The sequence below is a fragment of the Humulus lupulus genome, chromosome X, assembly GCF_963169125.1.
Source record: "Humulus lupulus chromosome X, drHumLupu1.1, whole genome shotgun sequence".
NCBI classification, from domain to species: Eukaryota; Viridiplantae; Streptophyta; class Magnoliopsida; order Rosales; family Cannabaceae; genus Humulus; species Humulus lupulus.
In genome coordinates this window covers 135875090-135947178 of record NC_084802.1, presented here as the reverse complement: position 1 = coordinate 135947178, position 72089 = coordinate 135875090, and positions in this window count along the sequence as shown.

Here is a 72089-nt window from a genome sequence, read left to right as displayed (position 1 = left end):
AGCATCGTTTGTCGCTTCAGCCTACCCAAAAAGATCATTTCCGACAATGGCACTCAATTTGACAGCGACCTGTTCACCGAATTTTGCGAAAAGAACGGAATTGTGAAAATTTTCTCATCCGTGGCCTATCCCCAGGCGAACGGCCAGGTCGAAGCTGTCAATAAAACTCTGAAGGCAAGCCTCAAGAAGAGGCTAGATGAGGCAAAGGGGATCTGGCCAGAACAGCTCCCCCAAGTTCTGTGGGCCTATAGGACCTCACATCGGACTCCCACGGGTCACACTCCTTTCTCCCTAACCTTTGGAAGTGAAGCGGTCCTCCCCGTGGAGGTAAAGGTCCTATCGCACAGGGTCCGGTCCTACGAACAGAACAAGAACCACGAGCTCCTATGCCACTCCTTAGACTTGATGGATGAGAGGCGAGAGGATTCACAACTCCAGCTCGCCCATTATCAACAGAAAATCACTCGCTACTTCAACGCTAAGGTCAAAAGACGTGCCTTTAGCGTCGGCGATTTGGTCTTGAGGAGAGTTTTCCTGGCCGGGAAAGATCCCAAAGATGGGGTTCTGGGACCAAGCTGGGAAGGACCATACCAGGTCATCGAAGTCATCAAAGAAGGGACGTATAAATTAGCTCGACTTGGTGGAGGGGCGATCCCGCGGACTTGGAATGCAATCCACCTAAAGAAATATTATCAATAAACATGTGTAAGACCTAGAAGGTCACCTCCGATGTATAAATAAAAATCAAATGTTTCTCGTTATTTGCAAGGGTAATTTTAAAGTAACAACGAAAGACCCTTTCCCAGTTACTTGGGGGGCATATGGTACACGGATATATCCAGGTCTCCTTAACGACTTAGGTGTTAATTTTTATCTATGGATAAGAGTTATCACAAACTAAGTCCTATCCTGGTCTTAACCAGGTCATAAAACTTAGAAGTTAGCTAAAATTTGTTGACCGAGGTTCTTCTTTAAAGAGCCCGGGATACGGATAAAAGTTGACACGAACTAAGTTTTTTCAAAATAAGCTCCTGGTCTTAACCAGGTCATAAAACTTAGAAGTTAGCTAAAATTTGTTGACCGAGGTTCTTCTTTAAAGAGCCCGGGATACGGATAAAAGTTGACACGAACTAAGTTTTTTCAAAATAAGCTCCTGGTCTTAACCAGGTCATAAAACTTAGAAGTTAGCTAAAATTTGTTGACCGAGGTTCTTCTTTAAAGAGCCCGGGATACGGATAAAAGTTGACACGAACTAAGTTTTTTCAAAATAAGCTCCTGGTCTTAACCAGGTCATAAAACTTAGAAGTTAGCTAAAATTTGTTGACCGAGGTTCTTCTTTAAAGAGCCCGGGATACGGATAAAAGTTGACACGAACTAAGTTTTTTCAAAATAAGTTCCTGGTCTTAACCAGGTCATAAAACTTAGAAGTTAGCTAAAATTTGTTGACCGAGGTTCTTCTTTAAAGAGCCCGGGATACGGATAAAAGTTGACACGAACTAAGTTTTTTCAAAATAAGTTCCTGGTCTTAACCAGGTCATAAAACTTAGAAGTTAGCTAAAATTTGTTGACCGAGGTTCTTCTTTAAAGAGCCCGGGATACGGATAAAAGTTGACACGAACTAAGTTTTTTCAAAATAAGTTCCTGGTCTTAACCAGGTCATAAAACTTAGAAGTTAGCTAAAATTTGTTGACCGAGGTTCTTCTTTAAAGAGCCCGGGATACGGATAAAAGTTGACCCGAACTAAGTTTTTTCAAAATAAGTTCCTGGTCTTAACCAGGTCATAAAACTTAGAAGTTAGCTAAAATTTGTTGACCGAGGTTCTTCTTTAAAGAGCCCGGGATACGGATAAAAGTTGACACGAACTAAGTTTTTTCAAAATAAGTTCCTGATCTTAACCAGGTCATAAAACTTAGAAGTTAGCTAAAATTTGTTGACCGAGGTTCTTCTTTAAAGATCCCGGGATACGGATAAAAGTTGACGCGATCTGAGTTTTTTCAAAATAAGCTCCTGGTCTTAACCAGGTCAGAAAGCTTAGGAGTGAACTAGAAAATTGTTGAACGCGGATCTTATTTAAAGAGCCCGGGATACGGATAAAGTTAACTCGAACTACGTTCATAAAAATAAAGAGATAAATTATGACCAAATACATGAAAATATATATGTAAAACTGGTTGAGCAAATTGTCTCGAGGCGGAAACGCCTCACATAAAAAAGAGAATTACAATAAAAAAAAAAAGAAGAGTTCAAAATACGAAAACAAGAAGCATCCTAAGCCCCATCAGCTGGCCCTTTGGAGGTCGCGGTCTCACCCTGCTCCGCCGCGGCAGAGGCCTCTCCAGTCTCCGATGGAGGAGCCTCCTTATTCAGGCGGGCTTGAAGCCGCGGCAATAGGAATGCCCAGAGGTCCGGCGGCATGAAGGAGAAGTCCGCGTCCGGATTGTGGGACCAGCAGTGATAGAATAGGTCCTGTAAGGACTGCTCCGACACGACCCGTTCGTCTTTCAGGGCGGTCTGGGAGGTCTGGACTTCGGCCTTCGCCACCTCAAGGTCTGCCCGCGATGCGGCCAGGGAGTTTTTAAGCTCTAGGTTCTCGGAGCGAAGCTTCTCTAGCTCGGATGCGGCCAGAGAGCGTTTAAGCTCTTGGTTCTCCGAGCGGACCTTCTCTAGCTCGGCTTTTGAGGCCGCCAAGGCGTCTCTCGCCTCCTGAGACTCCTGGAGGGCAGTCTGGCGATCTGCTTCCAAACCCTCGAGCTGGGCCTTGGTCCTAACGATGCCTCTATAGGCGGCAGCCATGCCCTGCAAGAAAAGAGTGATAAATTAGCAAACTGGAAGGAGAAAGGCGGCGTGAGTGTCAAAGCCTTAAAAGAAGGGGGCACTTTACCGTTAAAGTCATGTCCATAGCGGACTCTATAACTCGGACCGGGCTCGTTGTTTCGATGGCCCGGAGCTCCTTCTCCCTGATATTGTAATAGTGGCTGACGGCGTAGCTGGCCGACTCGTACACCGTACCCCGGAATGCTTCGGGCATCTTCTCCAGAGCCCGGGGGTCGACCGGGATACGCACGTCCGGGGCTACCACGGCCTGATTCCCGACCTCTATTACCCCGTCCTGGGCGGCCAGTGGAGATCGTTGGGGTGGCGGATGCATGAGTCCTGTCCTGGCGACAGGGAGGTTCGCCCCCGCGACCTGGGATGACGGGTCTCTCCCCTTCTCCGTAGCTGGGGATTTGGTGGAGACCCCGGTCGAGCTCTTGGACTCGCGAAGCCTCTTTAACCTCGGCCCCGCTGGGGGATTCCCACCAAACACAACGCCCCGCAGACTATTCCCGGGCTGAGACATCTCTTCTGCCAAAGAGCAAAAAACACGGTTATCAGCAATCATACAGAAATAAAGGCAATAAGAAAGAAAATACTAAGGGAGCCCTACCCCCCGAGCTGGAAGAGCCTAGGACGATTATCTCACGAACTGGCGAAGGTTCTAGGTCCGGTTCTGAATCGGGGCTGGACTCTTCTGCGTACTGCCTAATCCCCGGAGCGTAGACGCCCCTCTGGAGCGCAGGCCACGTGCGTAAATTGGTCCCGTACTCCTCAAAAATGGCCGACCTAAAGGCTAGGGTATTATCTACTACTACGGTACCCTTGGGCCGACTCTCTTGGTTGTCCAGCACGAGCTGGTCAACGCAGTGGAGCAGAAGCGTGTCCAGGTCCGGATTCCTTGGGTGACGATGGACGAGCTGCCTAGGGTTGAACCTAACCAGCCGGGGGTCTGCAGTGGCCCTATCTACGTTCTTAAATAAGTAAAAGTTACCTTGACCGGAAGGACCCGCGGCTGCTCCGGATTGGGCCCTCTCCTCGATCATCCCCTGGGCGACCTCCAAGCTCCGCTTCCTGTTCCTCACCAGAGGAACTTCCTCACCTTCTTCCTCGCCTTCGTCATCTGCGACCTCCTCCGCGACGATCGGCCTGTTGTCGCGGGCTGGGGGAGGCCCCCGGGGCCTTTTCAAATTCAAAGTCTGATTTGGGAAAATCAGCTTGCAGAATACCATCGTCTCGTCCGTCACGAGCACGCGGTAGTCTTTCTCACTGGGAGGCAGGTTCGCCAGTGTGTCGTATTGACCCCCGAGGGTCACGGACTTTTCGGTCCTCGAGTAGATGGCTGCAAGGTTGGTCGAAATCAGAATTGGAATAAGGGACGGGCTAAAATAAGATAACCGTTAAAAGGCGAGCTAAATGGAGGATTACTTACGAGGGCGGTTGAAATAATGATGATCGCAGTTTCGGAACCCAGTAGACATAAAAAACTGGTCTTTGAAGTCGTTTGGATGGCTCGGCAGCTCGATCACTGCTGCTGTGTTAGGGAAGCGGGTTAAGTAATAGAACCCGTCGCCTCGCCCCCGCTGGTCCGGGCTGGCTTTGAGGCAGAAGAAATACAAGATATCAGCAGGAGTGGGGACCTCCCACTCATGCTTTTGGAACAAATACCTCAGTCTCGCCAGCAGACGGTAGGAATTGGGGGGGAGCTGAAATGGGGCCAACCCCACGTAGTTCAGAAAATCAGCAAAATACTGATCCAGGGGGAGGAAGGCCCCTGCATTGAAGTGTTCCCCGCTCCAGGCCGCGAACGACTCGTCGAGCGGCGTGCAGCTCCTCTCCCCATCCGCAGCAGGTCGGGCGATCACGGAGGTCTTCCCCAGAGGAATGTTGTGGTTAAGGAAGATTTTGGTGATCTTTGCCTGGCCGGTTATCTTCGAGACGATTCTCTCCGCCTCGAAAAACGCGTCAGGAGCCACCTCGGCCTGCTTCTCCACCGCCGGTCCAAAGTGAGGAATTGGCGAGCTGGTCACCACCGCCTTTCCTTTATCCTTCTGGGAGGCCAAACTTCCCACATTCTTCTGTGGCAGATTTCTCTTTGGAGCCATCTGGTCGCCTATCGAGCAAAAGAAAACACTTTAGAAAAGGCGACCCAAGCAGGAGAGTGAGGCAAGCATTAAGTACACGAGCTGGGGTAAGCCCAGCCCGTGGAGAGTGGTGCCACGCGTTCCAAGGAACACGCGCCTATGCCCTCAACAGATCCCAGATTACTCGGAATTCGTGTGTCAGATGGCTCAGAGTAAAAAAAAAAAAAAAAAAAAAAATTTGCCTTGGGGGGAAAGTTTCAACAGGCAAGGCGTGGCAAAACCGCTTTTAAGGCGTATTCCCTAAGCTACCCGGTTTTTGCACCCAAAGTTCCTACGGATCCTACCAGAAATTGTTCCTAAGAAAGAATCATGGAACCCATGTTCTAAGGCGATGTCCCATGGCAAATGTGCCCTAATCAAAGAAGGGCCATCACCCTCCATATCCGCGCGACCCAGAAAACCTCTGCATGTGGCTACAGTAAAATTTTTTACCTAGGCTACAGTGGCATGCTTTCAAAAATAAATGGGGACAGAAGACTTACAGTATAGGGTTGGATGGTGAGCGAGGTTGCTGCGCGGGTAGGGGCTTCGTTGGCACAGTAGTCTCCAAGGCCTTGAAGGAACTCGCACGCTTAAGCTTCGTGAACGGAGAAGATGAGAGCAATGGAAATGAGGGTTTTGCTCTTCGGAAGGTCAGAGAGAAAAGAAGGAAATTTGAGAGGTTCTGAATGGTAAGGTGGTCCGTGCGTGGGATGACCACCCCCTTTTTATACAAGGGGGGATCACATGTAAAAGGCTCCTGGGAGACCCTCCACTCGAAATGTGAAACGACGGCTGGACAGTAGGCTAGGCCATTTAATGCGGTTCTCGTAGAATGTACCGTCGCCACCCGCGGCGTTCCACGTATCAGACGCATGCGAAAAGCATGGAATGCGAAGGGTTGTGGGAGAAGTCTAAAAGCTCCAACTGTGGTCTCCCATGTCTGACGTCATGGACCACGAGCAGGAGCTTGGGGGGCAGATGTACGCCCTGGATTTCCCACGGGCTGTTTAGCAGGACGATCCTCGGACTAAACATGATTTAGCCCGAGGCTCCCACAGGCCAGAGGCTTTATCTTCAGGACGGGCCCTTTCTAGCTCGAGGGGATGGAGTTTCCTGCTCCTTCTTGTTGTTCCAGGAGCTGGGAACAACATCCGACGACCACTGAAGGATCAGCTCGGGTTATGGATTGCTCCGGTAGCGAGCTTCTCAGGAAGCTCTGACCCTATGGGAGGTCAACACGCAAGATAAACGTGCATAATCCTGCCATCACGTGTCCGATATCCCCCTGACTTCTCGGACACACCGCAGGAACGTGCGTATTTAGACACCCACGGATGGGTTGGGCCGTGCGGCCCATTATCTCCTTCCATACTGATTAGACCACACTTGTGTGTCAGGTTTAGGAAGTAATCATGAATATCACAGACTTGATATGACAAATGGTAAGGTCACGGGATGACCTCCCTACCAATTTCCAGGTGCCTTCTCCTATAAATATGGAGACCCTGGGAATTGATAGGGGTTGGAAAAAATAGTCTTGTAAGAACTATATATTTTGTAAACCAATTACCCAGAAAAGATGAATAATATTGACTAGTGGAGTAGAAGGATTTTAACCTTCGAACCACTTAAAAAACGTGTTTAGGGTCACCTAGTTCTTCTCACAAAGATTTCATATCTGCGGCGGTTCTACTTTTAAGTACTAATCTCTTTCTCTTCTTCTCTTAATTACCTGTTGCCGAAGAACCGCGTCAACAAATTACAAAAATTATATTTAATTAATAATTAATTAGTTTCTATAAACAAAATTTTGACTCCATTTAAGATGTTAAAAAATTTCCATTTCTCTAAATGAAAATAAATTATTAATCTTATTAGTGATTTCTTATACCCATATTTGATTTCAATAAATCAAATATTTTTTATTAAGAAGTGAAAACTAATAATCTTGTCACATAAACAATGTATTTAACTAATTTGATAGTCATATGTTCCCAATAATAAAATTAAAAAAAGTGAACAATTCACTTTCTTAATTTTGAATTAAGACATAAATGTTTATTTTTCCAAAATGAACAATTAACAATTTATTTGGTAATTAATTAATTAAACAATTTAATTAATATAGTTAATTATCAAATTTGAATTTAATTAATTAATTTAAATTTGAATTTGGAAATCATCACCACCTTTCCTATATTTCAGGAGGAGAATATTCTCCTTTTGTTTCTAACACAAAAGATTGAGGCATTCAACTAACAACTCAAATATTTCTCATCAATATAATAATATCAAATATTATAATATATATTTATTTAAATTAAATAACTAATTAGATTAATTAAACAATATATATAAAACTCCTTATTGTTGCCCAAAACAAAACTCACGGCAACAACTTAACAAACTCACATCTGGGATGGCACGTCGCAATGCAGTGAAAGTAGCGTTGCGACGCTCAGTGCCACGACTAAACCTGGAATCGCATTAGCACTGAGGTGCAAGGGGTATGCGCCGCAACACTTAAAGTCGCAGATGCCCTTTTCACTAAAAATTTATTTTATGTTATTCAATTTAATTGAACAACATCTCATTCAGAAAACATAACTCAAATTATAAAACAATAAATTTAAAGAATTACAAAGAACCTATACCCAGCAAAACAATATGGGTGTACATTGAATATAATTCAAAAAATTAAGAACAAAACCAAAAACAAAGAGAACCATATAGTTAACGATCAATCTCATTCAATACATCCATTCAACATATTCAAAATATCATAGAAATAAGAACAACCCTTAAGCCCACTCATAAAACATGTGCTCTACGTGTTCATACATTCAAAATAAACAAAAATCAGATTCATAACACATGATCTCAACCATTGCTATACTACCAATTGATGGTTTTCGATCATGTGATTGACAGTGCAGCAGAAGCATGGGATAATATTTCAATGCAATGATAACAATTATGAAATCATAAGAACGAATCACTCTAGGAACCATAACTAGAATGATATATTTCTCATGTGACATGAATATGAATAAAAAGAAAAAGAAAAATACAAATACATTTTTGTAGATGTAGAACACGTGTACATCAAATAGCGTCTTAGCCTACGAACCCACCATCTTCCATATTGTTGATGATGAGAACTAGTCAAGGATATAAGGTCGGAAACCTCAAAGATATATCTAAGAAAATGATGAACTTAAGGAACTTAGAGAAAACTTGAAGAAGAAAAGATTTTAACAACAATGGGGAAAAGATACTCGTATATTACTCAATAGCCTTAGTACATAGTGAATTTTCCAACCCCTTAGTCTCAGGGCTGGAAGCCTATTTATAGATGGGCTCTAATGGCCCTTGATACAGGGTGGTCTCAGGGGACAAGATCATACGTAGGTGAATTTTCAGGGTAGTGGTGCAGAGGGTCGTGGTGTTGGCTCTAGTACATAGTCAGGGGTATGCAGATCATTCTACCACTTCTCATACAAAATTTTATCATCACTACCTGCCGAATACGGATGTCAGAATCACGAATTTTCCACCTTCATGGTCGTACACCCCGTTCTCATACGCGTATCTCCTACCTGATGGTTGTTCTCATATTTCAAAGATACACCTTTTCTCCAAGCTTACTTACATGTTGCAAAGTGTTGGAGAACTTATGGGTGGCAGCTATGGATAAGAAGATGCGAATGGATTTAAGCATGGCCACAAGAGAAAGTGTTTCTTCATAATCAACACCTTATCTCAGAGTGTAGCCTTTGTTATATTATTTTATAATATAATTTAATATTATATTATACTATAATATAATGTTTTACATTAAATAAATGTGACAAAGAGTGCCATATATTGTAACATATAATATAGAGTTACAATATTTAGATATATGAGATATATTCAAATATGTAACATATTTGGTGTTACAAATTTGTAACTTCCAAATATTACCCTTTATTGTGTAGATTTTGTGTTACACAATATTGAGATGAATTTCATAAAGCCATATGTTAAATGGTTGTTAAAGATATGATTTTAACCTCAATAATGTGTTTTGGGGGTTACAAAATCATTTGGGAGGGTTTGGAACCGTTCGGAAAAACAACACATTTTCAAGAGCTGAAAATGGTCAGTGGCCATGGCCACTGAATGTTGGGGGCAGCGGCCACAGGCCAAAACTGACCATTTTTTCAGTTGTTTTAATCTTTGTTGAATCGCTCAAAAAACCCAAATAACTCCCAAATCTCATTTTTAATTCCATAATAATCTAATTAATCATTGGTAACAGCCATGGGGGTTGGTGGAATTTGAAATTCAAAGGGTGTCTCTAAACTCTATAAATTGAAGCCTATTGGTCACTTGAAAGACACAACATTTATATCAATTAGAGCACTTAGTTAGAAACACCTTGAGGCTTGATAATTCCATAAAGCTTTTCCAATATCTGAGAGAGATCCCTTACTGCTTGGTTTAGGGGGAAATAAGCTTTTGGACAAAGGTTTTAAACCTTGTTCAAGTTGGTGATCCCCAACACTCTTCACTTAGGTTGTGTAAGTGAGAGTTTCCTTTTGTTTTGTTCTTACATTTTTCTCTATTGCTTTTCTTCTTATTTTCTTATTCTATTTACTTGTAACTTTTGTTTAGAGTTGTAATCGTCTTCTCTTTTATTTCAAAAACCTTTACTTTACTTGTAATCTTTTTTTTAGAGTTGTATCTTTCTCTATTCTCTTATTCTTCTTCTTCTTCTTCTTCTTCTTCTTTTCATTGTTTATCTGTATTTTTCAGTTATAGAGTTGTAACACTTTATTTAATCAATCAATATTTATTTGTAATATATTGTCTAGAGTTGTATTTTCTTACCATTTCCATTGAGGCAAAACTATTTTTCCTAACATTCAAAAGCTTATTCTTGTTTGTTTCAATGGAAGGTGAGACTATCAAGATTATGAATCAAAACCTAGTGAGATTGGATAGATTTAGTGGGTCCAATTTCACTAGATGGCAAGACAAGGTGAGGTTTCTTTTGACCACTCTCAAAATTGCCTATATTCTAGAATCCACTCTAGAACCTCTCCCAATGCCATCCGACAAAGGCACTCCCGAGGAGTTGCAGAAAAGTAGGAAGAGGGAGGAGGACAATCTCCTTTTGTAGGGGTCATATCCTCAACGCCATTTCTGATAGGCTCTAATGCCTCTACACCGAGACCAAATCGGCCAAGGAGATTTGGGATGCACTTGAGACAAAGTTCAAGGCGGAAGAGGAAGGTACCAAAAAGTTTTTGATATCTCAATACTTTAATTTCAAAATTTTTGGTGATAAACCTATTATTTCTCAAATACATGAATTGCAAATAATTGTTAACAAATTGAAAGTGTTAAAGATTGAGCTTCTCGAGGCCTTTCAAGTTGGTGCTATAGTGGCTAAATTACCACCAACTTGGAAAAGCTATAGGAAAAGAATCCTTCATAAAAATGAGGATTATTCTTTGGAGGAAATCCAAAAACATATTCGAATTGAGGAGGAATCAATATGTAGAGATAAACTTGTGGAGGGGTCTAATGGAGAGACTTCTAAAGCAAATGTAGTGTCACAACCAAAACATCCCAAAAACAAAGGGAAAAAGGGTAACGAGAAACCTTTGGGTCCAAAAACCAACCCAAACAAGTTTAAGGGCAAGAAAGGTCCTTGCTTTATGTGTGGGAAAAAGGGTCACTATGCTAGAGAGTGTAGGCATAGAAAAGACCAACAAGGACCTAAGGTGAATGCAACTCAAGAGGAAAACATAGTTGCTACCCTTAGTGAGGTGAATGCGGTCTAACGCAAGGTGAAAGGGTGATGGTAAGATACATGTGCCACCGTCCATGTCACTTATGAAAAATCATTGTTCAAGACCTTTGAAGAATCAAAGGGCAACCGTGAGATTCAAATGGACAATGAGGAAAAATCAAGGTACTTGGCAAAGGTACCATTAAAGTCTTTTTCACCTCTGGCAAGAAAGTTACATTAGTGAATGTACTTTATGTTCTCAAAATGAGTAGAAACTTGGTATGTGGTGATTTTCATGGCAAGCCTAGCATTAAAGCTATTTTTGAGTCCTGTAAACTTATACATACCAAATCAAATGTATTTTTGGGAAAGGGGTACACTTGTAAGGGTATGGTCAAATTGTGCACCAATGATGTAACTTTCAATGTTATCAATAAAAATGTTAATTCCGCCTATATTGTTGAGTATGATTCTTTATTTTTGTGGCATCTTAGACTATCGCATATAGGTTTTTCAACCATGAATATAATAGTAAAATGTGGTATGATTGCATGAAATATTAAAAACTATGGTAAATGTGAAACATGTGTTAAGGCAAAAATGATTAAGAAGTCATTTCCTAGTGTAGAAAGATCATCTAATTTACTAGATTTAATCCATAGTGATATTTGTGAATTAAATGGTGTTTTAACTAGAGGTGGTAAAAGGTATTTTCTTACTTTTATAGAAGATTTTAGTAGACATACCTATGTGTTTCTTTTAAAGCATAAAGATGAAACTTTTGATGCTTTTTTTTTTGGTCAAGAAGAAAAAGCTTCATTGATCAAACAGACAAATTACAACGAAGCAAAAAAAATCCAGAATAATACCGAAACAGCCAGGCAACACCTAAAACAACTTACATACTAGCTAGTTTCCTTAAGAAAATGTTAAAATTAGGAAGAGATTTCCTATTATGGACAGTGTAAATTCTGTACTGGACTAAAGTAACTATTTCTTTATCTATACAATTAGCTGTTAGGGAGAAGCCATCATATATACATCTATTTCTATTCCTCCATATTTGGTAAACAACAGCTGCCAAGATCATGTTGATAGTCATGCTCATTCTGTTTTTCTGGCTGAGGTTGAGTCCCATAGTCCAGGCTAAGAAGCTGGAAGCCCATGCCCGAAAGCCCAGCCAAGAAAAAACGCAATGCAGGATCCTCTTAGATAAGTAGCAATCGAAGAAGAGATGGCTGTGACTCTCCCATTGATCTTCACACACAGGGCAAAGAAGGCTGTCAATGGGAATGGTGCATTTAACCAAGTTATCTCTTGTGAGAAGGAAAGAATTAATAACCATCCATAACAGGAACCTATGTTTAGGAAGTATGGTACGACACCAGATTCCATCCTTGTAGGCCACCCTTTGCTGGTTTATGGAGCTATAATATAGCTTTGAAGGTTTGAAAGCCCCTGAGACACCAGCAGCTAGAATTTATTTTTCATTGAATCGATTCCTGAGGTGACATAGCTTGCGCCAGTACCAACTACTGTCATGCTTCAAAACATAATCCCAAAAGTTCACCCCTTTTAAGTAGACATGCTGAATCCATTTTACCCAAAGTGAGTCCTGTTTTGTCGAAACAGCCCAAATATACCTGGCTAGAAGGGACCTGTTCCAGCTAGTACCATCCCTAAGACCAAGACCACCATAGACCTTAGGCAAGAAAACTTGGTTCCACGATGCCAAATGAAACTTGCAACGAGTACCCGAGGCCCCCCAAAGAAACTGCCTACACAACTTCTCCACTTCCTTGATTATGCTTTGAGGCAAAGTGAAAATAGACATAAAATAATTCCTTAAACCAGACAACACAGTTTGAATGAGCAGTAAACGACCTGCATAGGATAAGTGTTTACTAGACCAGGAAAACAACTTTACTCGCATCTTTTGGATAATAAGTTCACAGTCCGTGTGTTTCCATTTAGTAGGCCTCAAAGGCACTCCAAGATAGTGCAAAGGGAAAGATCCAGCTGAAAGGTTCAACCGCTGCAAAATCTCAGTCCTAACTTCAGCTGCAACTCCTCCAAAATAAACCTGGGACTTTTTTGAATTGATAGACAAACCAGTAGCTTCACTAAATTTCTTTAGAGAGTCTTTCAAAACAGAAACAGCCCCAACAGTTCCCTTACAAAATAAAATAACATCATCTGCGAAGCAAAGATTTATCAACTTCAAGTCCTTACACATCGGGTGAAACCGAAAAGAGGAGGACTTGGCATGAGATTGCAAGCTTCTAGTCAAGTACTCCATGATTAAAACAAAGAGGAGAGGGGACATTGGGTCCCCTTGCCTCAAACCTTTGCCCCCATTGAAAGTACATTGAACCCGCCCATTTATCAGCAATGAATAAGTAGTACTCCTAATGCATATCATAATCCAGCTAATGAACTTAGAAGGAAAACAAAAGGCCTTTAACAAGTTAACCAGAAAAAGCCAATCCACCATATCATACGCCTTGCTAATGACTATCTTTATCGCACACCGAGGAGAAGTAATCGCTCTACCATAATTCTTAATTAAATCTTGAAGAATCATGATATTATGAGCTATTGATCTACCCCGAACAAACGCACCTTGGTTCGACTGAACAAGATAAGGAAGCACCACTACCAAACGGGAACACAGCAATTTAGCCATAACTTTATACAGAGTTGAGCAACAAGCAATCAGTCTATAATCAGAGGCCCTAGCTGGATTCACAACTTTAGGAATTAAGGACAAAGTTGTTTCATGCAGCTTTTTAGGAAAATGACTCGTTGAGAAACCATGAGATATGGCTGAGCAAATATCCTGACCAATATCCTTCCACATAGACTTAAAGAAACCAGACCCATAGCCATCAGGACCAGGAGATTTAGTATTGGGAATACTAAACAAGGCAGCCTTAATTTCCTTAGGAGAGAAGGGTTTTAACAGATACAGTTGTTGCTCCACTGAGAGCTTAGAGCCTAAATCCATATAACTCTGATCAACCACCCTCGAAGCCGAACTGGGAATGCCCAAATGACTTTTAAAGTGCTCAGAAAAATGGCTAACAACCTCCTTGAAATCATCAACCAGATCCCCATTATCATTAGTATAACAAGCAATAGAATTCTCAGCTTTTCTCCTCTTCAAGAACGCATGGAAGAAAGAAGAATTCATGTCCCCATGCCTTAACCAATTGATCTTACTGCGCTGCACTAAGAAACTATGATAGATTTTTTCATGGTAATTAAATTCTGTGGCTTTCACTTTAACTGCCTCTTGTAACTGAAAGTCAAGAGGCTTCTCTTGAGCTTGAAAACGGGTTGTTAGCAGTTCTTCCAAAGCCAAGTGATAGCCTAATCCCACATCCCCAAACCAGTCCCTATTCAGATTTTTCAGTTGATGTTTAAGACGAATCAGTCTCGTAAAAATTGCCTTCAGCCCATACGACTGCACTGGAGCTTCCCAGCTCTTCAAAACTATTTGCTTAAAATCAGGATGATTAGACCAAAAATTATAGTATCTGAAAAGCTTGGTTCCCATAGAATTCAAAGAGATATTAGAAACAATACAAGAGCAGTGATCCGATACCGCCTCCCATTGAAAAACAGCCACGCTTTGAGGAAAAACATCAAGCCAATCTTCATCTATAAGAGCATGATCTATTTTGGAATAAATTCTAGCGAAACCATCTTGGTTATTCATCCATGTAAAGTAGGAACCCATACTCTTGATAGCCTCAACTTTAGCAACATTTTTCCATCCTACAGAATCAACCAACTCAGAGCTAGCCAAAGAGCAACCTCCAGTTCTATCACCAACAGAAAATGGAGCATTAAAGTCACCAATTACCAACCAAGCTTTGACAGAAAGAGATAGCCGAGACAGATCATTCCAAAGACTCCTCCTAGTATCAATTGAATGGTAACCATAAACAAATGTAACAAAGAAGCTAGTCTTGTGACCAATCAACCTGATTAGGCAGTGAACCAATTGAGGAGAGTCTTCCAAGATGCTCAAATTAGCAGTACCTTTCCTCCAAAGAATCAACAACCTCCCTTCAGTTCTTGGGCTAGTGAAATAGTCCCAGTTAGGAAATCTATGTTCCATAAACTCCTCAATTTTCTTACCACACAATTTAGTTTCCAATAAACCACCTATACCAACCTTTTTCTTCCTAAATGACTCTTGGACTGAAATTCGTTTATTCACCCTATTCAGTCCCCTTATATTCCAACTTAATATAGGGCAGCTATCCATTAGAGGAGCTAGAAGCAAAATTCCCAACCTTACCTCCCCTTTCCTGATCCTGCAATATTCCAAACTGATTTCCTTTATTTTGAGCCGACCCAGCCTGTTTATTGACACCAGTAGAAGGGCTCGTTTTTTGAGAACTGACTCGCCTGGGGGTGAGCCACTGTCCTTCCTTGTTTCTCTCTAGAGCCTGCCCAGAAATACTTCTCTCTGTAGTGGACGTAACGCCTTCATCAGATTTAGCTACTTCAATAGCTTGAGACCCCTCCTCTTGTTTATTCGAAGCCCCTCCCTTGGTTCCATCTGGCTTGTCCGTCCTTTCCAATTGTTTCTCCTCAGTCGGGGAGGGGGGGGGGGGGGGGGAACTTTTTCTACCCAAACTGCCTTAAGGTCCTTCCTACACTCTGCCATAGAATGGCCAAAGCCAGAGCAGCTCTTACATTTAGTAGGCAGCCACTCATACTCTATGCTTTGTTCAACCACCTAACCATGTTCATTAATAAACTGAAAACTTCGAGGGGGATTATCTGAGATTTCCATTTCTACTAACACCCTTGCAAATTGAACTCGGGATCAGTCCTTTGTAAATTTATCCACTAATAGCGGTTTGCCTATCGTACTTACCAACGCACTGAGACATTTACTCCCCCAATATTGGAGCCCCAGATCATGAAGACGAATCCATAGCGGAACCGAATGAACCAGGCGAATCGCACTAAGATCAGCTGTCCAAGGCCTCACAATAACAGGTTTCCGATCAAATTGAAAAACTCCATTCTCAAGGACGTGGTCTCTAGTTGCTTCATCATTGAATTTAACCAAGGTTAGTCCCAAGGTCATTCTAGAAATCTGGGCAATACCAAGATGGCCCCAAACCCTTTTTATGAAACCCTCAAATACAACCATTGGAGGGTTAGCACCAAGAACCATACAAACCACTGCAGAACTCCAATTAGCAGACCGAATTCTCACCTCTTCAGCATCCACTTGTGCCAGCTTCTGACCGTTTCTAAAGATTGGTTCTGTGTATTCTAATTTTGGCTCAGAAAAGGAGAGATTGCTAGATCGGAATTGCTGCCAATGGAACTTCGAATCCGACTGGAAATCCTCATCCGTGCCCCTAATACCTTCTTCGCACCTATCCGCCCAAGCAGCTGAGGGCATCTCCATGTTCGTTCCATCCATCAAGCCATTCTTCGACTTAGAACCCTCTCATGTGAAGCCATCTCTGCATTTTGCATAAACTCAGACCCATTTCTTTCATCCATACTCCGGTTCTGCTCTAAGTCGGGCACAACTTCTCCGTCCAAGCCATTCAAGTTCTTCTGTTGAGTCTCTTGAGGAACATGTTCAGATCGCTCCTCTAGTGAAATGTCAGGCTTACGAATCGGTTTCTTCCTCTTCGCCATGGAAGAGGTTTCTTTTGATGCTTTTAAATTGTATAAATTAGAAGTTGAAAATCAACTAAATAAAAAGATTAAGGTGCTAAGAAGTGATAGAGGGGGAGAGTACTTCTCCAATGAATTCAATACATTTTGTGAATAAAATGGTATAATTCATGAGTGCACCGCACCTTATACACCACAACACAATGGTGTTGCCGAAAGGAAAAATAGGACTTATCTAGAGATGATAAATTCTATATTGGTGTTTTCTAAGTTGAACTTCAACTTATGGGGTGAAGTGTTATTAACCGCGTGTCACATTCATAATCAAATAATGATGAAGAAAAATGAGATATCTCCATATGAGTTATGGAAAGGAAGAAAACCTAACATAGGGTACTTCAAAGTGTGGGGTGTCTTGCATATTGCAAGAAAAACGAACCTAATAGAACAAAGTTAGGTTCAAGAGCCATAAAGTGTGCTTTTGTTGGCTATGCTAACAATAGTAAAGCTTATAGGCTATTATACTTAGAGTCTAATATTGTGATTGAATCTAGAGAAGTTGAATTCTTTGAGAACATGTTATGTGACAACAATTCTCAAACTTCAACATCTCTAAAGGAGAATTTGTTATATGAGAACAATTCTCAAGATTCTACATCCAAAGTTGATTCTCAAAAGAATATAAAACAACCATTTGAACTTAGAAGATGTCAAAGGCTTAAACATCATAAAAGTCTAGTAGTGGATGAGATAGATTCTCAACGAATTTAATTCTACATGGTAGAAGGAAATAGAGAGGAAGTCATTAGGAAAATTCCTATTGTACTTCTCATTGAGGATGATCCTAAGACTTATAGAGAAGCTATGCAATCTAGAGATAGTGCATTTTGGAAAGAAGCCATCAATGATGAGATGGATTCCATTCTTTCCAACAACACTTGGGAATTGGTAGACCTCCCACCGGGGCTAAGCCAATTAGGTGTAAGTGGGTTTTTAGGAGAAATTACCACACTGATGGCACTATTCAAACCTTTAAAGTTAGATAAGTAGCTAAAGGGTTTAGACAAAATGAGGGTATCGATTATTTCAATACCCATGCGCTTGTTGCAAGATAAACTTCTATAAGAATTTTGTTCGGTTTAGCTTCTGTACATAACTTGTATGTTCATCAAATGGATATCAAAACGACATTCCTTAATGGTGACCTCAATGAGGAGATCTATATGGAACAACCCGAAGTGTTTGTCCTACCAAACTATGAACATAATTTGTGTAGACTTGTAAATCCTTATATGGATTGAAACAAGCTCCTAAGCAATGGCATGAGAAGTTTGATCAAGCCATCATGTCTAATGGGTTTAGATATAACAATGGAGACAAGTGTTGTATTCAAAAACTTGTAAGGGATATGTGATCATTGTTTTCTTATATATGGATGACATGCTTATTCTAAGTGATAGCATGAAAGGGATAGAAGAAACGAAGAGGTTTCTATCATCAACCTTCAAGATGAAAGATCTTGGAGAAGTTGACACCATACTTGGTATCAAAGTAAAGAAACATAGTGGGGGGTTTTGCGTTGGGTCAAGCCCACTATGTTGAGAAAGTATTGAACAAATTTAACCATCTCAAGGTAAAAGATGCCAATACTCCATTCGATCATAGTGTAAAACTAGAGAAGAATGAAGGAATAGCGGTGGCTCAATTGGAGTACGCTAGTGCTATAGGAAGTCTAATGTACGCTACTCAATGTATGAGGCCTTATATAGCATTGGCGGTAAGTAAACTTAGTAGGCTTACAAGTAATCCAAGTGTGGATCACTGGAAGGCTATTGGAAGAGTCCTAGGTTGTCTTAAAAAAACCAAAGAATTAAGCCTTCACTTCTCCAAATTTCCTTCAATCTTAGAAGGATATACAAATGCAAGTTGGATATCAAATCTTGGGGACAACTTGTCCAAAAATGGTTGGGTATTTACACTTGGTGGGGGTGAAATTTCTTGGGGTTCCAAGAAACAAACCTGCATATCTCATTCCACTATGGAAGCAGAGTTTATAGCTCTAGCTACTACCGGCAAAGAGGCCGAATGGTTAAGGGATCTGTTGATAGAGATACCCCTAATCAAAGAGAATGTATCCACTACATCGATACATTGTGATATCCAAGAAACATTGGCTAGAGCATACAGTGGAGTGTATAATGGGAAGTCTAGACACATTAGTCTAAGACATGGATATGTAAGAGAATTGATTCAAAGAGAAATCATCTCAATATCCTATGTGAGAACAAGTGAAAATATGGAAGATCCTTTCACTAAGCCACTAACGAGAGACTTGGTGGTTGCATCATCTCGAGGGATGGGACTTAAACTCCCTAAAGAGATTCATGATTGATGGTAATCTATCTTAACACTAGTTATTCAACTAGTGTTAGGTTCAATAGGTAACAACAAGTCAATCAAGTGAATATTAGTTGTACTCAAAACAAGTCCAATTTGAGATATTGAGTACTTGAGAGTTACCAAGTTGAGGATTAAGCGAGACATAGAGGTCTCAAGTGAACATCGCCATTAACGGTGCAAAGTGAGACATAGAGGTCTCAAGTGAACATCGCAAAGGTGTGTGTGTTATCCCGAATTTGTTATCATGAAAAGATGGTTCAATGCCTATTGTAACCAAATTTTCGACAAATTTTGTGATAATTACACTATAGTAAAGTTCAAGTTGAAAAATACTTTGATTTATGCACTAATTCAATGACTCCTATAAGAGAGAGTTCTTATTTAATCAAGTGGGGAATATGTTATATTTTAAATATAATGATTGATTAAATAAGTGTTACAATAGATACTATTTAATCTAGTGGGGGAATGTTATATTATTTTACAATATAATGTAATATTATATTATACTATAATATAATGTTTTAGATTAAACAAATGTGACAAAGAGTGTCACATATTGTAACATATTTGGTGTTACAAATTTGTAACTTCCAAATATTACCCTTTATTGTGAAAATTTGGTGTTACACAATATTGAGATGAATTTCATAAAGCCATATGTGAAATGGCTGTTGAGAAATGATTTTAACCCCAATAATGTGTTTTGGGGGTTACAAAATCATTTGCAAGAGTTTGGAATCATTTGGAAAAACAGCACATTTTCAAGTGCTGAAAATGGTCAGTGGTCGCGGCCTGTGGGACAGAGAGTAGTGGCCGCGGCCACAGGCCAAAACTGAGCATTTTTTCATTTTTTTTTATCTTTGTTGAACGGCTCAAAAAACCCAAATAACTGCGAAATCTCATTTTTAATTCCATAATAATCCAATTAATCATTGGTAACAGCCATTGGGGTTGGTGGAATTTGAAATTCGAAGGGTGTCTCTAAACTCTATAAATAGGAGACTATTGCTCACTTGAAAGACACAACATTTCTATCCATTAGAGCACTTGGCTGGAAACACCCTGAGGCTTGATAATTCCATAAAGCTTTTCCAATATCTGAGAGAGATCCGTTAGTGCTTAAGTTAGGGGGAAATAAGCTTTTGGACAAAGGTTTTAAACCTTGTTCAAGTTGGTGATCCTCAACACTCTTCACTTAGGTTGTGTAAGTGAGAGTTTCCTTTTTGTTTTGTTCTTACATTTTTCTCTATTGCTTTTCTTCTTATTTTCTTATTCTATTTACTTGTAACTTTTGTTTAGAGTTGTAATCATCTTCTCTTTTGTTTCAAACACCTTTACTTTACTTGTAATCTTTTGTTTAGAGTTGTATCTTTCACTATTCTCTTCTTCTTCTTCTTCTTTTCATTATTTATTTGTTTTTTTCAGTTATAGAGTTGTAACACTATATTTAATCAATCAATATATATTTGTAATATATTGTCTAGAGTTGTATTTTCTTACCATTTCCATTGAGGTAAAACTATTTTTCCTAATAGCCTTTGGCTACTAGCCTTGATTTGAAAGTCTCCTCTTGCCCATCCCCATCTACACCTCTTTTCTTCTTGTATATCCATTTGCACCTAATGGGCCTGACATCTTCAGGTGTATCTACAAGTTCCCAGACAGAATTTGAATACATAGATTTCATTTCTTGGTTCATGGCTTCTTTCCATTTCATATTTTCAGGATCATCCATTGCCTCTTTAAAGGTTAATGGATCTTCCTTGTCTGTATCAGAAATAAGGACATCTGCCTCATGTTCATGGCGAACAAGTTATCTCAAAATCCTCCCACTACGATGTTGGACCGAGGTTTCTTTTCCAGAAATAATGGTTTCCTCGGTTTGTCATTTATTATTTAATGATGAAGATGAAGGTGATGGAATCTTATCAGCTACAAGTTCCTCCAAAACTACTTTTCTCCGAGGTTTATGGTTATTCATATAGTCGTGTTCAAGGAAAGTCGCATTTGTTGAAATAAATACCTTTTGGTCCTTAGGACTATGGAAGTATTTGCCTCTTGTTTCTGGAGCGTAGCCCACAGAAATGCACACTTCAGACCTTGAATCAAGTTTCCCTGATTTAGGTCTAAGAACATGACAGGACAACCCCAAATGCGAAAATGGTGCAAACTAGGTTTGTTTCCATTCCACAATTCCACTGGAATTTTGCTTATGGTCTTAGATGGGACTACATTCAAAATGTAAGTCACTATTTAAAGTTCATATCCTCAGAATGAGAGAGGAAGTGAAGAGTTGCTTAACAAAGACCTGACCATGTCTAACAAGATCTTGTTTCTTCTTTCAGAAACACCATTTTGTTGTGGCGTTCCTGGTGCTGTGAGTTGGGATAGAATACCATGCTCCATCAAGAAATCTTTGAATTCTAAATCCAAATATTCTCCACTTTTATCAGATCGAAGTGTTTTAAGAGTCTTACCTAATTACTTCTCAGCCTCTGCTTTGATTTCTTGAAACTTACCAAAGGTTCCAGATTTCCTATGCATTAAATAAGTATGACCATATCTTGAGTGGTCGTCAATAAAAGTGACGAAGTACTCATACCCACCTCTTGCTTGTACATTGATTGGACCATCTACATCGATGTGTACAAGCTCCAAACGTTCTTTAGCTCTATTGTCTTTCGTTGAGAAATGATGTTTGGTCACTTTTCCTTCTAGACAAGATTCACAAACCGAAAGAGTTCCAACTCTTACTTCTCTTATAGGTCCATCTTTTGTTAACTGGTTTATCCTGTCTAGACCTATATGACCAAGTCTAAGATGCCAAAGATATGTGTCATCCTCCTTTGAATTTTTTTTCTTTTGTTTCTTTGCGGTTTTTCTACTTTGAATAATTCTGAGTTATTAAGTGTCCGTTCATTAGGTTTGACCATATACAGTCCGTTTGTACATTCTGCTTGACAAATTTTGAAACCATTCTTCGAAAAAAATAATCCCATTATTATGAAAAGAAATATCAAAAGATTTTTCATGCAACATAGATAAATAAACTATAATTCTAGAAAATCCCGGAATAAAATATACATTGTTCAAAACAAGATAATTGTTCCCAAAATGTAAACAGATTGTTCCTTTTTCTCTAGCTGAAACGAGCACTCCACTTCCAACTCGCATGGTCACCTCGCCATCAACCAGCTCTCTTGATGACTCAAGTGTCTGCATAGAAGAACAAACATGGTTAGTGGCTCCTAAATCTAAAACCCTAGATGACATATCATCTTCCACTCCACAAGCTCCAAGTACAAGTAAATCAGATTTACCTTTCTTTTTAAGCTCTGAGAGTTACTTTTTATAGTTTCTCTTCCAGTGACCTTCAACTCCACAGTGGAAACATTTTCCTTTTGGTTCTTTCTTCTTGGAGTTATTGTCATTTTCGTTCTCCTAGGCTTTTGGTGCCTTAGTGATTTTCTTGGACTTCTTGCCCTTTCCTTTGTCCTTATCATTGCTCTTCTTCATCTTCTTGGACTTATCCTTAGAGTTTGAAGGTTTCTCCTCTACCACATTTGCCGCAGCCTCTTTTGTAATGGATTTTGTTGACCCTGATTTTGGTCAACTGACACGGAGTCACTTATGCTTGATGTGGACGAATACGTTGAAACAAAAGTGATAACAAAAATAATTAACACACAGGAATTTACAGTGGTTCGGCCCAAGAATCTGGTAATGACCTACGTCCACTTGAACTTTTATTGATATAGTATTCAAAGGAGTGATCAAAGAACTAGGGTTCAATGAGTTTCACCAACCTCTGAAGAACAAAACAATCTCTTAAATATGATAACTCTAAACTCAGATAATTAGAAAGCCAAAAGTCCCTTCCTTGAGCTATCTTTTTCTATTTATAGGCTCAGAGGGGGATTACATTAATTTGTTACAGATATTCTTTCCTAAATAATCGGATACTCAGAAAATCATGGGAGTCATTCTCGGGATTAACTAAGATCTTTATAAAAATTTTGTGAGACACGCGGAACCTGCGACCATACTGGTCGCAGGTAAACTTCAACTGCCTTTTGCTTGCAATATCTTTACTGGTCGATACCCTAGCAGAATTCTGCCAGGTGTCAGCCACGTGTCCAGAAATCACTTGCCACGTCATCCGTGCCTGTTTTTTGGATAACACTTTCCCCCCAAGTTTATTTATTACGAGCAATAAATAAACTTTTGAGGAAACGACCCTTCGGTTACCCCACCAGACCTGTCAGAACACTTCGTGCAATCTTGGAAAAAGCAACCTGCCCTTGTCTAATCACGGCTTTTCGCTTCCCAAGTAACCTTTCGACGACCATCACCCTTCCCCATGCTTCGAAAAAGAGGAAGCTGATGATTACTTCCTTTTAATGCTTACGGACAAAAATATATATATAGTCTCTTCAAAGTCTCCTTTTTCTTTTTACGCAAGCCATCACTCTTTCAAGAAACCCTAATACCAGAGCCCCTGTCTTCATCTAGAGATCGTCCTTCGGCGTTCCAAGATTCAGTCTGTGAGTTCTTCGACGCCTAAAAATTTTCTCAAATCTCCACGACCTTTATCCTGGTAAGTTTCTGGACTCTTATGCTTTATATTTTTGCCGTGCATGCTTCTGTAGACCGACTATTGGGTTCATTCGCTTCTGGGTTGAGATGCATGTCAGTAGGGGGTTTAATGGGTGATACTGTATTGAATGATATTTCTCTGTTACTAAGGGGTTACGAGTTAGTTTGATAGTTAAGATCACGACTCTAGGACGTAAAACCGAAGTAAATATTCGATTTTTATGCTAGCTGAAAAACCAAGTTTTTCCCGCCCTAAAAGGAGTTGAAAAAGCTTTTTCAAAAAAAATTTTGCTTTCACTTTTGATCTGTTTCTCAAACTGTTCGTGCGAAATTTTTTAGTTTTTTATTAGAATGTTGTTGTATAGAAGCTTAACTTTTATACTCGACCAGCGCTATTCTAAAAAAACTTTCAAAATTATTCATCCTCACCTCCCCATTCTTTTGTTTGCAGACTTTAATATCAGATTTATGGGGAGGTGAGCGGCCCATCAACGACGATCTTCTTGCTCAGTTGCTCGAAGGCGAAGAACAGCCAATCGACCGAGTTCACGAGATTCCATTTTCTAGAGTTTCTTCTAGACCTCATCCATCGCCACCTCAAATGGCCCGTTCTAAGTCCTTAGGCAAGAAAAGACCTGACCCTGAAAATAGTCCAAATTCTCCTGCCCAGCCTGATTCACAGGCTAGGGTTCCCTCGACCAGTGGTCGAGAAAATGCTGCCCCAGACCCTCATATCCAAGTCAAGGCCCGTCCTCGGCATCAAAACCTTCCTGATGTCGAGTGGTATCTCTCCCCTACCAGCTAAGTGACTCCCTGGATGCTTGCCAACTATCGCAGGAAGTATCCTCTTACAGGGGTTAACCTTACAATCCCTGTTGCTGACCAAAGAGCTAACCTGCCAGGGGGTGTCTATAGCGCTTGGTCCAGGTACCACATAGAGGAGGGGGCCATCCTCCCTCTACATCATTTCTATCAGGGGGTGGCTAACTATTTCGGTGTTGCCCCCTTTCAAATTACTCCAAACGGATATAGAATGATGGCCGCACTCTATATCTTCTATAAGCTCAAAAAATAGCCAGAACCTACCCCGCATGAGGTCAATTTCCTTTTTGACCTTAAGTCCAACCCTCAACAATATGGGACGGGCTTCTTTCATTTTTCTCACCAGGAAACAAACCGAACGTTCCTGAGTGAGACTACTTTCATTTCTAACGTGGGGTAATACAGTAGAGAGTATTTCCTCATGCCAGACATGACGACGAACAACTTGGCCTTCGCTCGAGGAGGTAAATGCTACTTTCACTGGTCGACACTTTTCCTTAGCACATTCTTCTGCACTTCTCTAAAGTATATTGTGGCTTTCAGGACCATGGTTACGTCCGACCCCAACACCAGACATGGTGTTGAGGTCCAACACACTGGCCAGGATGGCGGACGCTGAAAAAAGCGTTAAGTCCCTGGTCACTGAGGAAAATTTGAGGTCATCTAGCCTCCTGGCTCTTCGCCATGAAACAAGAGGACTAGCAGTGGCAGAAGCCGCGGCCGAGGGGGATCCCGAGCAGCAACCTCCAGCGTCTCCTCCCAGAAGGAGACCAACGGGGGTTACGATCAGGGAACCCACTGGCGTTCCTTCTGCAGAGAGGCCTTCTGCGCCCCAAGGCAAGGGGAAACAAAAGGAAACAGAGTCTGTCATAGACCTGGATGAATCCTCAGACGAAAACGATATTGTTATCTTGCTTTTAAATAGCTTGCCAATTCCCTGTCACTTGTTTGACGGGGACGGAAATTTTACATATACTCAAAATCTAGGGCTAGACTTCTTCTTGCCAGATAGTGAGTGTATGACTAATAGAGTCAGTAGTATAGCGCCCAGTAGTTGTAGCTCGGGTATAAAACTTTATGACCTCTTTTCTGTTTTACCATGAATTTTCATCCACCTTTATCTTACTGTCTGCATCTTTTTCTTTATATGCAGAGATGGATACTCCCAACGTTTTCGATCTGTATCAGGCTCAGGAGGAAGAAGAAGTTCCCCTCATTCAACGGAAATCATCCAGGAGGCACAATGGCAAACCAAGCCAAGGACCCCTGGCCAAGAAGGGTCGAACAGATGATCCTTCCAAGGACGTGCCTTCTGGGCAAGCTTCTGCCCAGCCTTCTGCTCCTGCTGAGAAGGAGGCTTCACCCGCTGTTACGAATCCCACGCCTGCAGCCACGAAAGAGCATTCCTAGCAAGCCAAAGTTCCTGGGACCAAACTTTCACACCGCGCCTTGCGATCAGCAAAGGATCGCCTTGCACATATCCTGAAGCATGACCGTTGCAAGGAAGCGATGGCTGAGGCAGAGAATATGGGGTTCGACCAGATCCTTAACAGGGCTCTAAACGAAATAGCCAGTGTAAGTATTTTTTCCTTCTTTGGCTTTTGTTTTTTCTTCCTTGTAATAGATTCTAACTTTTATCCTTTGACTGTAGGCCATCCTGACTGCAACTGCTGCTCATACCCGCGCCATTGCTAGCATCGAGCAGTCTCGGGCGAATGCTATAGAGGGGTTTCAAGCGAAGGCCGTCGAGGAGCTTCAGACTGTAGCAGCTCGGCATGCTGGGGAGTTAGAGGTGGTTACCCAGCAGAAGGATGCCTTGGTGGAAATATTGGCGGAGACTGAAGCAGCTAAGGCATCTCTGAAGAAGCAGTGGGATGAGTATCAAGACTCCAGTCGAGTCCAATATCGTGAAGTCAAGAGACTTAAGGAGGAGTACCTTGCTAAGGACAAGACCATAGCTGTTCTTGAGAGCCAGGTGGAGCAGCTGAGGCTCACCAACGCTAAGGATTTGGAGAGGTATAAGAATGCGACACTTCGGTGCTTCTACGACTTTTGGAGACACAACCAAGGTGCCAACTTCAGCTACCTTCCAGAAGAGGCTAGAAATGCTGAGCTAGCACGCTGTGCTGCTCGGTTAGCTGCTGATGAAGAAAGAGCAAGGGTTCCTGCCTCCCCAAGCATCCAGCCAGCCACTGAAATGGAGGGAGGAGAAGCCGAAGGAGGTACTGCTGATGAAACTGCTCCAACAAATCCTCCTGCTCCCCAAGCTCCTTGAAGTTTTAATTATTTTTCTCTTTTCTTTAATTACACGACCCCAGGTCGTGATGTAAAGACTAATTTTTTTTTTTTAAATTTGCTGTGTGAGCAGCAAACTTTCCTTTTACTTGAACAATTACATACGAGCAGTATTGCTAGCAGTGTAAAAGAATGCCTTTTGATATTATAATATTTTTATTTATTATAACATCTGTTCATATGACCGAACTTAGCATAATACTTTGGCTTGATTTAGCAAAATATAAATTTTGAAAAATACTCTAAGTACCGTAGCATGCTTTCACTCATTTTGTTCATGTGTTTACATACCTCTTGGTATGCTTCGCTATCGATGTACCTTGTATGCCCCCGAAGTGATCGAGGAGCTTTAGGTCCTTGGTCACATGCCTTGACTACGACCTGTGCAAACATTACTGCTCGATAGTAAACATAACACTTATAATACAGCAAAACAACACACGTAATGAACAAGTACTTGTAAAAATAAATTTACAAAGGTTGGCAACAATGACTGGCTGCTGACAGTCCCTTATAATCTTGTATTAAAAATGGACTAAACATGTCTTTACGAGTGATCTTAGAATGATCTTACACTTATAAGAAATTAGTTGTACAACGTGGCTAACCCTTTTTCGAAACTTGTAAAAAGTAAAAATTAATACAAGCCAGTCCTTTAAAAAGGACTGTTTATTGGTAGTACTTGCGCAGGTGTTCACCGTTCCAATAGCGTGGAACGAGATCTCCATTTAAGCGTGCAAGTTTGTAGGTGCCCGGATGAAGGACTTCTTCAATCTGGTAAGGTCCTTCCCAGTTTGGTCCGAGCACTCTAGCAGTGGGGTCGCAGGTATTTAAGAAAACTCATCGCAGCACTAGGTAACCAACGTTGAATTTCCTTTCTTTCTCCTTTGAGTTAAAATACCGGGTGACCTTTTGCTGGTACGCAGCAACTCGGAGTTAGGCTCTTTCTCGTATCTCCTCAATTGAGTCTAGGGACTCCATCATCAGTTGGCTATTCTGGCTCCAATCGTTTGTAATGCATCGGTGTGAGGGGGGATCTAACTCGACAGGTAACATAGCTTCATACCCGTATGCCAAAGAAAATGGGGTGTGACCTGTTGCTGTTCGATGAGAAGTTCTATACGACCAGAGTACCTCAGGTAGCTGTTCTGGCCATGCTCCTTTAGCATCTTCAAGTCTTTTCTTCACGGTGTCCTTAAGTTTTTTATTCACTGCTTCGACCTGCCCATTTGCTTGTGGATGCACGACTGAAGAAAAGCTTTTAATGATCCCGTGTCTTTCGCAGAATTCTATGAATAAGTCACTTTCGAACTGGGTGCCATTGTCTAAGACAATTTTGCGAGGCAAACCATATTGGCAAACAATGTTCTTGATGACAAAGTCAAGAAATTTTTTGGTCATTATGGTAGCGAGTGGCTCAGCTTCGGCCCATTTGGTGAAGTAGTCGACTGCTACAACTACGTACTTCACTCTGCCTTTTCCCGTTGGCAGGGATCCAATCAAGTCTATACCCCATACTACAAAAGGCCAAGGACTCTGCATTTGCTTTAACTCGTTGGGAGCTGCGCGTGGGATCTTGGAAAATCTCTGACACTTGTCGCATTTTCGCACAAACACCATTGAGTCTTCGTTCATAGTCGGCCAGAAATAGCCCTGCCTCAGAATCTTTTTCGCCAAACTTTGCCCCCCAGCGTGATCCCCGTAGAATCCTTCATGTACTTCCCTCATCAGCTCCTTAGCTTTCTCTGGTGTAATACATATGAGCAGTGGCATGGAATATCCTCTACAGTATAGAACACCATCGACTAGTATATACCTAACAGCCTACCTTTGAAGAGTTCTGGCTTTGTTCCTATCTGCCGGTAGTACACCATTTGTAAGATATTCCAAGTAAGGCGCCATCCATGTGTCTCCCATCCAGATTTCCATCCTGGTTTCATTTTCTCATATGCTTGGCTCGTTCAATCTTTCTACTGGAACAATATTCATAGTGTCAGTATCTTTCACGCTTGCGAGTGTGGCTAAGGCATCTGTGTTTGAATTCTGTTCCCGAGGTATTTGCTGGAGGGTATACTTCTTGAATTGGGCCAACAGATCTTTAGTTTTGTTCAAGTAGGCCACCATTTTGAGGCCTCGTGCTTGATATTCCCCTAGAACCTGATTCACTACCAGCTGTGAATCACTGTAACTATCCACCACCTTTATACTCATGTCTTTTTCCTTTCTTAATCCAGCGAGGAGTGCTTCGTATTTGGCTTCATTATTCGACGCTGTGAAGTCAAACCTAATGGCGCAGTGAAATCGATGCCCTTCTGGCGTTATCAAAATCACTCCTGCTCCCGCATAAGATTCGTTGGACGATCCATCCGTGAATAATTTCCACGAAGGAGCTTCATCTTGGGGCTCAGGCGCACTAGGTTTTTCGCACCGCTCGTTGTCTGGGAGCTCGGTGAATTCTGCAATAAGATCAGCCAAGACTTGTCCTTTTACTGCTGCTCGCGGTGAATATGTAATATCGAACTGCCCTAGTTCGACTGCCCATTTTAATAAACGCCCAGCCGCCTCTGGATTTTGGAGAACTTGCCGAAGGGGCTGGTCAGTTAAGACTGTAATGGGATGGGCTTGGAAGTAAGGACGTAGCTTCCTCAAGGCCAAGATTAAACAATAGGCTAACCTCTCGATGGGAGGATACCTCAGCTCCGCTCCGATTAGCCTCTTGCTTACGTAGTAAACCGCCTTTTGGACGCCTTCTTCTTCTCGTACTAGTACCGCACTAGCAGCAACTTTGGTGATCGCCAGGTAAATGAATAATGTTTCTCCTTCGATAGGCTTTGATAAAACAGGAGGCTGTGCCATTTGGGCTTTTAAGGCCTGAAAAGCTTGCTCATAGTCTCCTGTCCATTCAAACTTCTTGTTGCCCCTAAGTAGATTGAAAAAAGGGACGCATTTATCCGTTGACTTGGAAATGAATCTACTTAGGGCTGGAATTCTCCCAGTTAAACTTTGTACATTTTTTGTCTTCTCTGGCGATTTCATGTCGATCAGGGCTTTTATCTTGTCGGGGTTGGCCTCGATTCCTCTTGAATTAACGATGAACCCCAAAAATTTCCCTGATCCAACTCTGAAGGAACATTTAAGAGGATTTAGTATCATCTGGTACTTGTTCAATACATTGAAACATTCATGTAAATCCTTCACATGTCCTTCTGCTTTTTTTGACTTTACCAGCATGTCGTCCACGTACACCTTCATGTTTACTCCGATCAACTCTTTAAACATGTGGTTAACCAATCGCTGGTAAGTCGCACCTACGTTTTTCAGTCCGAAAGGCATCACTTTATAACAGTATAATCTCGTATCAGTCCAAAAGCTGGTGTGATCCTCGTCAGGGGGATGCATACTAATCTGATTGTAACTTGAGTATGCATCCATGAAGGAGAGGATCTCATGTCCTGCAGTAGCATCGACCAGCTGGTCGATCCTTGGGAGTGGGAAGTAATCCTTCGGGCAGGCTGTATTGAGGTCTGTGAAATCGACACAGGTTCGCCATTTTCCGTTAAGCTTGGGAACCAGTACCGGATTAGAGACCCACGATGGATAAAACGCCACCTGGATGAATCCATTCTCCTTCAGTCTATTGACTTCTTCTTTTAAGGCTCTCGATCTGTCCTTATCGAGCAGCCATCTTTTCTTTTGCACGGGTAGAAAACTCATGTCTATGTTCAGGACATCACTGATAACTGCAGGATCTATCCCAGCCATGTCTTTGTGCGACCAGGCAAAGACTTCCTAGTTCCTCCGCAAAAATTCCACCAGTGCATGCTTCGTGGTTGGCTCTAAGTTTTTCCCGACCTTCACAACTCTGGTCGGGTCTTTCTCGTCAAGTTGCACCTCTTCCAGGTCCACGACGGGTCCAACATTTTCCTCAAAATCCCCAAAGCGAGGATCTAAGTCCCTATCCTCACTTTGGGCAACACCTTGTTTGGTGACTTCATCATCGGATTGGGCTTGTGTTTCAATAGCCATCTACAACCTATCTGGGGAGTGCTTTTTGACGTTCCCTTCTTCGCCTTCGTGACTGAGGCGTTGTAGCACTCCCTGGCTTCCCTCTGATTTCCCAACACGCATCTTACCCCTGCGTCTGTCGAGAATTTCATTGCTAAGTGCCATACTGAGGTGACGGCTCGAAGATCAACCATTATAGGCCTTCCAATGACCGCATTGTACGCCGAAGGACAATCAACTACTTTGAAAGTAGCAATAATGTCCTGGTAGCAGGCGCTATACCTGATGTCACTGGAAGTCTGATTGACCCCGCCGAGGCGAGTCCTTCACCAGAGAAGCCGTATATTGTTTGGTTGCAGGGCTCCAAGTCCTTAAGAGACAACTTCATGGGCTCCAGCGAAGATTTATACAGGATGTTCATTGAACTTCCTGTGTCAACTAGCACTCTTTTCACCATCATATTGGCCATTTGGATATCCACGACCAGCGGATCGGAATGTGGGAACCAGACATGTTGGGCGTCCCTATCAGAGAAGGTTATTTCACCCTCTTCTGACCGAGCCTTTTTTGGCACACCGTCATCCACAGTCATCATCTCGATGTCCTGGTTGTGGCGCAGAGTCTGAGCATATCGTTCTTTGGCCTTTCCGCTATTTCCCGCGAGGTGCGAGCCTCCACAGATGGTTAACAATGTGCCAGTTACGGGTTAAGGCTGCAATGGTGGTGAGCGTTGGCGTGTGGGCGCTTGCTCGTTGCCACCTGGAGCTTCTCATTGGGAATTTCCCGAGGCCTGTATATACCTTCTCAAGTGTCCTTCTCTAATAAGGAACTCGATCTCATCCTTAAGCTGGTTGCATTCGTTGGTATCATGTCCGTATTCGTTATGATAACGACAGAACTTGGTAGTATCTCTTCTCGAAATATCCTTTCGAATGGGAGCAGGTTTCTTATAAGGCACACTGGAACTCGTGGCCTGATAAACCTCTCCCCGAGACTCAATAAGGGCAGTGTAGTTAGTGAAATGAGGTTCATAACGATTACCCTTGGCTCGTTTATTGTAAGAGGTGGAAGGCTCATTGTGCGGCTGTTTCCCCCCTTTCTTGCCATTGCCATTGCCGTTCCCGTTGCCTTTGTCGTTGCCGTTGGGCTTAGACCCATTGGCAGCTTTGGCGGGCTCGGCTGTCCCCTTGTGCTTGCCTAGGGGCTTCCCTTCATTGGCGATGGCATCCTCAAGCTTGATATATCGATCAGCTCGATCTAAAAATTCCTGGGTAGTTCTGACCCCATGTTTTCTGAGGCTGTCCCAGAGAGGCGTGTGGCGCTTAACCCCTACAGTGATGGCCATCATCTTGCCTTCGTCTCCCACTATTTTCGCCCCTACAGCTGCTCGCATAAAACGCTAGACGTAGTCCTTCAGTGGTTCTCCGTCTTGCTGGCGTATTTTGACCAGCTAATTTGCTTCAATCGGGTGCACACGACCCGCATAGAACTGTCCGTAAAATTCCTTCACGAACATTTCCCAAGATACTATACTTACAGGAGGGAATTTGAAAAACCACTCCTGTGCGGCATCAGAAATGTTGCAGGGAAGATCCTGGACCGAGCGTCTTCAGACACTTTCTAAATGTCCATTTGTATCTCAAACTTGTTGACATGAGATACCGGGTCACCATACCCGTCAAAGTTTGGAAGCGTAGGCATCTTAAACTTGCTAGGAGTTTCTGCCATAGCTATCCTCTGGACGAAAGGAGTGCCCTTTCTCCTATCGTTGTCGATATAAGAGGTTCTTCCCTTTTCCAACTACTGCATTGCCTGGTTGAGGGCATCTATCTGGACCTGGACGGCGCCAGGAATCGCTGGGGCCTCTGGTGCTGGGGGGACATACTCGTCGTGCCGCTCCCGGCGATCATTGAGTACGTCTCTTAAATCCTCGTCTCTCCTCCGCTTCTCGCTAGCTCCGAGCCGGTTGAAGACGTTATTTTGTCTGGGCTGCCCCCCACCGTCCCGTCTTTCAGGTTGGTCATCCCTAGGTGGTAGGCTTCTGCCTCCACCTCTTTCTTCATTCCTCCGACCGGCATTTCCTCTGCCTGAGTTGGCCTCGTTATAATCATGGCCGTCTCTGAATCTTGGTTGGCTATGATGGGATCGACTATTCCCTCGGTTGCCTTCCCGAGCTAGAAACTCCTGAACGTTAGAGGGTGGCCTGCGTTGGTCGGTAGGTCCCCATGCATTATCATGCCGTGGGGGGCCTCGGACCGTAGAGCTTGACTTTGAATTCCTTCTGTTACCAGGAGGACGCTGTCCTCTACTCGGGGGGTTTGGCTCATCGCCCCTATGGCGTCTAGGACTGCGAGGTGGCTGCCCGGCCCTATTCTGCCTTTGTTGCGGGGGATTGCCGCGACCCGCTTGGGATGGAGGCTGCGCCTCAGGGTCCCTCAGCGGGACATCATCCTGAGGCACCGGTGGCTACTCGGGCCTTTGAGGGCTCTAGGGCTGGATAGGTGGGCTAAGATTAGGACCCCTTTGGGGTGGTCCATTTGTAGGTTGATCAGGCTGCGAGGAAGGTGCAGCCTGGTTCCTAGCTAGTTGTAGGGCTGCTTCGAGGGATGCCATGGCCTCCCTCTGGCGACGGTCCATCTCCGCCTGTCTTTCACTCAGTTCCAGGTGCTGTCGTTCAATTTCCTGTTGCTGCCACGCCATGATTTCAGCAGCACTTTCCTGGCTGGCCCTCAGATTGGCCAGTTCATCCTGCAATACCCCCAGGGTATTCCTTTGTGTCTCAGAATCCATTTCTTCCTCTTCAAATACCAAATGTGGCTCATCCTCAGTCACGTTTAGAGGAGGAGGAGGAGGCGGGTGAGATGGTGCAGCGCCAGCCGCCTGTCCAGTTTTCTTGGTAGTTTTCGCCATTGATATTTCAACGATACAGTTTTAAGCTCTCAATGAAAGCACCAGAATGTTGACCCTGATTTTGGTCAACTGACACGGAGTCACTTATGCTTGATGTGGACAAATACGTTGAAACGAAAGTGATCACAAAAATAATTAACACACAGGAATTTATAGTAGTTCGGCCCCAAAATCTGTTAATGACCTACGTCCACTTGAACTTTTATTGATATAGTATTCAAAGGAGTGATCAAAGAACTAGGGTTCAATGAGTTTCACCAACCTCTAAAGAACAAAACAATCTCTCAAATATGATAACTCTAAACTCAGATAATTAGAAAGCCAAAAGTCCCTTCCTTGAGCTATCTTTTTCTATGTATAGGCTCAAAGGGGGATTACATTAATTTGTTACAGATATTCTTTCATAAATAATCGGATACTCAGAAAATCATGGGAGTCATTCTCAGGATTGACTAAGATCTTTATAAAATTTTCGTGAGACACGCGGAACCTGTGACCATACTGGTCGCAGGTAAACATCAACTGCCTTTTGCTTGCACTATCTTTACTGGTCAATACCCTAGCGGAATTCCGCCACGTGTCAGCCACGTGTCTAGAAATCACTTGCCACATCATCCGTGCCTGTTTTTTGGATAACAGATTTGTTAAGAGACTCAAATGTCTACAGTTCATATAAAAGCTAGGTCATGTTGAATTCCAACTTATTCAAAATATAGTTGGTGGTGAACGTAGAAAAGGAATAAGTGAGCGATTAAAGTATGATGCTTACTTGTGTACGCTCATCAATGATGGTCCCATGTATTTTTTCTTCATGAATCATGTTAATCATGCTCAAACCATGTTCACGTACATAAACACCTTTCTTCATCTTAGTAGTCATATAGGTTCAAGTAGCCTCATGTATACTTTGATTAGATTGTTGTCCAAACATGGCCAGCAGTGAATCTATTATCTCAAACGCAGTTTCCATGGTTTCATGCTTTGTTCTCAGAACATCATTCATGCTCACAAGCATGTAACACTTTGCCTTGTTGTTGGATTGAATCCAGGCATTATAATTCTCCCGAACATTCTCCGGGGCATTGGCAGCGGGCTCTTCAGGACATTCATCAGTTAGGAAAAATTATGGTTCTCATAGATTAACATAAGATTCATGTTTGATTTCCTTCTTATTAAATTATTTCAATTAAGTTTTTCAAGTTAAAGTAATGCGGTTATAGGATTGTCAGCGTTCAACATTACTAAAAGAAATAAAATACAATAATATTACTATTTGAAAAATATTAATTATTCGTAAAGTAAATATGATGCATGAATGCAACAATTCAAACACATAAATAAACATTTATTTTTGCACGATAAAACTACCCAACAAATAAAGTGTCGCCTTAGGGCCGATCAAGTTAAATTCAGATAGATTATAAGACAATATTATCTTTATAATTTAAAACTCAAAATAACTATTTACTTTCTCTTTTAAAAATAAAGTACCACTGGTTTAGTCAAGATGCAATTATCCACTGCAAAAGCTTAATTGCATCTTTGTAAGTGTAACCCATTATTTTAGAATTCATGACTTAACTTAGAGAGTGTCGCCTTAAGGTCGGTCAAGCCTAAAATACATCACTCCTTCCTATCTTCATAAGAAGTCAACCTTAGTATTAATATGTCTAAAATCCTTCCTTAGGGAGACAGAAACCAAGCCGCCACGAGACCCAATTCATATCTCACGGTGTTGTACTAATAATGAAGACCATAGGTCACATTGAGATGTTTACCTTCTCCCACTCACTATTTTAGAAATAATGTGTTTTATTAAACCAATCAATTAATTCCAAATTAATTACTAATTTATTAATAACCTATGAAAGTAATTAATTACAAAATACATTTAATTTTAAAAGAGTCTGTTTCTACAATTGATGTTATCTAGATAATTACCCATTACATTCATCTAACTTTACGAAAATACTTTTTAAATAAAGTTGGTTATCTTAAAAGCCTATAAAAAACTATTGTCTTTATTATGGGATGAGTTACCAAGTTTTAATTAATTTAATACTTAGTAGTTTACATGCAATTGATTTCTCCAAAATAATTCACAAAAACAATTAGGACAATCTTAAATAATCATATTTCTAAAAGATGCATGATTAATGAAAACTGTGTGGGGTTTCATGAATGGCGTGTAGTTGGCTAATGCATGATTATATTATCAATCAAACATTAATTAATATTTATTTAAATAAATACAATAAACAAATAAATAAACAATAAATGATGAATCGAATACTATTGAGTATTTCAAAATTTACAACCTTTGAAAAAATAGAAATAAAATTTCAAAAATAGCCTATGACTTGTTTTCTAGACTCCAAGAATGCTTTTCTCTCTTTTTGGCTTTCTTCCAAATCTTTAGGAATTTTTTAGGCCTAGCTCATTGTTGACCCTGATAATAGTCAACTGACACGGAGTCAAAATACTCTTGACGTAGGTGAATGCGTTGAAATGAACGTAATAGCGAAAATAATAAGAACACGATATTTTATAGTGGTTCGGCCCCAGAGTCTGGTAATAACCTACGTCCACTTAGATTGTTATTGATATAAGAGTCAAAGGAGTGATCAAAGAACTAGGGTTCAATGAGTTTCACTGACCTCTGAAGAACAATACAATATCTCAGATAGAATTACTCTAGTCTCAAATAATTCGAAAGCCAAAAGTCCCTTCCTTGATCTATCTTTCTCTATTTGTAGGCTCAAGGGGGATTACATGAATTTGTTACAGATATTCTCTCCTAAATAATCGGATATTCAGGAGATTGTGGGAGTCAATTTCGGGATTTACAAAGATCTTTATGGAAACGTCATGTTGCATGCGGAACCATCGACCAAACTGGTTGCAGGTAAGACTAGGCCGCCTACTGCTCATAATGTATCTTCTGGTCGATATCCTAGCAGAGTTCCTCCAGGTGTCAGCCACGTGTCCAGGAATCACTTGCCACGTCATCTATGCCAGTTTTTTGGACAACATTTGCCCCCCAAGTTTATTTATTACGAGCAATAAATAAACTTTTGAGGAAACGACCCTTCGGTGACCCCGCCATACGTGTCAGAACCCTTCGTGTGTTCATGGAAAAAGCAACCTACTCTTGTCTAATCATGTCTTTTCGCTTCCCCAGTAATAATTCGACGGCTATCCCGCTTCCCCATACTTCGAAAAAGGGGAAACTGATGATTAATCCCTTTTAATGCCATAGACAAACTTATATATAACATCTCCGAAGTTCCCTTTTTCTTTTTACACACTCCATTACTCTTTCAAGAAACCCTAAAACCAGAGCTTCCGTTTTCTTCTGGAGACCGTCTCTTTGCATTCTCAAAACTCAGTTCGAGAGTTCACTGATCTCCGAAAACACTTGCCAATCTTCTCGACCTTCTTTCTGGTAAGTCTTTGAATCTTTATGTCTCGTATTATTGTAATGCATGTTCCTGTATGTTTAACTATTGAGTTTATCTACTTCTGGGTTGAGATGCTTGTCAGTAGAATGTCTTGTGGGTGAAAAAATGTTACGAGTTAGTTTGATAGTTGAGATCATACATTTTAGGACGTAAAACCAAAGTAAAGATTCGATTTTTAGGCTAGCCTGAAAAATAGGTTTTTCCCGCCCTAAGGGGAGTTGAAAAAGCTTTTACAAAAAACTTTTTGCTTTCACCCTTTGATCTGTTTTTCCTGGAAAGTGGTAGAATTGTAAAGTAAGTAAAAAGGACAAGTGTGCCCTTGAGGTTTAGTTAGAAAGGGATATTTGAGGAAGGCTAAAGTGGTCTTTTGGCAGTGAATAGATGAGCTTCAGCTGAGGAAAAGTTAGTCACGTATAACACTTAGGAAGATTGGTTTATGCTGAAAATTAGAGGAAAATCTAGAAGAAAGGAGAAGAAGAGGGAAGCTGAAGTTGGGTGACCTAAGAGGAGAATTCTGATGATTCAAGGCAATTAAGCTAAACCTAGGCCAATATTACTCAGAGGTAAGGGTCTATCTATGATTTTTTTAAGTCTCAAGTCTGGTTTTTGGAGGATAAGCATGAATTGAAGCAAGTTTGTGGCTTGTTTTGCATGAAAACTCAGCTGGTTTGTCAAGGGGAAACTCAGTTTAAAGCTTGGGTTGGAGGAAGCTCAAGTTGAATTTCTGATTAAGGTAAGGGTATTAAACATGTTTGCAATCTCGTAGTTGTTATGATTTAAGGATTTAGAGGTTTGGTTTGCACTTTTCTCCACTTTTGGTTTAAGTGTTGAAATCTGAAAATTAAGTGTGAATTATGAGTATAGTTGTGTGATTGAGTTAGATTATGATGTTTGTAGGTTGTTGAAAGGTTTATTTGGGGTTTGGAGTTGGTTTTGGGGCTTAGGTATAAGTTTGGGGTGATTTGGAGTGATTTGGGTTCGGGAAAACGCAGGGGAAAAACCCAGAATTCTGGGCTCGCGAAGGAGCGCTGCGTCGCTGTTCTAGCGCGCCGCGGCGCAAGGCTGTTTCTGGACGGTGTGTGTGCTCTCTGACTTGCTGGGCGTCGCGGCCCTATAGGGCAGCGCTGCGGCGCTAGGCCAATTTCAGGATGTTAGAATTTGCAATTTTGAGCCTTTGCTCCGGGGGTTTGGGGGATGTCTTCGGCGCATTGTTTTAGGGATTTGGGGGTTCCGAGAGTGTGGGATTGGTTCCGGGGAGGTAGCTTTGGATTGATTAGTGACAAAGGATGTTTCATTTGTGTTGTGATTAGGACTTTGGAGAGGCTCGGGGTAGAGGACCGTGCTCGCGGCTTCGTGGCATCGAAAACCAATGAATTGAAAGGTAAGAAAACTGCACCCGGTTATATGTTTGTGATGGGACTAAGTGCTCTCGAGAATTGTATTGTGTCAATGTTGGTATTACGCCATGGGACATGTAAAAGCGGCCTAAGAGTGTCGTACATACCATTAGCGCACAGAGCGCGATTTGGCCACTGGGAGCCATGAACAATGGATAACAGAGGGAGCAGCCTGTGAGTTCTAGCCCTGGTTATCGTTTATAAACTGTGCTAGCCTAATATGTGGAATACTTGACTACATTGAATGATTGTTTGACTGAGGCTATGTGATGCAACGTGAGATATTGACTTGTTTGGTAATTGCTTAGGCTCTGTTGATATTGTGTTTTCTTGCTGGGCCTTGGCTCACGGGTGCTACGTGGTGCAGGTAAAGGCAAGGGCAAGCTGGACCAAGCCTGAGATGGAGAGCTCCAAGGTGAAATGTACATAGCTAGCTGTTCGATCACCACGATCGAGGAGTGGACCAAGACAGGGACTACCTAACTGCTTGTTTTGCCTTAGTATGGCTGGTTATTGTATCTGAGTCTTACAACTTCTATAAACGATCTTTAAACTTGCTTTTTGGGATCCCGTGTAACCGGATAATGTTTCTTAATGAAAAATGTGGCTTTTGAGACCAAAACACCTTCAACCTTAGTTCCTTTGTAGCTTCTGCAACACAATTTTAATTAAATGACTTGATTAGCAAGTCTGGCACTTTATAAACACACAGTGTAACGGTCTTGGCTATCCAGGGCGTTACATCGCCCATCTCCTCCTCAAATGGCCTGTTCTAAATCCTTAGGCAAGAAAAGACCTGACTACGAAGATAGCCCAAACTCTCCTGCCCAACCTGATTCGCAGGATAGGGTTCTTTCGACCAGTGGTCGAGAAAATCCCGTTCCTGACCCTAATATCTAAACTAGAGCCCGCCCTCATCATCAGAATCTGCCTGATGTTGAGTGGTATCTCTCCCCGACCAGCCTAGTCTCCTCGGATGCTTGCCAACTACCTTAGGAAGTATCCTCTCACAGGGTTCAATCTCAAGATTCCTGCTGCATACCAAGGGGCTAACCTTCCCGGAGGTGTTTATAGTGCTTGGTCTAGGTATCATATAGAGGCGGGGGCTACCCTACCTCTACATCCTTTTTATCAGGGGGTGGCCAACTATTTTGGTGTCGTCCCCTTCCAAATTACTCCGAATGGATATAGAATGCAGGCCGCACTCTATATCCTGTACAAACTTAAAAAATGGCCAGAACCTACCCCGCATGAGGTCAATTATCTCTTCGACCTCAAGTCCAACCCTCAACAGTATGGGACGGGCTTCTTCCACCTTTGTCACCAAGAGACAAATCGGATGTTCCTGAGTGACACCACACACATATCCAACGTGGGGCAGTACAGCAGGGAGTACTTCCTTACGCTGGACATGACCAGCAACAACCTGGCCTTCGCCCGAGGAGGTAAATGCTGTTTTTACTGGTCGATACTTTCTATCAGCGAATTTCGTTTCATTTTTCTTAAAGTATACTTTGTCTTTCAGGCCCATGGTTACGTCCGACCCCAACACCAGACATGGTGTTGTGGTCTGCCGCGTTGGCCAGGATGACAGACGCAGAAAAAGGCGTCAAGTCCCTGGTTACTGATGAAAATTTGAGGCTATCTGGCCTCCTGGCTCCTCGCCATGAAACAAGAGGACCCATGGTAGCCGATGCCACTGCCAAGGGGGTTCCCGAGCTGCAACCTCCTGCGTCTCCTCCGCGAAGGAGGCCGACGGGGGTTACAATCAGGGAACCCACTGGCAATCCTTCCGCAGAAAGGCCTTCTGCACCCCAAGGCAAGGGGAAACAAAAGGCAACAGAATCCGTTGTGGACTTGGGGGAATCCTCCGATGAAAATGGTACATTTATTTCGCTTTTAAATAGCTTGCCAATTCCCTGTCACTTGTTTGATGGGGAGGGCAACTTTACGTATACTCCAAATCTAGGGCCAGACTTCTTCGTGCCAGATAGTGAGTGTGTGACTAATAGAGTCAATAGTATAACGACCAGTAGTTGTAGCTCGGGTATTAAACTTTGTGACCTCTTTTCTGTTTTATAAAGAGTTTTTATCTACCTTTATCTTATCATTTGCATATGTTTACTTGTATGCAGATATGGCCACTCCCAATGTATTCGATCTATATCAGGTCGAGGAGGAAGAAGAAGTTCCTCTGGTTCGGCGAAAGACATCCAGGAGGCATAACGGCGAGTCGAGCCAAGGACCTCCTGCCAAGAAGAGTCGAATAGAAGATCCTCCCAAGGATGCGCCAACTGGGCAAACTTCTGCCCAGCCTTCAGTTCCTGTCGAGAAGGAAACCCCGCCTGCTACGACGAACCCTCCTCCTGCAGCTGCCAAAGAACAAACCCAGCGAGACGAAGCTTTTGGGGCCAAACTCTCGAACCGTGCCTTACGAGCAGCCAAGGACCGCCTTGCACACATCGTGAAGTACGATCGTTGTAAGGATGCGATGGCCGAGGCAGAAAAAATGGGGGTCGACCAAATACTGAACAGGGCCCTAAACGAAATGGCCAGCGTAAGTGTTTCTTATCTCTTTGGCCTTAGTATTTTATTCTTTGCAACAGATTCTAACTTCATCCTTTGTCCACAGGCCTTGCGGACCGCTACTGCTGCTCGTACCCGAGCCCAGGCTACCATCGACCAGGTTCGGGCAAAGGCCATCGAGAGGTACCAGGCGAAAGCTGCGGAGGAGCTTCAGGCTGCAGAAGCCAAGCATGACGGGGAGTTGGAGGCGGTCACCCAGCAGAAGGACGCTGTGGTGGCAAAGCTGGCGGAGGTCGAAGCTTCAAAGACAGCTTTGAGGAAGCAGAGGGAGGAGTACCAGGAGGCCAGCCGAGTCCAATATTGCGAATGCAAGAGACTCAAAGAGGAGAATCTTGCCAAGGACAAGTCCGTGGCTGATCTTGAGGGCCAAATAGAGCAGCTAAAGCTTGATAACGCCAAGAATCTGGAAAGGTATAAAAATGCGATGCTTCAGTGTTCCTATAACTTCTGGAAACACAACCACGGCGCCAACTTCGACTACCTTTCTCAGGATATCAGGAATGCTGAACTTGCCCGCTGCACTGCCCGATTGGCCGAAGAAGAGGAAAGAGCAAGGATCCCTGCCTCCCCAAGCATCCAGCCGGCCGCTGGCATAGAGGAAAGAGGAGCTGTTGAGGATGAAGCCAATCAGACTGCTGAGCAAGACCCTCCTACTCCTACTGCTCCTTAAACTTATTTTCTTTTTATTTTTCTTTAATTACACGACCCACGGGTCGTGATGTAAAGACTATCTTTTTTGGATTTGCTGCATGGGCAGCAAACTTTCATTTTATTTGAACAGTTACATCCAAGCAGTGATGCTTGCGGTGTGAAAGATTGCATTATAATGTTATAATATTTTCATTTACTATAACATCTGTCCGTATGACCGAACTTAGCATAGTACTTTGGTTTGATTTAACAAAATATGAATTTTGAAAAATACTCTAAGTACCCTAGCATGCTTTCACTTATTTTGTTCATGTGTCTACATACCTCATGGTACGCTTTGCTATTGATGTGCCTTATATGCCCCCCAAGTGATCGAGGAGCTTTAGGTCCTGGGTCACTTGCCTTGACCACGACCTGTTCGAACATTTCTGCTCGGTAGGAAACGTAATACTTGTAATACAGCAAAACAACACACATAATGAACAAATACTTGTAAAAATAAATTTACAAAGGTTGGCAAGAATGACTGGCTGCGCACAGTCCCTTATAATCTCATATTAAAAATGGACTAAACATGTCTTTATGAGTGATCCTAAAAAAAAGGATCTTACATATATAAGCGATTAGCCATACAACGTGGCTAACCCTTTTTGCGAAACTTGTAAAAAGTAAAATTTAATGCAAGCCAGTCCTTTAAAAAGGATTGTTCACTGATAGTACTTGCACAGGTGTTCTCCATTCCAATAACGTGGAACGAGATCTCCGTTTAGGCGTGCAAGTTTATAGGTGCCCGGATGAAGGACTTCTTCAATCTGGTAAGGTCCTTCCCAATTAGGTTCGAGTACTCCAGTAGTGGGATCGCGGGTATTCAAGAAAACTCGTCGTAGAACCAAGTCACCGACGTTGAATTTTCTTTCTTTTACTTTTGAGTTAAAGTACCGGGCGACCTTTTACTGGTATGCAGCAACTCAGAGTTGGGCTTTTTCTCGTAGCTCATCAATTGAGTGTAGGGACTCCATCACCAGGTGGCTATTTTTGTCCTGGTCGTATGTTAGGCGTCAATGTGAGGGGGGATCTAACTCGACAGGTAACATAGCCTCATATCCGTAGGCCAAGGAAAATGGGGTATGACCTGTCGCTGTTCGGTGAGACGTTCTATACGACCAGAGGACTTCAGGCAGCTGCTCTGGCCATGCTCCTTTAGCGTCTTCAAGCCTCTTCTTCAGGGTGTCCTTAAGGGTTTTATTTACGGCCTCGACCTTCCCGTTTGCCTGGGGATGCGCAACTGACGAAAAGCTTTTAATAGCTCCGTGCCTTTCGCAGAAGTCGGTGAATAAGTCACTGTCAAATTGGGTTCCGTTGTCTGAAACGATCTTTCGGGGCAAACCATACCGGCAAACAATGTTCTTGATGACAAAGTCAAGAACTCTCTTGGTTGTTATGGTAGCGATTGGTTCAACCTCGGCCCATTTAGTGAAGTAATCAACTGCCACGACTGCGTACTTTACTCCACCTTTTCCCGTTGGCAGGGATCCAATCAAATCTATCCCCCATACTACAAAAGGCCACGGACTCTGCATCTGTTTCAACTCGTTTGGAGCTGCTCCTGGAATTTTGGAGAACCTTTGACATTTATCGCATCTTCGAACAAACTCCATCGAATCTTCATTCATAGTCGGCCAGAAGTAGCCTTGCCTTAGAATTTTCTTTGCCAAACTCTGCCCCCCAGCGTGATCTCCACAGAAGCCTTCATGCACCTCTTTCATTAGTTCCTTAGCTTTTTCTGGTGTAACGCATCTGAGTAGTGGCATTGAATACCCTCTCCGGTACATAACACCATCAACCAGTATGTACCTAGCGGCCTGCCTTTGTAGAGTTCTGGCTTTGTTTCTATCTGTTGGTAGCACACCCTTTGTCAAATACTCTAAGTAAGGTGCCATCCATGTATCCTCCATTCGAATCTCCATACTGGCTTCAACCACTTGTATGCTTGGCTCGCTCAATCTTTCTACTGGCACAATGTTCAAAGTGTCAACATCTTTCGCGCTTGCAAGTTTGGCTAAGGCATTTGCGTTTGAATTCTGATCCTGCGGTATTTGCTGGAGGGTATACTTCGTAAGCTAGGCTAGCAGGTCTTTGGTTTTATTCAAGTAGGCCACCATTTCTAAGCCCCGCGCTTGATATTCCCCTAGAACTTGATTCACCACCAGCTGTGAATCGCTGTAAATATCAAGCGTCTTTATGCCCATGTCTTTGGCCATTCTCAGTCCAGCGAGGAGGGCTTCGTATTCGACTTCATTATTTGACGCGGTGAAGTCAAACCTAATGGCGCAATGAAATCGATGCCCTTCTGGCGTTATCAATATCACTCCCGCCCCTGCGTGGGATTCATTGGATGATCCATCCGTGAATAACTTTCACGAAGGAGCTTTCTCTTGAGGCTCAGGCGCACTAGGCTATTCGCACTGTTCGCTGTCTGGGAGGTCGGTGAACTCTGCAATAAGATCAGCCAAGACTTGTCCTTTTACTGCTTCTCGCAGTGAATATGTAATATCGAACTGCCCTAGTTCGACTGCCCATTTTAATAAGCGCCCAGCCGCCTCTGGCTTTTGGAGGACTTGCCGAAGGGGCTGGTTGGTTAGCACTGTGATAGGATGGGCCTGAAAGTAAGGACGTAGCTTCCTTGAGGCCAGGATTAAGCAATATGCTAACCTTTCAATGGGCGGATATCTTAATTCTGCCCCAATCAGCCTCTTGCTAACATAGTAGATCGCTTTTTGTACGCCTTCTTCCTCGCGTACTAGTACCGCACTAGCAGCAACTTCCGTGATCGCCAGGTAAATGAACAAAGTTTCATCCTCGATTGGCTTGGATAAAACGGGAGGCTGTGCCATGTGAGTCTTCAACGCCTAAAAAGCTTGCCCGCAGTCTCCTGTCCATTCAAACTTCTTATTGCCTCTAAGTAGATCGAAAAAAGGGACACATTTGTCCGTTGACTTCGAAATAAATCTACTCAGGGTTGCGATTCTCCCGGTTAGACTTTGCACATCTTTGATTCTCTCTGGCGATTTCATGTCGATCAGGGCTTTTATTTTGTCGGGGTTGGCCTCGATTCCTCTTGAATTTACAATGAACCCCAAAAACTTCCCTGATCCAACTCTGAAGGAACATTTGAGAGGATTTAGTTTCATTTGGTACTTGTTCAATACATCAAAACATTCTTGTAAATCCTTCACATGTCCTTCTGCATTTTTAGACTTTACCAGCATGTCGTCCACGTACACCTCCATGTTTACTCCGATCAGCTCTTTAAACATGTGGTTGACTAGCCGCTGGTAAGTCGCACCTGCGTTTTTCAGTCCGAAGGGCATTACTTTATAACAGTATAAGCCCGTATCGGTCCGAAAGCTGGTGTGATCCTCGTTAGGGGGATGCATGCTAATCTGATTATAGCCCGAATATGCATCCATGAACGAGAGGATCTCATGTCCTGCGGTAGCATCGACCAGCTGGTCGATTCTTGGGACTGGGAAGCAATCCTTTGGGCAGGCTTTATTGAGGTCTGTAAAATCCACGCAGGTTCGCCATTTGCCGTTAGACTTGGGAACCAGCACTGTATTGGAGACCCACGATGGATAAAATGCCACCCTAATGAACCCATTCTCCTTTAATCTTTCAACTTCTTCTTTTAAGGCTCTCGACCGATCTTTCTCGAGCAGCCTTCTTTTTTGTTGCACGGGTGGAAAAGTCTTGTCTATGTTTAGGACATGGCTGATAATCGCAGGGTCTATTCCAGCCATGTCTTTATGCAACCAGGCAAAGACTTTCTGGTTCCTCCGCAAAAATTCCACCAATGTATGCTTCGTGGTTGGCTCTAGGTTTTTCCCGACCTTCACTACTCTGGTCGGGTCTTTTTCGTCGAGTTGGACCTCTTCCAGGTCCTCGATGAGTCCAACGTTCTCTTCAAAATCCCCAAAGCGAGGATATAGATCTCTATCCTCACTTTGAGCAACACCCTATTTGGTGACCTCATCACCGGATTGGGCTTGTGTTTCAATTGCCATTTGCAACCTATCTGAGGTAGTGCTCTATGATGTTCCCTTTTTCGCCTTCGTGACTGAGGCATTGTAGCACTCTCTGGCTTCCCTCTGGTTCCCCAACACGCGTCCTACCCTTGCGTCTGTCGGGAACTTCATGGCTAAATGCCACATAGAGATGACGGCCCATAGATCAACCAGTATAGGCCTCCCAATGACGGCATTGTACGCCGAAGGACAATCGACTACTACAAAAGTAGCGAGTAATGTCCTGGTAGCAGGCGTTGTACCTGTCGTCACTGGTAGTTTGATTGATCCGGCGGGGGCGAGTCCCTCACCAGAGAAGCCGTATATTTTTTGGTTGCAAGGCTCCAGGTCCTTAACGGACAATTTCATGCGTTCCAGCGAAGACTTATACAGGATATTCACTGAACTTCCTGTATCGACCAATACTCTCTTCACCATCATGTTGGCCATTTGGATATCCATGACCAGCGGATCGGAATGTGGGAACCGGACATGCTGGGCATCGCCATCAGAGAAGGTTGTTTCTCCCTCTTCTGACCGAGCCTTTTTTGGTGCGCAGTCCTCCACAGTCATCATCTCGATGTCCTGGTCGTGGCGCAGAGTCCGAGCGTATCATTCCCTGGCCTTTCCGCTATTTCCCACGAGGTGCGAGCCTCCACAAATGGTTAACAGTGTGCCAGTCACGGGGGCAGGCTGCAAAGGTGGCGAGCGCTGGCGTGACAGCGCTTGCTCGTTGCCACCTGGAGCTTTCCGTTGGGAATTTCCCGAGGCCCGTACGTATCTTCTCAAGTGTCCTTGTCTAATAAGGAACTCGATTTCATCCTTCAACTGGTTGCATTCGTTGGTATCATGTCTGTAGTCGTTATGATAACGACAGAACTTGGTAGTTTCTCTCTTCGAAATATCCTTTCGAATGGGGGCAGGCTTCTTATAAGGCACACTGGAACTCGTGGCCTGATAAACCTCTCCCCGAGACTCAACAAGGGTAGTGTAGTTAGTGAACTGAGGTTCATAACGGTTTCCCTTGGCTCGTTTATTGTCGGAGGTAGAAGGCTCATTGTGTGGCCGTTTTCCACCATTCTTGCCATTGCCGTTGCCGTTAGGTTTGGACCCATTAGCGGCTTTGGCGGGCTCGGCAACCTTCTTATCCTTGCCAGAAGGCTTTCCATCGCCGGCTATGGCATCTTCGAGCTTTATGTAACGATCAGCCCGATGCAAGAATTCCTTGGTAGTTCTAACCCCATCCTTACGGAGGCTCTTCTAGAGGGGGGAGCGACGCCTAACCCCTGCGGTTATGGACATTATTTTTCCTTCTTCCCCCACTATTTTAGCTCCAGCTGCTGCTCGCATAAAGCGTTGGATGTAGTCCTTAAGCGATTCTCCATCCTGCTGGCGAATCTCAACCAGCTGGTTTGCCTCGGTTGGATGCAAGCGACCGGCGTATAATTGTCCGTAGAACTCCCTTACGAACATCTCCCAGGAAATTATGCTTGCAGGAGGGAACTTAAAAAACCACTCCTGTGTGGCATCAGAAAGTGTTGCAGGGAAGATCTTGCACCGAGCATCTTCAGACACTTTCTGAATGTCCATTTGTATCTCAAACTTATTGACGTGAGATACTGGGTCACTGTACCCATCAAAGTTTGGGAGTGTAGGCATTTTAAACTTGCTAGGAGTCTCTGCCATCGCTATCCTCTGGACGAAAGGAGTGCCTTTCCTCCTGTCGTGGTCGATATGAGATGTTCTTCCCCTGACCAACGGTTGCACTGCCTGGTTGAGGGCATCTATCTAGGCCTGCACAGCGGCAGGAATCGCTGTGGCTTCTGTTGCTGGGGGGATGTTCTCGCCATGTGGCTCGCGGCGATCATTGAGCACATCTCTCAAGTCCTCGTCTCTTCTTCGCTGCTCGCTAGCTCCGAGCCGGTTGAAGACATTGTTCTGTCTGGATTGCACCCCAGTGTCCCGTCTGCCGGGTTGGTCATCCTGAGGTGGCTGATTCCTGTTTCCACCTCTTTCGTCATTCCTCCGACCGGAATTTCCTTTAACTGAGTCGGATTCATTATACCCATGGCCATCTCTGAATCTTGATTGGCTATGGCGGGATCGACTGTTCCCTCGATTTCCATCCCGGGCTGAAGCGTCCCGAGCGTTAGAGGGTGGCCTGCGCTGGTCGTTGTGTCCCCGTGCATTATCATGTCGTGTGGGACCCCGGACCGCAGAGCCTAACTCTGAGTTCCTCCTGTTGCCAGGATGATTCTAACCTCTGTTCGGAAGGTTCGGCTTGTCGCCCCTATGGCGTCTAGGACTACGAGGCTGATGCTCGGTCCTATTTTGCCTCTGATGCGGGGGATTGCCACGACCAGCTTGGGATGGAGACTGTGCCTCAAGGTCCTGTGGGACATCGTCATGAGGCACCTGAGGCTGCTCGGGCCTTTGTGGCTCGAGGGTTGGACAGGCGGGCTAGGATTGGGACCCCTGTGGGGTGGCCCATTCGCAGGTTGATCAGGCTGCGAGATAGGTGCGGCCTGATTCCTAGCTAATGGCAAGGCTGCCTCGAGGGCTGCCATGGCTTCGCTCTGGCGACGGTCCATCTCCGCCTGCCTTTCACTTAATTCCGCGCGTTGCCGTTCAATCTCTTGCTGCTGCCGCGCAATGATTTCGGCAGCACTTTCCTAACTGGCCCTCAGATTGGCCAGCTCTTCATGCAACGCCCCCAGAGTACTCTTGAGCGTCGCGTCATCCATTTCCTCTTCCTCAAAGTCCAAATGTGGCTCATCCTCAGCCACGTTTGCAGGAGGAGGAGGAGGCGGGTTTGATGGTGCAGCGGGGGCCGTCTGTCCAGTTTTCCTTGTAGTTTTCGCCATCGGTTTTACCAATGGTGATATATCAAGCTCTCAATGAAAGCACCAGAATGTTGACCCTGATTTTATTCAACTGACACGGAGTCAAAATACGCTTGACGTAGGTGAATGCGTTGAAATGAACGTAATAGCGAAAATAATAAGAACACGATATTTTATAGTGGTTCGGCCCCAGAGTCTGGTAATAACCTACGTCCACTTAGATTGTTATTGATATGAGAGTCAAAGGAGTGATCAAAGAACTAGGGTTCAATGAGTTTCACTGACCTCTGAAGAACAATACAATATCACAGATAGAATTACTCTAGTCTCAAATAATTCGAAAGCCAAAAGTCCCTTCCTTGAGCTATCTTTCTCTATTTGTAGGCTCAAGGGGGATTACATGAATTTGTTACAGATATTCTCTCCTAAATAATTGGATATTCAGGAGATTGTGGGAGTCAATTTTGGGATTTACAAAGATCTTTATGGAAACGTCATGTTGCATGCGGAACCATCGACCAGACTGGTCGCAGGTAAGACTAGGCCGCCTACTGCTCATAATGTGTCTTCTGGTCGATATCCTAGCAGAGTTCCTCCAAGTGTCAGCCACGTGTCCAGGAATCACTTGCCACGTCATCTATTCCAATTAATTTATTTAATTAAAACTAACTTTCAATTAAATAACTATTTATGTCATCTTTCTAATTTAGTTGAATTTAAATAATTAAAGAATCAAATCCAAATAATTATTTAAACTTAAGATAAAATCTTAACCAACTAAAAGATAATTTATTTTTCTAATAAAAACAAAATAAGATAATTAAACTTTTAAATTCAAACAATTTAAAATTAATTAAATAAAAGATTAGCAACACAAAAATAGGATCTAACTTGGGCACCAAGAATGGTGCCATAGATCACTAGGGTCGGCGGCTACAAGAAGAGTCAAGGGCTCGGGTGCATGTGGCTGGGTGGCAGACGCACGCAGGTGGGCAAGTAGGCAGCTAGGGAGCCGCACGGCGTATGGGCGTTGGCTGGTTGCTAGTGCGCAGGGTGCAAGTACACAAGGTGCGGATGCGCAGGGCGCAGGGTGCAGGGCTGGGCGACGCAGGCATCAAGGGAGCCTAGGGCTTGAGCATGCGTAGGTGGCTGGGAGCCTCTGCTCGTGTGTGCGTAGGTGGGGCAGCTGCAGGGCTCGGGCCGTGTGCCTCCAAGGTGCATGGCTCGGGTCCCATTTTCTTCTGTTTCTTGTGTATAAATTTTTCAGATCTTAATTTCAAAAAGAAAATTTACAAAAAACCTATGCTCTTTATGGCTTACACAAGATCTAGAAACTCAATTTCCTAACCCAATAGAACCATATAATTAATGATCCATCATTCAACCATACAATATTAAAACATACTCATGCATTCAATATACATATCAACATACATATAGCAAATGCAAGAAACCCACACAACAATTAATATATATATGTAGACTACTCTGGTACCAATTATTGGTATTACAAGCGCAAATCAGAGATATGCAGTAGGGAATGGACCTTTTTTAATAATTATTAATACTAGCCAAGATCAAACACACACATATATATATTAAATCATATACAATCAGATTAGAGATTACATCTTATAGCCTATCAGGTGTCATCAAATCTTTTTGTATAAAATCAACGATCTTCCTATCCAAGTTCTGAAGACTCACACCTTGATCATCCAGAACAATCCTCAAACACACAAGGACATGTGTGGGCACGTAGGATTCAAAAGGTTGATTTATGACTCTCTAGATGTACTCAACACATGAGATGTAGAGAGGTTTGATAGAGAGAAGAAGAATCGAATAGTTGTTTAGGAAGGGAAATCTGTCTTTTTATGCTTAATGGTGTGGTGTAATTCAAAATAATGCTTGGCATTTTTACATTACAAAATAATGCCAATTCATTTTAGGATACCCAAAATACCCCTCTCACAACTATCTCCTCTCTTCCCTCCTCCTCTCTTCCTTCCTCCTCTCTTCCTTCTTCTTGTTTCTTCCTCACTCTCTTTCACTCACCTCACCTCACACCACCACTAAGAGCACCACGGTAGAACCCCATCGAGCAAGGGACCGCCACTAAGAAAGCCATTTGTAGAGGGGATCAATACCAAAGTAAGGGTTGAGAAATCTTGGAGAAAAATTTAATGGGTAAGCAATTTTTTCTTAAATACTTGGATTAGAGATGTTTCCTTTAAACTTTTTGGGCATTTCGAATAGATCTGAGCAATATTTGTACATTTTTTTGGGTCTTTTCTGGTTTTTTGTCGATCTGGTTTTCTGGGAATTTTCTGGGTTTGGGTTGTGCTCAATGGGTGCTCGATGCTTGCTCGATGCAGGCTCGATGGCACATCAATTTTTAGAGTTGCATGTTCTGCTTTATGGTTACTCGATACCTACTCGATGGGTGCTCGATGGTAATATGCATTATCACTATTTCATGCATGCTCGATGGTTGCTCGATGCCTGCTCGATGCAGGCTCGATGGCACATCAATTTTAGGGTTGCATGTTCTGCTCGATGGTTACTCGATACCTACTCGATGGGTACTTGATGGTAATGTGCATTATCAATATTTCATGCATGCTCAAAGGTTTTTCGATGCCTGCTCGATGCAGGCTCAATGGAACATCAATTTTTACGGTTGAATGTTGTGCTCGATGGTTACTCGATACCTAGTCGATGGGTACTCGATGCTAATGTGCATTCTCACTATTTCATGGATGCTCAATGCTTGCTCGATGGCACATCATTTTTTACGTTGCATGAAGTGCTCAATGGTTACTCGATACCTACTCGATGCAAGCTCGATGGTAATGTGCATTCTCACTATTTTGTGCATGCTCGATGGAGGCTCGATGCCTGCTCCATGCAGGCTCGATGGTCATGTTTTTTAGCATCATTAAAATACCATTTCCTACGATCTATTTTTTAGCTAATTGTATTTGTGTTTTTTTTTATTTCAGGTTCTACTATTTACGTATTTGTTTCTTACAACGGTGTTTGGGAAATGCATGGTAGGAAATGGTATTTTAAAGATGCTGAAGGTGAAGTGATACTAGTAGAGAATGATGTCACTTACTTGCAACTACTTGACATACTGCACGAGACATTTCAGGTGGGTAGAGAGGTGTATGAATTGAAACTCGAGGTGCCATACGTATGCGGCGACCAACCATTTGCACCGGTTCAATTGAAGAATGATCGTCAAGTTCGTGTATTCTTAGGAATAAGCTTGAAAGAACGGGTAGTCTTATGTGTGACTCCAGTTAAGAAGAATGTCATATCAGATCCTTCTCCTAGTGTGAACAAAAAAGACACGACCAGTGTCGATCCATCTCCTACTGGTAGCAGTTACAAGCATCTTAGCAAGGTGGGCACTTTTGTTCCAGTTACTAATCCGATGGCTACTATTCATCTTGATATACCACGAGGAGGTCCCACAGGTTTGCTTGAGGCATATGAGTACGATCCCTATGTGAATGATGATCCAGTTGTTAATTGCTTTGAAGATAATGATGATGGTTCCGAGGATGACTCGTATTATAGTGCAGATGTTTCAAATGAGGAGTTAGACATTTCCCAAGTCCAACAAGTAGAAGAACAGTCATAACTGCCTCTTGCACAGGCACACCTCCCAACTCAAGGACGCCGAGCACCTGCTCGAAGCAGTAATCAACCTGCTAGGACAGAAGATAACATTGGGTGGAGGGAGACAATTGTATCAAGAGAAGATCACACCAGATGGAGTGCCCTAATGTTTACAAAAGAAGATATTGAGGCATCTGCTAAAACCCATTCCTCATCATCTGGTGGACCAATGGGAGAAATATATGTTGGGAAGACTTTTGAGGACAAGATTGATTTAAAAACCAAAGCTGCTCTATTTGCAATGAAGAATAACTTTGAGTATATGGTAAAAAAGTCTGGTACTGACGTGTGGTATATCACATGCAAAGATCCTGACTGTTGTTGGAGACTGAGAGGGAAAAAACTACCAATGTCCCCCATGTTTGAGATCATGGTATACAAGAGCGTACACACATGCTCACTAGAAGTGCGACAAAAAGGTCATTGTCAAGCTACGTCGTGGGTCGTTGGACACCTCATAAAGAACAAATACGCAGTTGATGGGACCAGTTACATGGCAAACAACATAAAGGAGGATATGAAGAAAAATTTTGGTATTGATATGAGTTATGAAAAGGCATGGAGATGTAGAGAGAAGGCGCTTACGTATGTTAGGGGGACATATGAGGATTCGTATTGCAAGTTGTCATCCTACTTGCACATGTTGCAGCAAAAGAATCTAGGTACAATTACTGATTTTGTCACTGAAGATGGTCGTTTCCTATATTGCATCTTTGCCCTTGGAGTTTGTAGGAGGGGATTCAGATTTTGTCGTCCTATGATATGTGTGGATGGCACGTTCTTGAAGAATAAGTATGGTGGCCACATGCTATGTGCCATTGCTTTGGATGCGAATAGTCATTTATATCCAATTACGTTCGGGTTGGTGGATAGTGAGAACCACAACTCGTGGAAATATTTCATGATGAAGTTGAAGGAAGCCATTGGGGACGTTGATGACTTGGCTTTCGTGTCAGATAGGCATGCTAGTACTATTCATGCTCTAGAGGCTATCTTTTCTGATGCCTACCACGGCGCATGCTACCATCACATCAGTATGAATGTGAAAGCCAAGTTCAAGACTGATCACTGTCACAGTGAGATGTGGGCAGCAGCCTATGCCTGGAAGAAGACTGAATTTCTAAAGCATTTTGAAAATATTAAGCGAATGGATCCTCCTATAGCTGCCTATTTGGAGGGAATTGGTTTCAATAAGTGGTCTCGTCCTTTCTTTCCTGGGAAACGTTACAATATAATGACAAGCAACTACGCTGAAAGCTTCAACAACAAGACCAAGGATGTAAGAACCTTTCCAGTTATAATTTTTTTAGAATTCATTCGGTTCACACTATAGTCTTTGTTTTCTAAACGACGTAGTGTGACAGAGAAGACTACCACCAAATTATCCACCTTGATGGAGGCAGATGTATCGAACAATGCTGACAAAGGAAGGTTCATGAATGTCTATGCCCTTGGTCAATTCGAGTTTCATGTAACTGGTGCAGACAGCGATGCTGAGGTGAATTTGATGACGAAATCATGCTCATGTGGGGTATTCCATCTCATAGGCACACCTTGTCCCCATGTAGCTGCAGCAGCGATAGAGCGTGGAGTGAACGTTTACTCTTTGTGTTCACCGTTTTACACTATTGAGTCATGGAGGAATTCGTACAAAGAAACCATTTACCCAACTAGGAACGAGGATGACTGGATACTTCTAGATGACATTAAGAATATGGTAGTTGGTGTACCCATAGAGAAACAACAAGTTGGTCGGCCAAAAAAGCCAAAGCTAGGAAGACCAAGGACAAACCATTGGCCATCTGGCGGGGAAAAACCAATTACAATGCGTAACTGTAGTAGATGTGGTGGTCGTGGCCACAACAAGTCCTCATGCAAAGCTCGGCTTTGAGTTCATTTTTTGTTGTATTTTATTTAAACTTAAAGTTGAAGGTTCTTTTTTGTTTTCTTTTTTATTGTCGTTAATGAATTTTGGTCGTTAATTGTCGTTAATAAAAAGATGTTCGACTCAAAAAAAATTCTTAATAATCTAGATTTTAAGCAAATAAATATAACAAGAAGAGAATGTTCAATGTCTAACATTCTGATACCATAAGTCAACTGTCCATTTGTTTCTGAACAACTCCATGTTGTCATCGCAGATCGTGTGAAGAGGTAGCCTACCCAATAAGTGTTCGATGTGCTTGATGGCGTACACACCACAATCTCCACTGTAACCAAAACATAAATTGCATTAGTAACAAAATCAACATAGAATTTAATTAAAAAAACTTGATTAAAAACTAGACTTTTGATTACCTAACTTTGGTTTAGGGTACTGAATCAACTGGCATGCGGTGCACATTGAACTCTTTGCATCTTTTAGCTCTGGGTGGAATCGTCAACCGAGGGTCGTCCTTGAAAAGTTGTGACTGCAATAACAACGATGGGAACAAAGTAGACCATGACTTCATAAACGATTGCAGTTGTTTATCACTTATCACTGTCATGTCCGAATCATAAACATTCAGAGTCCAAGTAGAAATGGAGGCTTCAACTGCAAACCAATGCGCTTGAAGGTAGTTCTGGCACCAATATACAGTGTCTACTCCCTTCCACAATGCCAGAAATTGATTGTCAATTCCCGTAATCATTGATATCACATCTGAATCCCACAAAAACCTTTTCTTATTCGCTTCCTTGGCATTCTGATATGCATCATAACGGGCTGGTACCACTTGTGAGAACATAATATTCATCACAACAGCATCTTGCCGATACGCCCCGAGATAGAACTGTTGACGCCTACGTAGCATATGCTTGGCCACATCAATATGCTGCAAAAATTATAGGAATGCAATTAATCAGCCTATCGAAACCCCCATCGAACCCCATGAACCCAAACCATTTATCCATCGAACCCCTATCGAACCACTATCGAACCCCATGAACCCAAACCATCTGCCTATCGAACCCCCATCGAACCCCAATCGAACCCCATGAACCTAAACCATCTGCCCATATAACCCCCATCGAACCACTATCGAAACCCCATCGAACCCCCATCGAACCCCTATCGAAACCCCATCGAACCCCTATCGAACCCCATGAACCCAAAACACCTGCCTATCAAACCGCATCGAACCCCAATCGAAACCCATGAACCCAAACCATCTGCCTATCGAACCCCAATTGAACCACATGAACCCAAACCATCTACCTATCGAACCCCTATCGAAACCCCTATCGATCCCACTGTTTATACCAGATAATAAATATTAATAAAATTACTTACCCCATCATCGATCCAAAACTGTGGTGTCTTCATCGTCAGAAACCAACTCGGACCATACACACCAGTTTAGACATCACTCTTTGTCTTGTTCGGAATATCTCCAAGCAACCACTTGCCGACCGTCCTGTACTGTGTAGCAAGTGGCTTCTTTAGAGGGTCGAGGACTAATGGCAAGACATCAATCGCATCCAAACGAGCTTTCTTTCTAGTTGGGTCGATGTAGTCTTCAAATTTCTAGGTTTGCGTCTTTTCCTCTTGGCCAATTCAAACTCTACACCAGCAACATCCCCATGTTTTATAATAGCAACACCTGGGGTCTCAGGATTTGCTGTGAGTACTATCGGGGGAGGAGTGCTTATGTCATGTGAGACAAAATCATCTGGGAGGTCAAGTGAGTCGGAATCAGAATCATTTGGAAGATCTTGTACGAATGTCAAGATCTTATTGACAGCATCCATGATGACCACCTGGTTCTTTAGGATGGTATCCTGACGACTCTCGACTCACTCCAACCTCTCCAACACCTCCCGTAAATTAGGTTGATCAGGACTGGGTGTACCGATGGGGCTGGGGCCGAGGGTATGGGGCCAATGGGGACTGGGGTATCCTCATCATCAGGGCCATCAACAAAAATATTGGCTGCCTTCGCAACCTCAGCAGCTATCTCCGCCACCTTCTCAAAATCAATGGGAGTTTCTACCTCTTCTTCTTGGCCCAACCCGGGATACTAGGGAGCATCACCCTCCGTCAGAGCGCTATAATAATCTATCTCCGAAGGCCAGGGCTTCAACATGGACAACACAATCAACTGCATCAAATACAAAGCATTAAGTTAGTTTGAAACCACCAAAGAATACTCTATTTTGACATAATATAGCAGAACTTACACTCGTCTTCTTGAACATCGGTGCAAGGTCTGCCTTCGAAATAGGACGCTCCTTATTGCTCGACCAACTGAGCATCCTCAGAAACTGGTTTCCATGGTTAATACCATACTCACATAACCATACAAACTGTATTTTGCTTCTTTCTGTTTCTCCTTAACTTCCTTCTTCTTCTCATAGTTCCTCTTCTGATGATGCATGTCTTTTTTACATGAATCCATAAGCTTGTTAAAAGACACCTTCCCCCATGGGTAAGTAAAGAAGTACTCAGTGTCCTCCACCTTCCCTCTCGTGCAAGTAAAACCCCCTCAACAAAGAAACATAGGCCCAACTTGTAGGCATCTTCAACTATAGTGCATTTTTTTAAAGCAGCCTCCAAATGCATTATCTTCACTGTTTCTTCATCATTAAAGTACTCCTTCATTAAGCGGTCACTAGTCAAGTGTTTCTTCAAATCAGTCTCAGATGGCCCGGAACTGAAGTTCAACCCCGTAACCAAAGCAAACTCGCCTCTAGTTGAGTCTAGTTTTTATTATGTTTTGGTGATGTTTTTAGTGGTCTTTTATTTTGTTTTTCCTTGTTTTAGCGCGGGTTTATGCTTTGTTTGGTTGTTTTTATGAATATCAGGAAGAATTGAGCATGTGGAAGAAAATGCCAAAGAAAGGGAAGAAATAACCGAGTTTTCCATCATATTTTGATCAAGAATGGTTCTCAACACAATTTGGAAGTGTTGGTGAAATTTTGGGATGAAAACTTGAAAAAATGAGATTTCCCTTAAGAGCCACGACATGAGCAAAAGGGAGCCGCTAGGTGGGAAACAGAAGCATTGTTTTTCAGGAAGTCTTCGGGCCGCGGCATGGCTAGATAGAGCCGCGGCATAGATGGGTACTCTGCCCAGAATTCGTCGATGCGGGCCGCGGCATGGCTTCAGAGAGCCGCGACATGAAAAGGACCTCCTGCCCAGAAATTTTTATACAGGCCGCGGCATAGTGCATGTAGAGCCGCGGCCCGCTTCTTTAATTTTTTGAAATCTTAGGTTTTAAGATTGCGAAAAGGAGAGAAAGAGGGACGTACAGACGAAGGGAGGAGTTCTGGTTTTGAAGGCTCAAGCTTAGAGTATTTTTACATGTTTTTCTTCTTGATGTTATCTTTAATTTTTGTTGTGATTAGCACTATGACTATGAACTAATTTTCTGTTTAGGATGTTCAATTGAATCTCTTGAATTTCTGTTATGACCTAATGCAATTTTAATTTCCTCTTCTTCAATCTTCTTCAATTCCTTATAACCTGTTCTTATAGATTGATTATTGATTGGCCATCTTTAGTCATATATATATGTTTTTAAGTCAAAATCTGAGAAGTGAGATTTAATTATGCTTGGGTTATATTGGACATAATTCTAATTTAGAACGAAAGTATCTGAATTAATTGTGTAACTGTTATTAAGTTGTGGAATTTAATGCTACCTTTGTGGTTCAATTTACCATATAAATATAGGAAATTGTCACCTAGGTTGAGTTTATAATTCATAGTATGATTATAGGCTGCTGTTTCAACTTGTTAATTGAATTAGGTAAAAAAATAAGAAGAATTCATACTTTGCATTCGGGAATAATAGGAAGGATAGTTGATGAGATTGAATATCCTAATTGTTTCTCAGTGATTAAATTAAAAGTCTTGCTAATAGTTATTATTCTATTTAATTGTCGATTATTATTTCTGCACTTTATTGGTTCTTTTGCTGTATTTTACAAAAATCACGAATTTTAATTCAACAAATAGAACAAGAAATTAATTGACTGGTAATTGATAACTCAGTCCTTGAGGACGATACTTGGTTTTACCATTTTATTACGAGTTTGCGACTGTGTGCACTTGCATAGCAAAATTATCGCAACAAGTTTTTGGCGCCGTTGAGGTGGTCTTTAATGTCATCAAGTCTATGAAGTATCCGGTGGCTAGTGACAGTTGCTTTAGTGTGGATGTGATAGAAAAGGCAATCTCCAAGAGAAGGATGAGCAGTGATGCCTTAGAGGCAGTATTATTGGGCGATGAGGGCGATGATGAAGATGATGCTGAGATCAGAGAATGTGTAAACTGGATAAACTCCTTCCAACCATATTGGAAGAAGTTTCAAGAATTAGCGGATGCGATTGATAAACCGCTAACCTCCATTCAGCAGCCACCACCGTTGGAATTAAAGGTCCTCCCAGATCACTTGCAATATGCTTATTTGGGAGAGAATGAAACTTTACCGGTCATTGTGTCAGCTGACCTGTCAAAGGTAGAATTGGAGAAATTGTTGAGGGTTCTAAGGGAGCATAAATTGACCATTGGGTGGACATTGGCAGATATTAGAGGAATAAGCCCAGCGACAGTGATGCATAAAATTTTATTGGAGGAGAATAGCAAGCCATCCATAGAGGCCCAGAGAAGACTCAATCCAGCCATGAAGGAAGTAGTATTGGACCAGATTCTTAAATGGTTGGATGTTGGGGTGATCTACCCAATTTCTGATAGTGCATGGGTGAGCCCTGTACAAGTGGTACCTAAGAAGGGTGGAATGACTGTGGTGAAAAATGAGAACAATGAACTCATTCCAACAAGGACTGTAACGGGGTGGCGGATTTGTATAGACTACCGCAAGCTCAATAAGGCAACAAGGAAGGGTCATTTTCCTTTGCCTTTTCTTGATCAGATGCTTGACAGATTGGCAGGCCATAGCTACTACTGTTTCTTAGATGGGTATTCTGGGTATCATCAAATCGCTATTGCACCAGAGGATCAAGAGAAAACAACCTTCACATGTCCTTATGGCACATTTGCTTTTAGGAGAATGCCATTTGGACTATGCAATGCCCCTGCAACATTTCAACGGTGCATGATGGCCATATTTTCAGACATGGTAGACCGGTGTATTGAGATTTTCATGGATGATTTCTCTGTTTTTGGCTCATCATTCGACCTCTGTTTGGGTAATTTGAAGAACGTGCTGCGTCGTTGTGAGATGGCTAATCTGGTGTTGAATTGGGAGAAATGCCATTTTATGGTGAAAGAGGGGATTGTTCTTGGCCATAAAATTTCAAGTGAGGGAATTGAGGTAGATAGAGCGAAAATTTCTACCATTGAAAGGCTGCCTCCACCAGTTTCAGTCAAAGGAGTTAGAAGTTTTCTTGGTCACGCTGGGTTCTATCGAAGATTCATCAAAGATTTCTCAAAGGTGTCTAAGCCTCTATCGAATCTGCTTATGAATGGAGTTGTCTTTGATTTTAATGACGAATGTTTGAGGGCGTTCAATTTCTTGAAAGAAAAGCTTATTTCTGCTCCAATTGTGATAGCTCCGAGATGGGAATTGCCTTTTGAGTTGATGTGTGATGCCAGTGATTACGCAGTGGGGGCAGTTCTGGGACAGCGGATTGACAAGGTATTCAGGTCTATTTACTATGCTTGTCGGACTCTAAATGATGCTCAGCTGAATTATGCCACTACAGAAAAAGAGTTGCTAGCTATTGTGTTTGCTTGCGATAAATTCAGACCATATCTGATTGGTAACAAGGTGATTGTCTACACTGATCACTCTGCCATTAAATATTTGATGTCAAAGAAAGATGCCAAGCCCCGCCTGATTAGATGGATTCTGTTGCTTCAAGAATTTGACATGGAGATTCGTGACAAGAAGGGCAGCGAGAATGTGGTAGCTGATCATCTCTCTAGACTTGAGGTGGAGGAGACTGAAAATAAGAAAGCAGTGCAAATCAATGATCATTTTCCTGATGAGCAGTTGTTTGGGGTAAGTGAGACTTTAGCTGTCCCGTGGTTTGCAGACATAGTGAACTTTTTGGTTGCAAAAATTGTGCCTTCTGAAATGTCAAAGAAGCAATTAAAGAAATTCTTTTCTGAGGTGAAACACTACTATTGGGAGGAACCTATTCTCTATAGGCACTGTGCTGATCAGATTATCAGAAGGTGCGTTCCTGAAGAAGAGATGCAGTCCATTCTTAATCACTGTCATACTCAACAATGCGGAGGGCATTTTGGAGCATCAAGAACGTCGGCTAAGGTATTACAAAGCGGTTTCTATTGGTCTTCATTATTCAAGGATGCCAATGAGTTTGTCAAGGCTTGTGATAGATGTCAGAGAACTGGCAATATCTCGAGGAGAAACAAAATGCCTCTACAAGGGATTCTTAAGGTGGAACTGTTTGACGTATGGGGCATCGATTTCATGGGGCCTTTTCCACCATCTTACAACAATGAATACATTCTATTGGCAGTGGATTATGTATCCAAATGGGTGGAGGCTGCAGCAACTAGAGCCAATGATGGTAAAACTGTGCTTGATTTTCTGGATAAACATATTTTTACTAGATTTGGCACTCCCCGAGCCCTGATTAGTGACGAAGGAAAACACTTTGTGAATAAGCAATTGGATGCACTGTTGGCTCGTTATGGAGTTTATCACCGAAAAGCTTTTCCTTATCATCCTCAATCAAATGGGCAAGCTGAAGTTTCGAACAGAGAAATCAAGAGCATCCTTGAAAAGACCGTTGACAGTTCGAGGAAAAATTGGTCGAAAAAGTTAGATGATGCGATTTGGGCATACAGAACTGCATTCAAAACACCAATAGGCATGTCTCCTTATAGGTTGGTGTTTGGTAAAGCGTGTCATCTACCAGTCGAATTGGAGCATAGGGCATTTTGGGCTATGAAAAAGTTAAATTATGATTGGAGTGCCGCTAGTGAAAGATGACTGTTGCAACTGAATGAACTTGCTGAGTTCAGAAATGAGGCTTATGAGAATGCCAAGATTTATAAAGAAAGAACAAAGGCTTGGCATGACAAGAACTTAATCAGAAAAGAGATCCAACCAGGGCAGCAGGTACTTCTTTTCAATTCAAGACTGCGGCTGTTTCCTGGCAAACTGAAGTCAAGATGGTCAGGGCCATTCACTGTAGTTCAAGTTTTTCCTTATGGTTCTGTAGAAGTTTGGGGCAACTCAGGTGATTCATTTAAAGTCAATGGTCAAAGATTGAAGCCCTACTTGGGTGGTAGTTTTGATCAAGCGAAGTTTATCCTCCTTCTGAAGCCTCTCTGAAGAGGGGTTCAGCGTCCGGCTAAATGACGTTAACGACAGCGCTCGTAGGAGGCACCCTATATTTTTACTTGTTATTTTTTAATTTTTTTTTTACTTTTGTATTTGTAAACAATGGATATTTGGTTTATTTTTGGACTTTTAGAATCGTGAAAAACGTGAAAAATGAAAAAAACTCAAAAAAATCAAAAAAAATAAAAATTCCTTAAGGGCCGCGGCATAGCCATATGATACCGCGGCATTGGGGGTTCTAGAGGCTCACGAATTTGGCAGTAAAGGGGCGGGCCGCGGCATAGATGAGGAGGGCCGCGGCATTAAACCCAAGATTTCCCAGAATAATGAGGCGGGGCGCGGCATATGGATGAGAGAGCCGCGGCATTACATCCTGGCGATTCTATGCGGGCCGCAGCATAGTCAAGGTAATGCCGCGGCCCTAGTCCGAAAATTGGGATAAAAAGCCCTAAATCAGCCATTGTCTCATTCATTCACTCTCACAATATACATCACACTCCAAACATCTTTCTCTCTAATTTTTTTTTAGACTTCCATCAGTCAAGGAGACCACAAGAAGGATTTTTGTGCCATTCAAGTAAGTGTATCTTCTCTAGTCTAATGCTTTTGATTGGAGATTAGATTGCATTGTGGTGTTGTGGATTGTTCTTTGTTGTTCTTGTGAGAAGATTAAGGGTTCTGCCAACTATTGATTGTGGGAATTACTGTTTGAGGCTATTGATTGTGGGAATTAGTGTTTGGGGTTGTTGATTGTGGTAATTAGTAAGTTTGGGGGGATTGACACCAAAAAGGAAATTATACTCAAGTTCTTGAGAGCATATTTGGGGGTTTAGTTAGTTCTTTTTGAAAGATATTATGGGTCCTAAGCGAAATCCCCTTAGAGGCACCTCCTCCAAGAAGACATCCTCATCACGCACTCAACCACCACCAACACCACCTGCCCCAGCTGAGTATGACACTAATATATTTGTTAATAAGGACGCTGCCGAGTTGTTTAAAAAGATTTATAAAAGATCGGTGGTAAGGGAAAGGGGGTTTGACTTTAATGAGGTCCCTGTTGTACAACACCCTGGTTATGAACTTATCAAAGCTGAAATAGTACGACGTAGATGGAATTTGTTTTGTGACTCGACCCATGTGGATTCAGCCAACTGCTCTATTATATATGAATTTTTCGCCAACTTTTCATATCAAGATGCAGAGCAGAATAATTTTGTCAGGGGAAAATTGGTGCCTACAACAGCCTATGCATTCAACCAATTACTGGGTCTTCCCTCTTTTTCTGCACAAGAGGATGAATACTGGCAGTTGGCCCATTTCGAGGAGCCAGACTATGATGCGGTGGCGGCGGTCTTGAGTATGGAAGGGGCACGTTTCAGTTATCATAATGGGAGGCCCAAAGAGTTGTTCAGGTGGCAGCTAAACCAAGTTGCGAAGGCGTGGTTTTATTTTGTGAGTGCACGTTTACTGCCGACGCCTCATCTGTCTTCTGTTGATCGAGAGCGTTGTTTGTTAGTGTATGCTATCATGACCCAAAAGAAGGTCGATGTGGGCCGCATTATTCGATATAGCATACACAACATCAGTAGATTCAACACTACCGCTGGTGTCGCCCATGGTACCTTCCTTTCGACTTTGTGCAGCACTTATGAGGTACCAACCTTTTCCAGCGATCTAGTCCGGAGGCCAATGGGGGCAATCAATCAGACCTTGTTTACGGCCTTCCCTCCAGCCTCTCTTACGCAGCCTCCCTCTACTCAACCAAATAAGCACAGCCGGGCTGATGAAACAGGGGACCCTGATCAAGCCGAGGAGGAGGAAGTAGAAGAAGCAGGTCCCAGCAACCCACCTGAAAATTTGGCAATTGGAGGACCGATTGATGAGCACACGCAGCATACGCATGCTCGATTGGATTACATTATTCAACAAAATCAGTATTTAATCCAATCGCAGCAGGCGCAAAATCAGCACTATAATGACTTTATGGTGCAACAAAATGAATATGGGCGGGCTCACATTGAGGAGTTGAATACTTTGGTCACGAGGTGGACTATGAGTTCAGCCGATGAGAATTATTTCACTCCACCGCCACAGTACACTCCATATCAGTGGCCACCTCCACCACCTCCACCGCCATACTGATGTGGCGTCAGGTAAGTTCTCTTCCCTTGTTCTTTTCTTTATCACATTGGGGACAATGTGCATCTTAAGTTTGGGGGGGAGCTTATTTTGTTTTATTTTTTTTTGTTTTCTGCGTTGTTTAGTTTAGTTTTCTGTAGTGTAAAGGTTAAACCATCATTCTTGTCTGTACTTGCTTTGTCTTTGCTCGTGAAAAGGAAATTGAATTCAACTGTGTGCTTGGTTCAATTGTTTTAGAGTTGAATTTAAAAAGTTTTGTGGGAAATTTTTAATATGTTTTGAAAAGACAACATTTTAGATTGTATTATATGTGTTTGACTAGGGTTGGTGGAATGACAATTTGAATCTAATAGAACTTGCATTATTTGGCTTTTGAGGCGAAATTCTTGATGACATGTGTTTAGAAAAGTGATTTAGGCAATTTTTTTGGATCGATTGTGCCTTTCAAGCCGACCTTGAGTTAATTATCCTTAGTTACCCTTTTCAGCCTTAAACTTGGTTTTTGTTCTTGATCATACTACTTGTGCCTAAATTTCTGAACGTCTTTATTTGTGTTTTCCTTTCCTTTTGTTATCATAAGCATATAATCTGTGGGAAAGAAGAAGGAAAAATAGTAAGAAGTTGGTATGATTGGAATATAATATGATTGTACAAAAAGAAGAGAGAGAGAGAAGTCTTTGAAAAAAAAAAAAAAAAAAAGAATAATATCACTTTGTCACACTCCTTGATCATATATATATATAGAAAATAATAAGTTTGGGGGAGTGTGATTTGAAAAAAAAAAAAAAAAGTGATAAGTCTAGAAAAAGAAAAGAAGAAAATAATGAAAAGTGTTGTCATCTCTCTCCCTAATTGTATAAAAGGGTGATTTTTGGTGTGGTAAAGAGAAATTTGGTGGGTTTCAAGTTTTTTTTTATGCTTATGGTAACGACTGAGCCTAAATGAGAATTTCATCTACCCTTACCTAAGCCTAAAACTATAACCTGTGAAAGTCCTTTTGATTTCAAAACATGTGTTGTTGACATTAGTGGAGAAGGTCAAGTAATGCAAGCATATTGCAGATGTTGGTTTGTGGAATTGTCTGGAATGAGTTGAGCATATATGATAGAATCCAAATGTTGTAGTCATTTTCATGATATATTATTGATTTCCCTAATTGAACTGTATAAGTTGGACTTTAAGGCAATTGAGCTGAAATTCTGGTTATAAATATTGCAATTGAGATTTCATGAGTTTTGGCAAAGCAGTGTAGATGGTAATGATGGTTTAGCTTGTTCGTTTGTGTTTGTTTCTTTTTGATTAGTTTAATTTGGTCTTTACTCGAGGGCGAGTAAAGGTTAAGTTTGGGGGAGTTTGTTGACTCTAGTTTTTATTATGTTTTGGTGATGTTTTTAGTGGTCTTTTATTTTGTTTTTCCTTGTTTTAGCGCGGGTTTATGCTTTGTTTGGTTGTTTTTACGAATATCAGGAAGAATTGAGCATGTGGAAGAAAATTCCAAAGAAAGGGAAGAAATAACCGAGTTTTCCATCATATTTTGATCAAGAATGGTTCTCAACACAATTTGGAAGTGTTGGTGAAATTTTGGGATGAAAACTTGAAAAAATGAGATTTCCCTTAAGAGCCACGGCATGAGCAAAAGGGAGCCGCAGCTAGGTGGGAAACAGAAGCATTGTTTTTCAGGAAGTCTTCGGGCTGCGGCATGGCTAGATAGAGCCGCGGCATAGATGGGTACTCTGCCCAGAATTCGTCGATGCGGGCCGCGGCATGGCTTCAGAGAGCCGCGGCATGAAAAGGACCTCCTGCCCAGAAATTTTTATACGGGCCGCGGCATAGTGCATGTAGAGCCGCGGCCCGCTTCTTTAATTTTTTGAAATCTTAGGTTTTAAGATTGCGAAAAGGAGAGAAAGAGGGACGTACGGACGAAGGGAGGAGTTCTGGTTTTGAAGGCTCAAGCTTAGAGTATTTTTACATGTTTTTCTTCTTGATGTTATCTTTAATTTCTGTTGTGATTAGCACTATGACTATGAACTAATTTTCTGTTTAGGATGTTCAATTGAATCTCTTGAATTTCTGTTATGACCTAATACAATTTTAATTTCCTCTTCTTCAATCTTCTTCAATTCCTTATAACCTGTTCTTATAGATTGATTATTGATTGGCCATCTTTAGTCATATATATATGTTTTTAAGTCAAAATCTGAGAAGTGAGATTTAATTATGCTTGGGTTATATTGGACATAATTCTAATTTAGAACGAAAGTATCTGAATTAATTGTGTAACTGTTATTAAGTTGTGGAATTTAATGCTACCTTTGTGGTTCAATTTACCATAGAAATATAGGAAATTGTCACCTAGGTTGAGTTTATAATTCATAGTATGATTATAGGCTGCTGTTTCAACTTGTTAATTGAATTAGGTAAAAAAATAAGAAGAATTCATACTTTGCATTAGGGAATAATAGGAAGGATAGTTGATGAGATTGAATATCCTAATTGTTTCTCAGTGATTAAATTAAAAGTCTTACTATTAGTTATTATTCTATTTAATTGTCGATTATTATTTCTGCACTTTATTGGTTCTTTTGCTGTATTTTACAAAAATCAAGAATTTTAATTCATCAAATAGAACAAGAAATTAATTGACTGGTAATTGATAACTCAGTCCTTGAGGACGATACTTGGTTTTACCATTTTATTACGAGTTTGCGACTGTGTGCACTTGCATAGCAAAATTATCGCAACACCTCTACCAAATCTACAGGTTCTAGATCCCAAATGTAAATGCAACTCATCCTCTTTGATGCACTGGATCTTGCACAACATTAATTGATGTATGAGAGATGCAGAAAAGTCTAACTTCTCAGCCATAAAAAATTGTTTGAAAGGGGATTCCTTCACCCTTTCTATCAACCCGAGCTCCTCAAACTTGTCCTTGATTGTTTTAAAGTAACCATTGCCCCTATATGTGACTCGTCCAGGAAAGTGATCTGTCAAGGGTAAAAGAAACTTCGGCATTTGCAAAAAATAAAGATAAAAATAATAAAGTTAAACAAAGTCGCATGAAAAATCCATCAATAAACATACATGCAACCATCGAACCCCTATCGAACACCCATCGAACCTCTGAGTACCAATCGAACACCCATCGAACCCCTATCGAACAACACTAGAGCATGCATCGAACCACCATCGAACCCAACATAAGACCCAATCCATCGAGCATGCATCGAACCCCCATCGAGCAGGCATCTAATTTCTTAAGTTTAAACCTGGAACCCATAATGGGCCTACCCCATCGAACCAACGTCGAACCCCTAAGGCCTACCCTATCGAACCAACATCGACAACCATCGAACCCAACAAATACCCAACCCATCAAGCATGCATCGAACCCCCATCGTGCATGCATCGAACCCCCTTCGAGCATGCATCAAACCCCCATCGAACATACATGAAACCCACAAACCTGGAACCCCAAATGACTTAACCTATCGAACCCAATCGAGCATGCATCGAACCTAAACTTGGAACCCTTAACGGCTTAACCTTATCGAGCATGCATTGAACCACCGTCAAACCCTCGTTGAACCACCATCGAGCAACCTTACCAAACCCACAAAAATCCCAAACTTCACTCTCAACATACCCACACTAATCCATACCTAAAACAAACCAGATTCAAACCCAAAACCAGACACAAACACACAAACAATCCTAAAATATAACACTATAAACACAAATTCAATGTAATAAAAAATAAGAGCTTACCTTTGTTTTGGGAATGGAGAAACTCTAACCTAGAGGCCGTGGGTTTTGGATGACGGACGGACGGCGAGGGGCGAGAGGGAGAACCTTTTAGGCGAAAGGCGAGAGGCAGCAGCTCGGCTTCAACGGTGGCTGCGACGGGCAGCAGCGCGGGGTTTCGACGGTTTTTTGACAGGGGCTACGACGGGGTTTCGACAGGCCTTGGGTTCTGGTTAGTTGGTCGGTCGGGGGAGATGAAGGGAATGAACCGTGAGTTTGAGAGAGAGAAGGAGAATCGAAAGGGGGATTGGGGGGAATTGTGACAGGGGCATTTTGGGTACTAGCAAAACTTTTGGCATTGTTTTGTAATGATAAAAATGTCTAGCATTATTTTGAATTACACCACACCATTAAGCATAAAAAGTCAAATTTCCCTTTAGGAAAAACTATCACTTCTGTTTCTGAGAGAGAGTCTATTTTTTTGTTTCTAACAATAATTTCTTTTTTAGGTTTATAAAGATTATTAACTAATTTAATTAATCTTTATTTTTATTAAAATAAAACTGATCAGTTATAACCTATTTAATTATTTAATTTAAATCATATTAAAATATATATAACTAAATAAACAAATTATCTGAAATTCAAAATTCAAATCCCAGGGATAGAAAATATCCCCATGTGGCGCCACTCTCCGTGCAGTACAGTGAGTGGCGTGATCCACATTAGAGTTTTCCTTAATTTTCTCATTTGCTTATTTAATTAATATTTAAGACAATATATTTATCCCAAAATAAATATCAATTAATTCAAAATGAACTTTATCTTAAAATATTTGTTTTAAATAAATAAATATCTAATTCTAAATAAGATAATTATTAATCTCTCTTTATATATTAATCCAAACAAGATTAATATTTATTTTAACTATAGTTTTTCAAAATAAAAAATATATGGTTACATAATTAACTAATTCATAATTAATTAGTTGCCCATAACTATCATATAATTATTTCATTGCCCTGGAAAATTAATCCCTTTGCAATTAATTCATTCTCTCTACAAAATTTTCTTTTGACACCCTTACCCGTGACAGTGTAGAGCAAAGGTGATCTGGGGACCATGGTCCTATAATACGAAGCTCCAATAAACCAGATTATTAATCAAAATCCTTAATCCAATAATCTTATTTATTGATTCCATGATTACTCCACTATAAACATGGAATTATATTTAGAGAGTTATCTCTTGTAGTTCAGTGATATAATTAATAAATGTAGTTTTGTCCTGCATTTATTAGTTCGTTAATTAGAGCTGGTCAATATTATCATTTTACCCTTCTAATTACATCTTGATCCTTCAGTACCATCAATTCTCTAGCGAACAATTAATCTATAATCAAATTATAGATTTGAGCTCAATAACTATTCAGTTCCAAAATTAACCCTTAAGGGAACCAATATTCGATTCGTTAGGAAAGTATGAATTCCATTATTGTAATTCATGATCCCAGCCATTGATAATATTTAATCTCCAAAACAAAATTCATTAACCTCATTGTACTAAGAAACCTTAATGGGTGAATCAAAATATCTAATAAATACAAACAAGAGTTCATGAATACTCTAGATTTAAACTAATCAACAAATGATCATCTATTATGATAAGAATCAAATATTTATGTCAAACGATAAGTTTATAAAGATAATTAATTCTTATCGGTCTAGTCATATATAATCTCTATTATATACAACATATTTACTAAGATCACTTGCATCACGTATGCTTAGTAAACCGCACTAGTAACTATTCATTAAAGATTCCTTACTTTAATATGTTACTAACTATTTTATTTATTATATATGATATTAATTCTCTTATACTAATACAAGATCATATTCTCATGAATGAATAAGGAATTTTCTTGATATTATCATATAATTAATTTAATTATATAATAAAAATTTTCTTTATAATTAATTCAATAAAATGTCTTTACATGCTTTTAGGGCATTAATCCTAACACTTATGTGGCCCTACTGTAACGACCCAAAATTACTAATAAGGCTTAAGGACCTTGATTAGTGTGCCAGGAGGGCATAATTGGAGGTTATGTGAATCAATAGTGTGAGAATGCATGTTTATGAGTATTGGGTGAGCATGCGGGCCCTGTTCGACTGGTAAGGGCTTAATCGTAATTTTGGCCCGTTAGGGCATAAACGTAATTGTGTGTGATAAATTATTGAGACCACATTATTATGTGGATAGGTAGATATATATATGTATGTGAAATATGTGAGGACCACATTATTATGTGGATAAATGTGCAGCTGGTGACTTGGGGCGATCCTAGGGAGCTAGATAGCAGGAAAGTCACAACGGGGCTTAATGCTTGACTTTGGGCAAGTCAGGGGTACTTTAAGTATCGTGTGGTGATTTGGATTATCGGGTGATGAAAATAAATATATGGAGATATATTTAAGGTTAGAATGTTTAGGCGGGAGTACTGGGGAATTTTACTATTTTGCCCTCGGGGACATTTCCGGTACCCCAAGCTTTGGGATTAGTCTAACAACTTAAGGATATACTTGGAAAGACTTAGAAAATACTAGATAGAAATGTAAACCGACCTTTCAGTCTTCTCTCCCTTCTCTCTCTTTCCTCTCCCTCTTAAGGAAGGGAAAAAACTCTGATTTTGTAAAAGGAAACCAACCATTTTTTTGGAATTGAAGGGGATAAGCCAAAGGATTAGCTCAGGAACTAATCAAGGACTGGATTAGAGCCAAGGTAAGCATTGATTTTTGCTCTGTGGTTGGGAACTTTAAGAAAAATGGCTGAGTTTTGAATATTTGTGGTTTTGGCATTTAGGGTGGAATTTGAGGCTGGAACTTTGAAGCTAGGTCAGGGAAACTTGAGGAGAGGTGGTACTGAAGCTTAGGTAAGTTTCAATTTAAAGTTTAATGGTCGAATTCTGGAAATTCCATGGCTGGTTTTGAGTTTGTGGGTTTGAAATTTCAGAAGTTGGAATTGGGATTTTGGTGAGTCTTAGGCTGGATTTTTGGTTGGGTTGTGTTGTCTAAATCATTCTAATGTTGTTATTATTAATTGGTTTTGAGTTGGGGGCTTTGGGATGGCTTAAGGTGAGGTTTAGAGATTGAAAATGGTAGTTTTTTTCTGGGTTCGAAGGGTCGGGCCGCGGCATGGTTCTTGGTGAGCCGCGGCCCTTCGAGGTTGTGACATGCTAAGGAAGGAGGGCGGGCCGCGGCATGGTCCAAGCAATGCCGCGGCCCTTACCTGTTTTTGTGCCCATGGAGGGTTCTGTCAGGGGCCATGCCGCGGCATGGATGGCCCATGCCGCGGCGCTTAAGGGATTTTGGGATTTTGAGAATTTAGGCATGGGAATTTAACCTAGGGTGCTCGGGGTTGAGTCTTTTACCATATTTGGTGAAGTTCAATGTTCCGAGGACTAGAACTTGGTTTAGAAGCTCATTTAAGATTGTTAATGGTATCCTTTATCTTGATTATGACTAGGTGGTAAGCTAGGGCTCGGGGATCGGATCACGCTCAAGGAGCATCGCTTATGACTAGCTCGTTTGAAAGCCAAAGGTAAGAAAGCTGCACCTGAGTATGTGGTTAGGTTGGGACTAAGTGTTCCCTATGTTTGTATGCATTGTTATGTGAATGTGATTAACCATGTGGACACGATGGCACTAAGAGCTCCCAACATTTGTATATCATGTCGTGAGATGGTGTTATTATGCCATGGGACATGCGATTACCGGCCTAGGGGTGTCAGAATCAATATTTGCCTACTGGGACGCGGCTCGGCCACTGGGAGCTGAGGCAGCTTATTTGTCACTGAGCTTGGTTAAGCTGGCCAGAGTCAGTGAGTATTACACTGGGGGCGGCCCTAATGAGCCGAAGACAGTGTGTTAAATAGAGGGTGCGACTAAGGGCGCCAACCCTGAATGTTATTTGATGGATATGATAACTTACTGATTATACATGTGAATATTGTGTTATGGATATAGTTGGTTGACTGTCTGGATGACAACTGTTATCACTATTTGGATACATGTTATGAAATATTGAATTCTTGGTTGAGCATTGTGAAATATTTGATAAGTGTTGCTGATCTTGCTATGTTATTATGCTTTCTTGCTGGGCCTTGGCTCACGGGTGCTACGTGGTGCAGGTAAAGGCAAGGGTAGGCTGAATCTACCATGAGTTGGTGAGCTCTGGGGGCGAGGTGTACATCGTCAGCTGCTCGGCCGCCACGGTCGAGAAATTGTACAGGAACGGAAACCTAAAATGTATATTTTTCCATTAGAGTGGCTTGAACTATTTGTAATTTCTAGAATTTGTTGTAACTAAGACATCTAAACCCTATTTTGAGTCTCCAAGTATTAAACCGTCATTTTTAATGAAAATAGCCTGTTTGTGACCAAAATCTTTTTATTCCTACTCTGATAATGGTATAGAGTCTACACTTTGTCTGAATGACTTGATTAGCAAGTCTTGCACTATTTTAAAACACACAGTGTAACGGTCTTGGTTATCCAGGGCGTTACACCTACAATAACTCGTAGTGTCTCCCCACTGGGAGACATCATAGGGTGTAGAAAGGTACCATACGACGTTTCCCAGGGGGAGACGTTGAATGTATTCAAAGTCTCCTTATGTGAGTGATCATAAGATTTTTTTAAAAAAAATCAAAATTTAATTATTTAATATTTTTAATATATTAATTAATAAAATAAATTTGATTTCAATTATTTTATTAATTAATTCAATTCATTACATTTTTTAATTGAAAATTTTATTACATTTAATCATTATG